The 60,948-nt window shown below is 44.9% G+C and overlaps 1 protein-coding gene across 1 annotated transcript; it reads right to left on the bottom strand.

Moving 5' to 3' along the window:
• Positions 1–1,027: 1,027 nt before the first annotated feature.
• Positions 1,028–47,166, bottom strand: LOC117366648 (C-type lectin domain family 4 member M-like). The gene is made up of 8 exons (XM_033958279.1): positions 47,085–47,166; positions 40,758–40,859; positions 32,437–32,538; positions 23,998–24,609; positions 17,555–17,590; positions 13,109–13,263; positions 8,182–8,270; positions 1,028–1,446 (listed from the first exon to the last, which is right to left on the bottom strand). The coding sequence occupies exons 1-8, from the start codon at positions 47,164–47,166 to the stop codon at positions 1,284–1,286; spliced, it is 1,341 nt and encodes a 446-aa protein (XP_033814170.1). The 3' UTR covers positions 1,028–1,283.
• Positions 47,167–60,948: the final 13,782 nt, after the last annotated feature.

Genomic DNA, 60,948 nt, shown 5'->3' with positions numbered 1-60,948 from the left:
TGGCTGGGAGTGACCAGTATTCAGATTCTTGGTGGGAGTTTTGCCTCCCACGAGGTCCCTCGTTGTGAAGGACGGGTGACCCTCATGCCTCATGCCCTAGCCAACTGGACGCTGAGGGGAAAACTCCCAGTCTGAGCAAGATTTTAATGCTGGTGTGAAATGTCACCTGGAAAGAGAGACATTTTCTTCGTCTCGTGTTGCTGTGCATGTGGAAATAAATATACACCGGCGTGAACTCATTTTAACAATTGTTTATTAATATATCGATATATAAGAACATACCAGTCTAAAATATATGTAGACACATGTTCTGGTCAGATGAAAGGTGTACGCAGCACTGTACATTTTAATATACAGGGAAATTGGCATCTTGAATTAAAAGAGTCAAAAGAATACATAAAAATAGATTCATGACATCATACGTTTGTTTTAGACCTTCCGTGATACTCTCTTTCAACCCCTTGACCATCTGATTGCCCATTATTTACTCTATTGCGGTTATAAACTGATCACTACCCAAGTTACGAATGACTTACAATGTTTTTCCTTCCTGAAGGTCTCGCTGTCAAGTAACAGTAAAGTTAGTTAGAGGCCTACCTTATTCTAGACTCCTAGCCCAAAAACTAGAGATACAAGTATGTTTAAATCATTGCTATTATCATCATCACAGCGCGTCTGAATTCAAAAAAGTCTGGGACAGGCACGTGGGATCTCTTAGACAGAGGAAGAGATAATAGTTACTGCGGATGGGCAGACTGGATGGGCCATTTGGCCTTTGTCATCATGTTTCTAGAACCATAAAGCTCTATGACCTCACAATGCAGGTGTAAAGAGCCTTAGCCTATAGGAAGAGGAGATGCAAATGTTAAGCGCCTTAGCCAATAGGGAGAGGAGGAGATAGTGGATGCTGCAGATGGGCCATTTGGCCTTTATCTGCCATCATGTTTCTATAACCATAAAGCTCTATGACCTCACAATGCAGGTGTAAAGAGCCTTAGCCTATAGGAAGAGGAGATGCAAATGTTAAGAGCCTTAGCCAATAGGGAGAGGAGGAGATAGGGAGTAGTGGATCCTGCGGATGAGCCATTTGGCCTTTATCTGCCATCATGTTTCTATGTATTTAAGAATAAAATAATTGCATAGAAATGTAAACAATTTGATATAGCTATAAGTATATTTCTAAGTTAGAATTTTTTCAGGTCCTCGTGTATAAGTCCTCAGATTCGGCTGTGTGAAACAAAAATGTACATTTATCACAGTTACCCCACAGTTTGGGGGGATCTCTATGAATTCAGCTGTTTTACAACACACTGTAGGAGATCTCCGTCAACCTCGCATTCCGACGACTCTTTTTCACAAATCCATGGGAAAGTCCTACTGCAGGTTTGGAAGTCAAGCTTGGTTCCCATCGTTGTACAAAGCTTAGTGGTACTGTAAGATAAAGATCTAAAAAAAAAAAAAAATGAGGGGAGGGAGGGAGAAGCAATGCATGAAGCCTCAGCACATGTTTATAGAGTCTAGCTTTGATCAGGGCTGAAGGGTAACGTTCTGCAATTTTAGGCCTTCCCAGCTCCCTCTCACCATGTACAGAACAGCTCACCTTCCTTTCTACTAGGTCTCTGTTCCCCCTTTTTTATGTATATGGTTGCATGAATCTCAAATTTTAATTCGTTTTTGAGCTAATGATTTTCTAGTATCTTTTAAACATCATTCATGACATATGACTGGAACATTAATCTATATATATAAAATCAGAGGTATGTATGTGTGTGTGTGTGTATGTGCCGCGATCATGCAAAAACGGCTTGACCGATTTGAACGAAACTTGGTATGCAGATCCCTCACTACCTGGGGTGATATGTTCTGGGGGTCTCGCGGCCCACCTGCACACATGGGCGGAGCTACAAACAGAAAATCAGATTTCACCCATTCATGTCAATGGAAAAAATGTAAAAAGCTGCCATTCTCACAGTAATTCAAAAACGGCTTGACCGATTTCAACGAAACTTGGTATGCAGATCCCTCACTACCTGGGCTGATATGTTCTGGGGGTCTCGCGGCCCACCTGCACACATGGGCGGAGCTACAAACAGAAAATCAGATTTCACCCATTCATGTCAATGGAAAAAATGTAAAAAGCTACCATTCTCACAGTAATTCAAAAACGGCTTGACCGATTTCAACGAAACTTGGTATGCAGAGCCCTCACTACCTGGGCTGATATGTTCTGGGGGTCTCGCGGCCCACCTGCACACATGGGCGGAGCTACAAACAGAAAATCAGATTTCACCCATTCATGTCAATGGAAAAAATGTAAAAAGCTGCCATTCTCACAGTAATTCAAAAACGGCTTGACCGATTTCAACGAAACTTGGTATGCAGATCCCTCACTACCTGGGGTGATATGTTCTGGGGGTCTCGCGGCCCACCTGCACACGTGGGCGGAGCTACAAACAGAAAATCAGATTTCACCCATTCATGTCAATGGAAAAAATGTAAAAAGCTGCCATTCTCACAGTAATTCAAAAACGGCTTGACCGATTTCAACGAAACTTGGTATGCAGATCCCTCACTACCTTGGGGTGATATGTTCTGGGGGTCTCTTGGCCCACAACTCTATGTTGCTTGCTCAAGGGTGGGTTCACCCAACAATTTATATGTTCTTGCTCCTGGAGGTGAAACTAAAAATGTTGTTTATAATCACGTTTTGCGTTAGTTGTATTGTATTCATTTTGTCAAATATTTCACATTATTATTTGAATATTGTACTTTTTATTAAGCTGTAAAACAATAATTTCATTCACCACTATAAAGTATCTTTATTTGAATCCATTTACAGTGTTATTTCTATAATTAAATACCCGTGCAACGCCGGGTCATCAGCTAGTATACTATATTTGACATATTTCAGTAAAGACTCGAAGCAGGAAAGAAAAATGTTCCAGAGAAAAGGGTCGTGATCTAAAGCTGGAGAAAGGAAGGTTCAGACAAGGAAACATGCTTACCATGGAATGCTGCTACTCTTTGGGGTTCCAGAATCTTCTGTTACTCTTTGGGGTTCTAGAATCTTGCTGTTCTTTAGGATTCTGAATGAACTCTTTGGGGTTCCGGAATCTTCTGTTACTCTTTGGGGTTCTAGAATCTTGCTGTTCTTTAGGATTCTGAATGGAATGTTGCTACTCTTTGGGGTTCCGGAATCTTCTGTTACTCTTTGGGGTTCTAGAATCTTGCTGTTCTTTAGGATTCTGAATGGAATGTTGCTACTCTTTGGGGTTCCGGAATCTTCTGTTACTCTTTGGGGTTCTAGAATCTTGCTGTTCTTTAGGATTCTGAATGGAATGTTGCTACTCTTTGGGGTTCCGGAATCTTCTGTTACTCTTTGGGGTTCTAGAATCTTGCTGTTCTTTAGGATTCTGAATGGAATGTTGCTACTCTTTGGTCTTTGGTTTGGGTTTTGGTTGCTACTCTTTGGGTTTTGATCTAGGGACCTGGATTGGCTACTGTAAGGTCCATTGGTCTGACCCAATAAGGCTATTCTTATGTTCTTAATATTTGGACACCCCCTCCCCCGGAACTTTTTAGAGAGAGAAAGAAAGGGCTTATTTTGCTGAAATATACAGTACTTTGGACAGGCAGGAGGACAGAAGTCACAAAATAGGAGTTACAAATCCCTGCCGTAATAATATGATCCCTCAGTGAATAACCAGGCAATGGGCTCAGCTCAGACTAGGAGTTGCAGGGGCCAGTCCATGTAGATTGGTGGCTTTCACTGCTAGCTACATACTGTATTTTACCTATTATGTACACACAAAAATATCAGTCTAAGCTGAAATGGAAGAAGGTACAGTGGAGCGTGTATTACACGAGGAGGAATGCGTTTCATAGGAAAGGCAGACTCCAAATCCTAACCAAAAGAGTCCTGGATTCAGAACGATTGGAAGGGCAGACCATGAGCAGTTGGTTCTTAACCTTTTACAGTTCACGCCCCCTTTCCTAAAGCACGAATCAACGAGCCGTTAATTCCAAATGATTAACCTGTTGGTAAAACCACAAGACATAGATATAGGGCTAGATGGACTAAAGTCAGCGATTTTCACTAAACCTGTTTTCACAGCTTTAGCGACGATTGCTCTTACCGACAAAATAGCCCACCGCGTGCTTTTCACCTCAATCTCCCATTTTCCGATCCAGCCATGCAAATTAGCTAAAACCCCATGCAAAATAGCCAAGCGATTGATGCTTGGCTATTCCAAATGGGGGGTTCTTTTTTTTTTTGAAAAAAAAAGTCCCCCACCACCGATGACAGCCCTCCCCAATTACCCCCAACAAATGCGCCCCCCTCCCAAGCCAGGGACCCCCTGAGCCACTGTTCCCCCTGAGCCAGGCACCCCGAGCCACTGTCCGTCCCCCCCTCCCACGAACCCCCAAAAAAAGGCAGGAGAGATGCCCACTCCCTCCTGTCATCCCAATGACACCCCCACGGCGACCTGTCCCTCCTGCCACATAGAGCCTCCATGCCAATCGTCCCCCCAATCATCCACCACCCCCTACACCCAAAAAGCTGGAAGGATGCCGACTCCCTCTTGCCATCAAGAGCCCCCACACCAATCGCACCCCCACCAATCAACCCCTACCCTCAGCCCCCAAAAAAGGCAGAAGCTCCCCCTGAAGCCCCTCTCCCTGTACCTTTTAAGTTGGGAGCAAAAGAGGTGCTCAATCCCTCCTTCTCCGTGGCCACCAAGTCTACAATGCTGGGCCTTCCCCTCCCCAATGCGTCATGTGATGCAAGGGGAGGTGCCTAAGGCCCTGATTGGCTCAGATGCCTCAGGCCCCTCCCTTTGTGAAGGGTCTAAGGCATCTGAGCCAATTAGGGACTTCTATAGGCTCCTTGCCCTTGCAGCCGGGATACAGAGGAAGGAGCCTAAGGAAGTCCCTGATTGGCTCAGACACCTAACACCCCTCTCAAGGTTGACATTTAAAGGGATCTGAACGATTAAACTGGAACTTAACTTTTGCAGGCTTTAAAGTGACAGCATTGCGACAGGTGTTTATTTTGGCTTTTCCTTTCTTTTAGTGATTTTAAAGTCTTTCTCTCTAGACCACTGGTAAGACTAAACTCCTATTCCTGGGGTTCAGGTTCTGGGGTTGCAGAGTTCCTATCACACTATATCGCTCCATGGTGACCTCACCTCGAGTATTGTATTCAGTTCTGGTCAGCATATCTCAAAAAAGATATAACGGAATTAGGGAAGATTTAAAGAAGAGTGACCAAAATTATAAAGGCTAAAGAGGTTAGAGCTCTTCAATTTGGAAAGAGATGGCTGAGGGGGGAGATGTTTGAGGTGGTGTAGAATGGGTAAAAGTGCATTGATTTTTTACTTTTTCAAAAACTATAAAGCATAGGGGGACACTCAATAAAATTACATGGGAATGTTTTTTAAGAAAAAGGAGGAAATATTTTTTTTCACTCAAAGAATAGCTAAGCTATGGAACTCGTTGCCAGAGAATTTATCAATTTGTAAATCATTCCCTGTTTATTTAATTGCTGTAAACCGAGTCGAGCCTTCTTAAAATGATGACTCAGTATACAAAGTTAAGCTTTAGTTTAGTTTAGTTTAATGTGATAACAGTGGTTAGGTCATCTGGGTTAAAAAAAAAAAAGTTAGGACAAATTCCTGGAGGAAAAGTCCATAGTCTACTATTGAAATAAACATGGGGGGGGGAACTACTGTTTGCCCTGGATCGGTTGCTACTCTTTGGGGTTCCGGAATCTTTTGTTACTCTTTGGGATTCTAGAATGTTGCTGCTCTTTGGGGTTCCGGAATCTTGCTATTCTTTGAGATTCTGAATGGAATGTTGCTGCTCTTTGGGGTTCCGGAATCTTGCTATTCTTTGAGATTCTGAATGGAATGTTGCTGCTCTTTGGGGTTCCGGAATCTTGCTATTCTTTGAGATTCTGAATGGAATGTTGCTGCTCTTTGGGGTTCCGGAATCTTGCTATTCTTTGAGATTCTGAATGGAATGTTGCTGCTCTTTGGGGTTCTGGAATCTTGCTATTCTTTGAGATTCTGAATGGAATGTTGCTGCTCTTTGGGGTTCTGGAATCTTGCTATTCTTTGAGATTCTGAATGGAATGTTGCTGCTATTTGGGTTTGTGGCCTGGATTGGTCACTGTTGGAAACAGGATAGGCCATTACTCTGCCCCAGTACGGCTATTGTTCTGTCCTCACTCGCAGTGTTTTACGTAAAGGTATTCGCTCTTCTTTTTCCTCGTTGATTATTGCCCTTACTTACCGCCAGTTACACCAACTTGCCAAGTGCTTTCTTTTTTGCTGTCCTTTCGCTCTGGAATTCACTGCAATTTCTCTCCTTCTCTAAATTCAAATCAGTCTCTTATCCATATCAATGTCTAGATGAAAAGACCATTTGTCTACTCTAATGGATCCACTATGGCAGTCCAAAGGCATCGAACCACTGTCTAAATACATTGTACTATTTATCTGACCCATCGTTTGCTTTGTCTTTCTCCTTTCTAGTTTTAAAATATTTTTATCACCACAATTCCTCCGACACATGGTCAAAGGGGCTAATAGAGTATTATGAAGAGGAAAGCAGTTTCCTTGAGTCTGTATGGGAAAAAGAGGGCCAGGGGAGTAGACCCACTTCTAGAAGCATTCTTTTACTGAGGCACTTTTCTCGCATGGATTGGGCTAGATTTTTCTGGAATGATGATAATTCAGCATTTGCTGCTCTTGGCATAGCTACATTTTTATCTGAAAGTGCGCTAGCATTTTTAGCGCACGCACCGGATTAGCGTGCTAGCCAAGAAACTACCGCCTGCTCAAGAGGAGGCGGGTAGCGGCTAGCGTGCGCTATTCCGCGAGTTAAGGCCCTAACGCAGCTTCGTAAAAGGAGCCCTAAATTTTAAAAAATTACAGATATTCAAGTTGGAGAAAATAGAATTATGTAAACTGCCCTGTCACATTTACGAGAACTTTGGAGTCTCGGCGTTGGAACCACAACTCCATGAAGGGTAGAGCGGACCACAGAGGTGGAACTCCAGAGCCAGACAGCAGAGGAGCAGAGAGATTAAGCAGCACGCCTTCACCGGGGGGGGGGGGGCAGGAATTTTGGAAAAACGAAAGAGCTGAGCTAATAGGGAAGGATGGGCATGAAACACTTTTATGGGCACACAAAATTTTTATTTCGGATTCAATTCTTTTCAGAATTTTATATGGAAGGTTACTTTTGTTTGCTAAAAGCTACGTGGATCTGGGGTAGGACAGGGCCCGCAACTGCAAACGCTCTTGTCCTGATTCAAGACAGCCTTGCTTTACTGCTTGTAGAAAACTATGAATCCAACACCCTCCTTGGTACACAGTTACCTACTGAGCTAAGCTCTGAACAATCTTGAAACATCACATTAAGAACCTTAAATTTCACGTGACTTGCAACAGGCAACCAATGAAGGTCTCATATGCCTTGAATTTAAGAGGCTGGGAAACAGGCTATGTGGGGGTGGGGGAGTGAGCTTGGACAACCTGTGGGACTAGAAATGACCTGCAAGCAGTACGATCAACATTAGGGTTCCAAGACATCCGGATTTCGGTCTGGACGGCTTTCCAAAACCCAGCACTTTGGGTTTTAAAAAGTTTCCTGTAAAAATTGGGGAGGGAGGGAGCATCCACGCATGCACGGATGCCGTCTGGGGGCAGGCAAAATGAGGCCTGATGCAGTCCAAACGGGGCGGGTATGTTAGCGTGGCTGTGGGTCTGAATTTTCCTTCGGGAAAATCTGGTAACCCTAATCAACATCCTTGATTGGAGTTCTCAACCCAGTGCATGATACACACCTAGCCAGCCTGGTTTTCAGGATGCCCACAATGAATAAGCAAGAGATTCAGTTGCACGCACTACCTCCGTTCTATGTAAATGTCATGTCCATTTGTTATGGGTATCCTGAAGACCCGACTGGCTTTGCGTGTCCTGAGGACTGAGTTGAGAACCTCTGGTCTGGATTAATGGTTGGAGCAGGAGGCTGCGAGTAAGGGGACCCCGGTTTAAATCCCATTTCAACGTATTGAGCAAGTCACCTAATCCGTCACTATATCGATTGTGAGCTCTCTGGGGACAGGAGATTGTCCACTTTGAAAGTTTTCCCAAAATAAATGTGGGCACTTACTCTCGTGTGCCATCGGACCATTTCCAGATGTTTTTCTCTCCTTGAGATAATCCAATCCAATAATTTTTCTGTTTGCGCCGAACATAGCCCTGGAACAAAGAGTTACATGTACAATTTCACATCAGGTGGAATATTCCAGAGACTGACAGAATGAATCCTATTGCCAAGCTGTGACTAATGGGGCCCCTCTACAAACAGCAAGAATACAGGTCACATCACTGTAATGTAGAAACACAGACAACCGTTTATATAAACCGTTTAGATGGTATATAAATTAAAAATAAACTAAACTAACTAAACTAAAGCTTAACTGTGTCTACCGAGTCATCATTCTGAGAAAGCTCGACTCGGTTTACAGCAATTAAATAAACAGGGAAAGATTTACAAATGAGAAATAGAAGATAATAGCAAAATTTCAAAATACAGTGGTACCTCGGTTTATGAGTGTACCGGTTTGCGAGTGTTTTGCAAGACGAGCAAAACATTCGCAAAATCGGCGCCTCGGAAACCGAGCGTGCCTCGATTTACGAGCACACCCCCCTCCCCCCCGGCTGCGATCCGGCATCCCCCAGGCACCCACCCGATCACATTCCTTACCCCTATTTGGCACCGACACCAACGCACAGGACATGCCGGTGCTGGTGCCCGAAGATCTGCCTTCTTCACTGTGCTGGGCCTTGAGCATCTGTGCATGCTCAAGGCCTTCGGGTTCCCATTCTCTCCAAGATTCTTGGATCTCTGAAAATCTTGGAGAGAACGGGAACCCGAAGGCCTTGAGCATGTGCAGATGCTCAAGGCCCAGCACAGTGAAGAAGGCAGATCTTCAGGCACCGGCATGTCCTGTGTGTTGGTGTCGGTGCCAAATGGGGGTAAGGAATGTGATCGGGTGGGTGCCTGGGGGATGCCGAATCATGGCGGGGGGAGTGCAATGCGAGTGGGGGGGTGCTGGATCACAGGGAGGTCGCCACAAGTGGGGGGATGGTAGATCATGCGGGGGGGTGGCGACACGAGCGGGGGGATGGCGGATCACGTGGGGGGGCCTTCATGAGCGGGGGTAGAGTAACACCGCTGGCCTCGGGGGGGGGGGGTGGGAACGAATCAAGCGAGTTTCCCTTAGTTCCTATGGGGAAACTCGCTTTGATATACGAGTATTTTGGTTTACGAGCATGCTTCTGGAACCAATTATGCTCGTAAACCAAAGGTTCCACTGTAATTAATTTTCAAAATGTTTGGCAAATAGAGTTTTTAAAGATTTACGGAAAAATTGAAAAGAACTGGAACTCCTTAAAAAAAAAGGGGAGATCATTCCAGAGTTGAGAGAGTTTAAAGACCAAAGATTGACTGAAGATCTTGACTCCTTTAATCCCTTTTTTACATTACATTACATTTGTGATTTCTATTCCGCCTGTGCCTTGCGGTTCTAAGCGGATTACAGTTAAAAGAGATCAGGACATTACCAAGAGAATTACATTACAACGATTTAAGTAAATTACATGTTGTGGTATAGAAATACAAGTATAAGGTATCTGGATTTATCGATAGAATAACTTGACAGGGTTCAAGTAGTTACAAGGTTCAGTGGGGAAAACAATTAGGCAACTGAAGAAAGATACCTAACTTTGAAGGAATCAGTTGAGTGAATACCTAAGGGAGATGCTTATTTAGGAGAAGGTTAAATGGATACCTAAGGGAGATGCTTATTTAGGAGAAGGTTAAGTGGATACCTATGGGAGATGCTTATTTAGGAGAAGGTTAAGTGGATATCTAAGGGAGATGCTTATTTAGGAGAAGGTTAAGTGGATACCTAAGGGAGATGCTTATTTAGGAGAAGGTTAAGTGGATACCTAAGGGAGATGCTTATTTAGGAGAAGGTTAAATGGATACCTAAGGGAGATGCTTATTTAGGAGAAGGTTAAGTGGATACCTAAGGGAGATGCTTATTTAGGAGAAGGTTAAGTGGATACCTAAGGGAGATGCTTATTTAGGAGAAGGTTAAGTGGATACCTAAGGGAGATGCTTATTTAGGAGAAGGTTAAATGGATACCTATGGGAGATGCTTATTTAGGAGAAGGTTAAGTGGATACCTAAGGGAGATGCTTATTTAGGAGAAGGTTAAGTGGATACCTAAGGGAGATGCTTATTTAGGAGAAGGTTAAATGGATACCTAAGGGAGATGCTTATTTAGGAGTTTGGATATTTTTGGTAAATGAGGTTCAAGGGGATGACTAGTGTGTTATTTGCTGGGGAGAGTGCATGTGCGATTGGGGGGGGAATATTAAGTAAGGACGTGTTTTTTGAAAAGAAATGTTTTGATTTCTTTCCGAAACACTTTGATGTCTGTTGTTTTGATCATCAGTTTGGTGATGGTGGGGTCAATTTTCGCTGCCTGAGTTGCTAGAAGGCTGTCGTAAAGTTTCTTACGTCGGGTACCATTATGAGGGGGGAAGGTGAAAAGATTCTGAGTTCTTCTTGATCTGGGTAGTCGGTAGCGGCAAAGACGGTTGTTCAGGTAATTGGGGGCCATACCATGGGTTACTTTGAAAAGTAAGCAGTAGAGTTTGAATTGAGTTCTTGCTTTTATCGGAAGCCAGTGAGAGTCTACATAGGCGGGTGTGACGTGGTCGAATTTGCTGAGCGAGTAGATGAGTCTGATAGCTGTGTTCTGAACGGTCTGTAGTTGTTTTATCATAGTATTTGGGCAAGGTAGGTAGAGGCTGTTGCAGTAATCTAAGGAGCTGAGTATGAGGGATTGTACAATGATCTTGAAGTGTTCTTTGGAAAATAATTTTCTTATTTTAGAAGGAAGGAAGAGTTTAAATGGTTGGATTCCTCTTGTAAAGGAAAATCGGTGAACATTCCAAAATAAAGGTCTAAGAGGATTAAAGATACCATTTAGGATTTTAAAAGAAATATAAGCGCATTTCAACTGAATTCTGAAATAAACCGGGAGCCAATGACGACTCAGGGGTCACATGGTCAAATTTACGTTTTCCCAAAGATCAGCTTCGCAGCAGTATTCTGAATGAATTTACAAGCGGGGTGTTCCTGAGCTAGAGCTTAAGAAACTGAAACCAGGCACCCCAAAATTATTATGTAACAAAACACACAATTACATGAAACCCTAAAAAGCGATTGCACATCCAAATCTGTGCCTTTATTACTGCTACAGTGCTACCAGTTGCATCAGAGGAAAATCTTCCGCCCACACACACGCGACTGCAGGCAGGCTCGGCCGGCTTGAGCAACTTACTTTACTAACGTGCCGCAAGGTAAGGGGGAGGGAGGGAGATTCATGGGCCGCGCGAGGGGTGCTGAAGGGCAGTGAGGTGGCGAGAGGGAAGGGTGGTGGGCAGTGGTGTACCAAGGGGGGGCGGGGGGACGGTCCGCCCCGGGTGCACAGTCGGCCGGATCCGGAACCTCCCGCACTGCTGCAAACGGCACCTCAGCACGGCTGCCGTACTTAGAGCAGAGTCGGCAGCCGTGCTGAAGTAAGTTTTTTCAATATTGGGGGTGCTCGAGTACCCCCCCCCCCCCCCGAGTTGGCTGCTATGGCAACAAATGACAGAGTGGAGGAAGAGCAACAGAACATTCTGAATGGACGGGGCTAGTGCGCCTGCGCATGAGTGCAGCTGTTGACATAGGAACTCTGCCTTCTGCTTTGCGGGAGACTGTGGCGCTAGACCTGGGAAGAAATTATGTCAAAGCAGAGGGATGAGTTCAGGGGCTCTTCTTCGCCCCCGAACGTGGAGCGTCGCATGCCACATGGCTCCCAGGAGGCACACCCGTGAGCCGGCACAACGCGAGGCACCAGAGCGCAGGGGGCGGGCCCCGCATGCAAATGAAGTCATTTAAAGTGGCATGCAGGCGCAGCAAGGCCAAATCAGCACTTAGTCTGTTACACAACTGTTCTCTCCCCTTATTCTGCCTCCCAGCGCTGGCAGGCGGGCACCTTTCCCTGAAAAGCGCCATCTACCGCCTCTGTTCTGGAAGCGGTATGTGACGTTGGGGAGGGGGTGTCAAAAAATGATGGGCCCCGGGTGTCACATATGCTAGGTACACCACTGGTGGTGGGAAAAACAGAGTGGGAAGAAGATGCTGAAAGGAAAAAATGGGGAAGGCAGAGTGGGGAGAAGATGCTGAATGGAAAAAATGGGGAAGGCAGAGTGGGGAGAAGATGCTGAATGGAAAAAATGGCGAAGGCAGAGTGGGGAGAAGACGCTGAAGGAAAATGGGGAACAGAGAGTGGGGAGAAGATGCTATAAGGGAAGAAGACAGAGATGCCAGACTATGGGGGGAGCGGAGGGAAGAAGATGGGTGCCAGACCAATGGGGGTTGAAGGAAGAGACACAGTAACAGAGCAAATGGAAGATGCAGAGAGAAGGCAGATAGTGGATGGAAGGAATTGAATGAGAAGATGAGGAAAGCAGAAAGCAGACAACAAAGGTAGAAAAAAAAATTCTATTTCTTTTTTCGCTTCAGGTTAAAGTAGTATATTAGTTGTGTTGATAAAAATTTATAAACAAAGCCCTGCCAGCTGAACATCTCTTTCTCCAGTTCAGCAGCCAGAACTTTGATTTATAAGGAAGGAATAAGCTAAATATTGAAGTACTGAGGCTTGTATGGATGTCGCGGGGACGGGGCCAAATTTTTTCCCCGTGTCATTCTCTACATTGTGTTACTTGCATTTCCTTTTTTACATTATTCAGCAGTTCACCAGCTAAATTTGGTGGCCAGATAGAGCCATCTGAAAGGGTAGTCTATCTTTGGCCGTTAAGACTTAGCTGGCTATGTCTCAGCCGGCCAAAAATACACTAGAAATTCAATGCCAGTTGCCAGATACAGATTCTGGTATCACTGCAGACCACTGGAGATCACCAGTTGAATATCAGGGTGGATATGTTTCTAAGATAATGACCATAGGAAATACCTTTAATTCTGTGTTACTGTCTTTTATTGACACAAGCTGTGAATTTTCTGATGTGCAGTACATTTCACTGTGGATTCTTGCTTTCTCCTCTTCAGAAAAGAAATAACATTTCTCATCCAGCAAGATCCACGATGAGGGACAATATTTAAATCTTTCTGTGAACAAAACAAAACCCCCAAATGCACAGAATTAATGACAATATCCTCAGTGGATATGTACTTTATTTTGAGAAACTGGAAAAATCGGATTCATTTAAACGCACAGTTGCGTGTGGCGCTCTGTGTGCACGCTGTACAAATATCAAGACATCATTGTGGAAAAATCAGAGACATTTCTGAAGGCATGGGCACCAGTTTATAAATACATAGATACAGAGCTATAATATGCCTATAAGAATCACCAATGTTAGTATTTTCAATTAAGAGTTGGGATCACTCTGTCCAGCATTATATTCTCTGTATCTGTTAATTGGATGTTTTGTTTAAAATCTAAATAAAGTGCAGACTTTAAAACAATGTTGACACTCTCCTTCTCAGTGAAGAGACTTGATAATTTTCTGCTCAATTCAGACACAGTCTCTGCAGAAACCTCCAAGGCACTGAACTGAACTGAAAAGGCATCTGGCACTTCGGGTCAGGTAAAAAAGACAAAAGAGGCTGATACACCGCAACAATATGAAAAAAAAAAAAGTGTGTACTCAAAGAAAAAATGACCCCCCCCCCCATATAAAGCTCTGTGTTTCTGCATTAAAAATCCTTATTTCATGTATCAGGCATTCCTAAGTCATACATCAAATGACCCGTGCAGTGGCGTAGTATGTATGTATGTGGGGGGGGGGTTTCTCCCCAGGTGCCATCGTGGTAGGGGTGGGGCACCCGTCCTCCCCTCTACCCCCTCACTCCTTGCTGGTATTCTAACCATTTATACATATATCTGGGGTGCAAACATAAGCCCCTGCTTGATAGAATTATCCCCGTAGCAGTGGCGTATCTAGTGAATTTTACACCTGGGGCCGATCATTTTTTTTTTAACAGCCCCTCCTCTACATAAAAAGAATTATTTTTAGTAATAACCTTGAAATGAAACGAATGGTCAGAAAAGAAACAGTATTGTAAAAGTAAACCAGACAGATCAATCCTGCACAGTCAACGCCAAAAGAAAACAGACACAGATACGCCCTCGCCCCGCAGAGAATAAGTGGCCACAAACTAAAATTAGAAACAAAAAACATTTTAAAAAAAACAACCTTTGTGGTTTCTGCTTTCCTCATCTTCTCTTCACTCTCTCCCTTCCATCTAGCATCTGCCCTCTCCTGGTCTTTACCCTATGTGACACCTGCCCTCTTTCCCTTCCATCCAGTGTCTACCCCCTGCCTCCCATCCAGCAAGAAGCTCTTAGCTCTCTCTGCCCCCTCCCCCCACAAGCATCACCTGGCTCTCTGTCTGTTCTCTTACTCACAAGCATCTCATGGGATCTTTCAGCCCCCTTCCCCCCTAAAAAAATGCTCATAAAACAATGCTAATGATCACACAGGACCCACTTTGTACCTACCTGTGGCTGACAGTTCTACTCCGGAATTGGATGTAATATCAAAGGGGCAGGATCAGCAGCAACAGGATGGGGGTAGGCAGAGCAGACCCCCCCCCCTACACCTGGTCATGGTATGAGTTTGATGGGAGGGAGAGGGGGGTATTTTTCTCACTGCCGCTGCCAACTTGGAGGGGCTGAGGAGGAGGAGGAGGAGAAGCAGCAGCAGCAGTGGTGGCAATCTGGCAGGGGTGGAGGCAGAGAAACACAGAACTATGCATGCATCTGTGGTGCACATAGGAAACACCCTTGGGGTCTGCACTCAGGATGTACCAACCCTACCACCTCACCCTTGGTACGCCACTGCAGATAATTTAAAAAACTGATGCTGGAATGGAAGCCAGATTGTGAGCAAGCCCATGCGGTTGATAATTGAGGTCATTGAGCCAGGTTTGACACCTTCAGAGAAAGGTGTAATGGGTATGGACGGTAGGATTTCCAGAAGTCCATGATTTGAGGGGATTGTCCCTGATTTCAGGCTCCTGTCACCGACAGTTCCTTGTTGGCATCCATCTGTCCCCAATGATAACAATGGGGGCAGAGATGCTTCAGTGTGCATTTATCTGCCCGTTCTGCTCTTGCCACCTCCTGCCGCTAACGTCATCCCTTCAAACTTCCCTTTATAGCTGCTTCCCTCCAACAGCAGCACATGTGCAGAGACTCTATTCAACCACGCTGTGCGTCTCAGTCAGGTCCCACACCCCTTCCGATGTGCAAGGGGGGTGGGGTTGAGAAACATGGTTGAGGAGAGCCTCTCCATCGCAGCACTGTTCTTCTGCGCTGTAACTGGAAGAAAGTTGCGGGAGCTATAAAGGGAGGTCTGAGAGGACAGGGGTTGGGGGGAGAGGAAGGGGAGAGAATTAATTTCTGGGTCAGAAAGGGAACGAGAGAGTGGAGATGGTTGGACTGGAAAGGGGGAAGAGAGAGGTGGAGATGGTTGGACTGGAAAGGGGAGAACAGAGAGACGGAGATGGTTGGACTGGAAAGGGGGGAAGAGAGAGATGGTGATGGTTGGACTGGAAAGGGGGGAAGAAAGAGGTGGAGTTGGTTGGACTGGAAAGGGGAGAACAGAGAGGTGGAGATGGTTGGACTGGAAAGGGGGGAAGAGAGAGGTAGAGATGGTTGGACTGGAAAGGGGATAAAAGAGGTGGAGATGGTTGGACTGGAAGGGGGGAGGGAGAAAGCGAGTTGGAAATAGGTAAACTGAAAAAGTTAAGAAAGAGAGAAAGAGGTAAGAATATAATTGGTTTTACTGGTGAAAAAATAGCCATTGGAAAGCTGTGCCCTACCTGACCCCACCATGTCATGTCCCACCAATCTAACCTGGCCCCGGCCAACCCTACCCAGATGTCTCAGATTTGCAAGCCGAAAACCCTTAATGGAGGGAGGCACCAGAGATAACTGGAGACATGAAGATTCTAGCAGCACTTTCTCAGAGATTTCGTCTTTACTATCGTTGAAACCACTACGGCCTCTGCTAACCCTGGACGCTCTGAGCAGCCATTGAAAATTTACACAGGTCTTGCTCTTCCTTTGTTGCATTTTCATCCTCTCTATGGGTAAGCTGCAGGACATAGAATCTAACCGAACTTCCCTCTTATGAGACAAGGGGGCACATTTTCAAGAGACAAAAATGCCTCCCCCAAAAAAAAATCCTAAAGGGACAGATGGATGTTTTATTTACCAAACCCTTCCAATTTGTTATTTTCTAGACAGATTATCTATGCTGTTGATCAGTAGCTCATCTAAATGTCAAGGGAACTGAAATGGAATCACCTTCTCATTTCACAGATTTACCCGGACATGTCCTCTTTTTAGAGGGCATGTCTGGGCATCCGGACAGCTTTTCAAAACCTGGCACTTTGTCTGGGTTTTGAAAAGCAGATTTTGTCAGGAGGGGGCATCCAAGCATGCATGGATGCAACGTGGTGATGTTCCATGCACGTGATATCATTGTGCCTGACCGACCACCGAGAACAGGCTGAGGGCAGCGGGTCTAGGGGTGAAGCCGGGCTTAGCATGTGCGTAACAGGGCATGGAAGGGTGGAACTGGGCGGACCTGGGGGCGGGACTATGGGTTTGGATTTTACGTTGAGTAAAATCTGGTAACCCTATTCACATGGGCACCTGAGCTGGGATTTAAACTGGTGACTTACAACCGAGAGGCTTTGCAATGGTCCGATCATTTCTCTGAGCCATCTACTCCCCAAAATTATAATATAGTCTAATTTGGTCAGAGTCACGAATTGGAAAACTACCCTTGAGAATTCAGGCACAGACTTTCCTGACTCATCGTAAGTTATGTTGGGTAGAGAATGACATGGTGACAAAATTCATCACCGTTCCTGTCCCCGCGGATAACCGCGGGAAATAATCCCATGTCATTTTCTAGTGTCTATTTCAACCTCAGTCCTTCTACACCAGCATTCTTCAAAGCAAAGCTTATGGGTCAGTGGTTGTGGCCATTCATACTCTGATTCTTATGTGAGCCAAGGATAATGAAGCCATTGTGACATCACTGATGTGATTGGCTCTTAGGCACTGGTGGAATGAGGCATTATGACATCACAATATCTGCTCTGGATACCAGAGACTGTCATTCTGTAGTGTCTGTTTCAACCTCGGTCCTTCTACACCAGCATTCTTCAAAGCAAAGCTTGCGGGTCAGTGGTTGTGGCCATTCATACTCTGATTCTTCCCTCTCTCCTTAAAGAATGGCATGAAGATGGTTTCCCGCGGTTATCCACGGGGACGGGAACGGTGATGAATTTTGTCACCGTGTCATGTTGGGCTCCAGTGCAACAAATCTTGATTCATGGCAAGATCTACTAAATCCTAGCAAAGCACTTAAGGATTTACCTGAGACGTCTGAAGATGGAAACGTGCTTTGTGAACCTGTGCAATTGAAAAGAAAAGGACATTTTTAAATGATCATGACATGAAGGATGCATAACCAACTTGCTATTTGCAGGAACCCCCCCCCCACCCAAAAAAAGAAATAAATAAAAAATACTGATGCTGCAATCATAGTAACATAGTAAATGACGGCAGATAAAGACCTGAACGGTCCATCCAGTCTGCCCATAAGTTATACCCACTAAAAAAATACATGATCTGATTAACTTGTCTCTTCTTTGATATTTCTGGGCCGTAGACTGTAAAGTCTGGTATTGTCCTAGGTCAGGGGTGGGCAACTCCGGTCCTCGAGGGCCGGAATCCAGTCGGGTTTTCAGAACTTCCCCATTGAAAGCAGTGCATGCAAATAGATCTCATGCATATTCATTGGGGAAAACCCGACTGGATTCCAGCCCTCGAGGACTGGAGTTGGCCACCCCTGTCCTAGGTTCTAAATGCTGAAGTTGCCATCCAAGCCCACTCCAGCCCATCCAACCATCCCGCTGTCTGCAGGACATTCACCGCAAACATCTTCTTGTTCCGTATCAGTGGAGTTCACATTGATGCCCAAACCAAAAGCAATAACCATTAGAAGTAATGTAATGTAATGTAATGTAATTTATTTCTTATATACCGCTACATCCGTTAGGTTCTAAGCGGTTTACAGAAAATATACATTAAGATTAGAAATAAGAAAGGTACTTGAAAAATTCCCTTACTGTCCCGAAGGCTCACAATCTAACTAAAGTACCTGGAGGGTAATAGAGAAGTGAGAAGTAGAGTTAGAGGAAAAATAAAAATAAAATAAACATTTTAACAAGACAGCATTGATCTAAATACTTTGGAAGGTAGAAGAGAGGAGAGAAAGGAATAGAAGCAGAAGGGGGAGCCGTTGAACAGTAGAATTCTGGAGAAATGGTGAACACACGGTCTACTGCAGGGGTGTCAAAGTCCCTCCTCGAGGGCCGGAATCCAGTCAGGTTTTCAGGATTTCCCCAATGAATATGCATGAGATCTATTGCATCCACTGCTTTCATTGTATGGTGATAGATCTCATGCATATTCATTGGGGAAATCTTGAAAAACCGACTGGATTGTGGCCCTCGAGGATGGACTTTGACACTACTGTAACACAGCAACACAGTGACCCAGTGACCCTCCACCAGCTTCTATATGGTACGGTATTTATTTATTTTAAAAATGTCTTCCCCGCTTCATGCGGAAGCGGGTTTACAATGAAAACATTCAAAACATACTGAGACATGTTATGAGACACCGTCTGAAATTCCAGCGATCAGAGAGGATGTGAGAAATGAAATGTGCTCTGAAGCTGCAGCGAAAGAAGAGACCTGCGAAATGCTGACCGCGTCGGCTTAGTTTTTCAGCGGCATGGACCGTCTCTCGGCCCCAGCTTTAAAATTTAAGAATTTGAGAAAGACACATGGGAGCCTCCGATGGTTTAAACGGAGACCCTGAAGTAGACTGAAGCATTAGACCAATAAGATAAGTTTATTCTGTTGCAATTGTTTGCTGACCCTCGCTGAACGAATCGCTATAATGTAGCTGGGACAGATTCTTCGAACGTTGGAAAACTACAAGAACGAGAGGCCATTCGGAAAAATGAAGAGGGGACAGATTCAGAACCAATGCTAGGAAGGTCTTCTTCACCCAGAGAGTGGTGGACACCTGGAATGCGCTTCCGGAGGGTGTGATAGGACAGAGTACGGTATTGGGGTTCAAGAAGGGATTGGATGATTTCCTGAAGAAAAAGGGGATAGAGGACTACTATACAGGTCCTGAACCTAATGGGCCGCCGCGTGAGTGGACTGCTGGGCATGATGGACCTCTGGTCTGACCCAGCAGAGGCACTGCTTATGTTCTTATGGTACAATGAGTATTGCTGACCCTTGTTTTGAGATTAATAGATCTACATTTTTGGACTAAGTATTTTTGAAGAAAAACTTTTAGAAATAAGATAAGGAGATTAACAGGTATTTCACAAGAAAAAAAAAATAGAAATAAACGAGAGGGGTTTTTTTGCCAATGACTGTCTGTATGAGCCAAAATCGGCTGATTCATCGGACACGGATTAAATGTGCAAAAGGCTCTGTATTCTGAGGCCTTTTTCTCCCATATTAAACTTAAAATTAAACTCAAGAAATTTATAGAAATACTGTTCAATTTACTTTTGAGTTAATAAACAAGAACTGATTCTGCTCACTAGTGGGTTTACAAATTTTGACATAATACGAGGGTCATTTCATAAATCATGCACAGGTTGGCAACATTGGGGAGTGGCTGATGCAATGACAGTAAACCTGGTTTCACTTTCACTTCAGTGCTTGAAGCAGCAGGACGTGTGTTTAGGAGATCTGTAGTGTACATAGTATGGCTGTGACAAGTGTGGGAAATGGAGGCTGCAGGTGTGTCAGGTACTGTGTCTGTTGACGATCAGAGGTCGTACATTAAGACTGAAACTCTACGTGGCAAAAACCCGACAGAAATGCACGATGTGTTACGTGAAGTTTGTGGTGAGTTAACAGTGGACCGTAGTACAGTTTCTCAGTAGGCAACTCGTTTTCGGAGTGGTCGTGTGAGCGTAGATGATGATGCAAGACCAGGACGGCCGAAATCAACAACCGATGAACGATGTGTGAAACTCGTGGCTGATGCTCTTGAACAAGGTCATCATGTGACATGCGAGGAACTTTCTGAAACCACAGAGATTCCACCGACATCAGTATACCGAATTCTGACAAATGATTTAAAAAAGAGAAAAAGTTCTTCACGATGGGTCCCCAACTTCTTGACAGACGCCTGGACAATGTAACTGTGCTGAAACAATGATTCGGCATTGAAGGTCAGGAATGTGGGTCAGAGACTTTGAGCTGGAGCTGAAATCACAGTCCAGAGAGTGGAGAGCTCCATCTTCCCCACGACCCAAAAAATTTTGACGAGCTCAATCAAAAGTCAAACAAATGATGATTTTTGCTTATGATCATGAAGGCATCATCATCACAGACAAAGTTCCATGTGGAAGAAGTGTCACAGCAGTGTATTATTGTGATTTTTTGCAAAAAAATGCAGAAAACTCGACCTCAGTTGCTCTTGGCTGGGCCACTCATTCTTCACGACAACGCTCGCCTGCACATAGGGAATGTCATCATTGAAAAACTACGCGAATACGGCTGGGAGGTGTTACCTCATGCTTCCTACAGTCCAAAGTTGAAACAACCTATGGGTGGACATCGTTTTGCATCTCTGGAAGAGCTTTCTTCCGCCATTATCTGAGCCATTCAGCAACTGAACAAAAACAGTGTCTTGGATGGAATAATGAAGCTTCCCGGACGTTGGGAGGGAAGACTATATTGAAGGATTGTAAAGAAATACTTAAAAAAAAAAAATGAATAAACATGTACTGAAAATTAAAAAAGTGTGCATTATTTATGAAATTACCCTCATATGTCATCATCCTATCTTGTTCTTTCAAAATCTCAAAACACATTCAATAAAAGCTAGCATAATGCTATAAACATGCATTCTTCTTCAAAACTAATAAAAAGCTTTAACCAATAAATAAGTCTTCAACTGCTTTTTAAATTACATTTTCTCTCTGCACAATCTGCACAATCTCCTGCACAATTTCCTGCTGGAAAAGGGGATAGAAGGGTATAAATAGAGGATTACTGCACAGGTCCTGGACCTGTTGGGCCGCCGCGTGAGCGGACTTCTGGGCATGTTGGACCTCAGGTCTGACCCAGGAGAGGCATTGCTTATGTTCTTATGTTCTGGCAATACATTCTATAAATGTGGACCTACAACGGAAATCACTGTCATTTGCATTTTTTTTATAAAAAGTCTCACCTAGCGCTTCAATCGATAACCTCATAGTGGATTGTGACCTGAGATTTCTTACTGTTTCAACATCCGTTTTCGGTACAATGGTGTCTCCCCATAAATTGCCAGGTATACAACTGTCAAGATTTCATACTCAATCCTTACGTGAATTGGTATCCTGTGCAGACTTTTCAGTGTTGGTGTCATATGATCGTTCCAAGCTACACCCGTAATCATTTGCGCTGCAGTGTTCTGTACTACCTGTCTTCCTCTTCCAGAAGAGGTCCATCCTTCCCAGAGGGAATCCAGGAGAGAGGAGATTGGAGCATTGCAAGTAGTAGAGTCGCCTTGCTGGACCCATTTGAACCTTGGCTCCCTGATGTAGGAGCAAAGGGGCAGGAAGAGGAAGCAGAGGGATTGCCAGTCTGGTCCTCAGCTGTCCCCTGAGGCACAGTGGGCCATAGAGAGGAGGAAGGAGGGATCATTGAGGAGATTGGATCCTGTCTTCAAAGAAAACAATGTCCTAACAGTGAAAGGGTCGAAGCTGGACGGCGGTGGATCTGGTGAGATGGGATGTGGTACACGAGTAGATAAAATGGGAAGAAAACAGAAATCTCATAAAACAAGCCCAAAATATCAATAAATAGAAAAATAAAAACCCTCTGATAGAGCTGGCAAAGGATGGTGCAATCCTCTCACAAAAGACATGGCTGTGGTTTTCTACCGTTCATGTGCCTGCAATGTATTTGTAGATCGACCTTTCTTCTTTGTGTACCCCTCATGCTTTAATTTGAAAGCGATTATGAAACATATGATAATGAAGAAAGTACCAGTTAGTAAAAGGGTTACGCACTGCGCAGGAGTTGATTTACTATGCCAGAGGCTGCAAGTGCTGGGTGGTGCAAAGAATGTTTATGTGAAGACGTGAGAGATCAAGTTCTGACCTGGATTTCGCTCATTAGCAAGATTATCAAGTTCAGGTTTATTAATTTTAATATACCGACCCTCGACGGACACCTGGCCGGTTTACAATGCCAAAAATAAAAGGTTAAAATTAAATGATTATAAGGGGAGGGGAAGTGTGAACATTAAATAGACAAATTACAAGTATGAACGTGAGCTTGAGGGTAAAAGGGGAAGGAAGAGTTAATAATTACATCAATAAAATAAATTAAAAGGAGAGGAAGTGAGGGGGAGGATTTAACATCAGGAAAGGGGGTCGCTTCGTTATATTAGTAATTAGTATTAATTGTACGTGCTAACAGAGAAATTCCATAACCAGCGCCTAAACTTAGGCATCGGTAGGGACCCTGCCAATGCCTAAGTTAATTGAAAAGCGCCATCATCAAAAACGGCAAAAACCAGCAGCGCCTACCGATGCCTAAATAAAAGGCAGATGGCATCTCAGCTAGGTAGTCGCTTTAGGCCGCAGAATGCCAAAGTAGGCATGGCCAACCCCAGAAGTGGCAGGCTAAAACATTTACCTAGCTGCGATTTATGGCAAGATAGGCGGCTGAAATTTAGGTGCAGAAAACCCTGGCCTATATTTCAGCTGCCTATCTATGCCACCGCAGGATCCTAAAGTCAGGCCGCAGCAGCCATAAGCTGATCGCGGCAGAGGAAGTTATCCCCAATCAGCTGAGCCAGCAATGCTCCCTGAAGTCGTGACTATGGGGAGTCCTGCCAGCATAGCTGATGGGGGGTGGGGGAGGAGAATACCCCTGCCATAATCAGCTGAGCGGCTATAGCAGGGGACCCCCCCAACCATGATAGGCAGGAGGGATGCCCACTCCATCCTGCCGTAACCCCTGAAGTACACACACACCCCAACAGCGATAGGCAGGAGGGACCATAACCTGCTCCAACCCCCACCAAACCCCGTACTCCAACACTCTCAAACCCCCACCAAACCCATGACCCCCCAACCACTGATACTCCCGAACCCCCCCCACTCTGACATCCCACCAAACTCCAAACCCCCCACCGAACCCATGACCTCCCAACCACCGATACTCCCGAACCCCCCACCCCGTACCTTTTGTCATATGGCCGGCCGGAGGGATGCCTATGCCCGCCCGCCGGTAGGCTCGCCTTTTCACAATGGCAGGCCTTCCCCTTCCCAGTTGGCACCTAAGAACTTGCACTTTGTAGGCACCACTCAGCGCAGTTGTCAATCAACCGCTAAGTGCTGTTTATTGAATCCTGCCTAGCAGCGTCAAGGCATGCATAGGTGTTGCTAGTCAATCATGCCTCTTCTCTTTCCCTAACCATTGTTAGGCATTGGAGGCCATCTCAACTTAGTCATCGCCAGGCATCCTAAGAGTTCAGCGTCAAACTCCTAATTGTCAATTTACTTTTTTTTTTTTGGATTGGCTGAAAACTCGCATTATCAATTACCTGCCAATTTTTTTTTTAATGTTACACGTGGATTCCAACGTTAGGCATCACTAGGCATCCTTGAGTAAAGTGCCTAGCCGCGCCTAATGTAGGCATCCCATACAGAATCTGGCCCACAGTGTATATCAGATAAGCATTACATAAATTCGAAAGGCAATAATACTACTACTCACACATATCGAATAAGCATTTCTGCGCATTACTCCACTTTTCCTTCAAGTCGCGCAGGGACGTGTCCATTTGCATACATCTTTGCTGTTCTGTTCTTAAACTCCCTCTGATTCTGCTTAAAGAATTTTCACGCAGATTCAGTTCCTTTTTGGCGCTGCTTAGATGACTTTCAGTTGTTCTCAATCTATTTTTGGTATCAAGCAAAGTATTTTCACTCACTCTCAGCTTCTCCTCAGTTCTAGTTAAAGCACTTTCGGTATTTCGTAGTCTCTCCTGGGTTTCTTGCAAAGTATTTCCCCTTTCACTTAAGGTTTTCATGGTTTCACTCAGGTTCTCCTGTGTCTTTCTTAAGGTTTCCTCCGTTACATGGAACTTTTTTGTGGTTTCTACAAGTTGTTGTTGGATATGGTCCAGGTCTTTGAAGGTGGCTTGAAGATTATTTTTGGTGCGATCCAGCTCCTGCTCAGTTTCCCTCAGTTTCTGCTCAGTGTCACTCAACGTTGCCTCTTTCGTGCTGATTCTCAGAGCCAGGCTGCTGCTCAGATTTTCATGGTCATGGGAGATCTGTTGAATGTACTCCGTGGACTCTTTCAGACTCTGAGAAACCTGAAATACTGCCAGAAGAGAGAGAACGGGTGTTGAGATTCATTCAACGTGGATTCAACAATAAAATTGTTGTACAATGTGAGAAACCACTGATAACGTTCAGAGGAGCCAACTTTGCAGAATGATTGAGGGTACATAGCATCCAAGCTATGCCTATACACCCCTAACCGCCCCCTCCACTCCAAAGCAGAACAAAAACTCAGCATTCCCGCAGGGAGATCCCTCCGAATGAGTACAGCGTACAAAAGATCCTACAGCCATTTCCTACCTCTGCTATGGAACCGACTACCCACACTGATCAGGTCACTAGATTCACTAATGACCTTCCATAGAGCAGTAAAGACCTTCCTCTTCCACCAATCGGGCCATTAAAAACTGCCTCCTCAATATACTTCTCCAGTCTGGTCTCTAGAATAAGCTCTATTATTGTTTACTGTAACCTATTTGTTGTCATGACTAATCTGTTTTCAAAAGATTGTGAATGTCTACTTGTAACCCGTTCTGAGCTTCTGGGAGAAAGGGATAGAAACCGAAATAAATAAATTCAGCCCTCTCTGGACACAGTACGGGGGGAGAGGCACCGAAAAGTTCTCAGCCCAACCAAGAAGACAATGATGTGGAGCCATGGAATTTACAAGTTAGTCCCCTCACCTGCATCACCTCCCTTCGTCTGCTTTCTTCCCAAAGCAGAAACCCTATGCCCCTTCCCCATCAAGGATGGAAATCTCAGCATCCTCACCCTGGCATTTCTCATAGCAACGCCTCCATCATATTTCACACAACCCATTCATTAACACTTTCTAGCCCTAATTACCCCTTCTAATATCCATGCCACATTCCTTCCCTCTCACCCCCTTCTGATTCTTTCGAGCGTTGCTCCACCTTCTCCACACCTCCCAAACTGCCTCCTCCTTCAACTTGTTCATCCCTTCTACTACAATCAGTAGCGTACTAAGGGGGGGCGGGGGGGAGGTCCACCCCGGGTACAAGCCCTGAGGGGGTGCTCCCGGCCTTGGCGTTCAGTCCCCCCACCCCCGAAGGACCACTCTCCCCCCTGGCCTCCCCGCACCACCTATGAAGCAGCCCACAGCGGGATCGCGATGTCAGCGATCCCTGAGCTGCTTCGGTGCTGCTTCCTGCGCCATGGTCCCGCCCCTCCTCTGACGTCAGAGGAGGGGTGGGACCGCGGCGCAGGAAGCAGCTCTAAAGCAGCACAGGGATCGCTGACATCGCGATTTCGCTGTGGGCTGCTTCGTAGGTGGTGCGGGGAGGCCAGGGGGGCGAGCGGTCCTTCAGGTGGGTCGGGGCATCAAATCTTCAGGGTGGGGCGGGCAGCCAGGCAGGCTTTCAAGGGGGAGGGGGGGCGACAGGCAGGCCTTGAAGGGGGAACATGCAGGCAGGCTTTCAAGGGAGGAACAGGCCTTCAAGGGGGGGGACAGGCCTTCGGGGAGTGCAGGCCTTCAAGGGGGGGGACAGGCCTTCAAGGGGGGGATAGGCCTTCAAGGGGATCAGGCAGGCAGGCCTTCAAGGGGGGGACAGGCCTTCGAAGGGGACAGGCCTTCGGGGGGGGGTACTGGCCTTCAGGGGTGGGGACAGGCCTTCAGGGAGGGGGGTCCTGGTGTTGAAATACACGGAGGAAATGGGGGGATCAAAGAGACGCGCATATGCCGGACTTTGGGTGGGAAGAAATAATGGGTCTGAAAATATAGAAGAGGGAGAGAGATGATGGACCATGGCTTTTAGAGAAGGAAGGAACAGAAAGGGAGAGAAGTTGGACACAAGGGATGGTGTGGATAGAGATACTGGATAGGAGGGTAGTTGGGAAAAGAAAGGGAGAGATGGTGGACCCTGGGGTGGTGGGGAAGGAGAGAGAGATGCTGGATGAAAGGGTGGTTAAGAAAAGATGAATCTGAGGAGGGAGATGAAAAAAGGAAAGATGCCAGACCTCCTGGGGAGGAAAGGGAAACGGGGGGGACAGAGATGGCAGATGGATGGTTAGCATGCAGAAAGAAGGAAGAAGGAGACCCTGGCAAGCAAGTTATCAGAAGACATCCAGAGCCTTGAACCAACAAGATTTGAAAAATAACCAGACAACAAAAGGTAGAAAAACTAATTTTATTTTCTGTTTTGTGATTATAATATGTCAGATTTGAAATGTGTATCCTGCCAGAGCTGGTGTTAGACCGCAAACGTGAGCTAGGATTTAACAGAGAGAGGAAAAGTCCTTTTTGTTTCTTTATTTTATTTACACCACAGCGCCAGTGTGGTTAGGAGAAGCCAAAGGGGGGTGAAAAAGCTATAAAATAAACCCACCAGGATGTTTGAAAAAAAAAACAAAAAAAAAAACATCCAATTGGGCAGGAAAGTTGAATCGAAAAAACCAATTCAATAGGCTGAATCGAATCTAAATTTTTTTTTTAATCTGGCAGCACTAGTTTGCGCTACTGTCTTAGTTAGGACCTGGGATTGGGGAGAGATGGCATCCTCAGTACTTTATAATGCAAGTGAAACGAGGATTTGTTCAGACTTTTGAAGGGTCTGCAGAAGAAAAATATTGTATAGGTCGGGGACATGAGACAGCAGGAAACGGGAACTTTTCTTCCTTCTATTTTTGTAAATGGCAAAGCTGAGGATGTCAGAGAGTTCAGTTAAAATATGTGCTTTATAAGAAAATATAATAATGTGTTTTATAAAGTTTATAAGCATTGCTGGCCTACCCGTTGAGGTGTTCCTAATGGTGGTGGTGGTGGTGGTGGCGGCAGCGTGTCAATGTGTTGAGAGGAAGAGGTGGTCTGGGAAATTCTGCTGAGCAAACTCTGGGCCCATTTCCACCCCCTAGTTAGTCCACTCCACTCAACTGGTTCACACACTGAGTGGGTCTTTGGGTGTTGTGCCTGGGTAGTTGTTTTGGGATCTCTTCTAGTGGTTTGTCAGTATCTCCTTGTGGTCCAAGGAAGGAAACTTTGTTAACCTTAGCATTGACCTTCAGAATATGTTTGTAACAGCGCTGTTTGTGTGGCACTAGGCTATGTAGTGATCGAAAGAAAAAAAAACCAGACCTTTGCACATTTTTGCACTATATGGTGGGTGTATGAAGAGATTCACATTTCCTGCACAACTAAGTCCTTGTGAAGTTACATTGTTCTTTCTGTATTTGACATCTAGCAAGGTCTCTGTTTGGAAGGAAAGATCTAAGCTTAAAAATGAAGTGGCCAGAAATTATGGTAAAAGCAGATAGCATTGCTGATTTTAAGAAAGGTTTGGACAAATTCCTGGAGGAAAAGTCCATAGTCTGTTATTAAGACATGGGGAAGTTTCTGCTTGGAATGTTGCTACTCTTTGGGTTTTGACCAGATACTAGTGACCTGGATTGGTTACCATGAGAATGGGCTACTGGGCATGATGGACCATTGGTCTGACCCAGTTAGGCTATTCTTATGTTATGTTCTCATCTGTAGGGGTCTTTGTTTTCACTTCTTATTTTAATGTATTTTTTTTCTGGGAATTTATCAGGGTTTTTTAGAATGGGAACAAAAATGGAAGAGAATTAATGTGTGTGGAATGGGGGGGGGGGGATAGGGTTACTATTTTCTTCAGCTAAATAATTAAATCCACTTCAACCAGACATAGGAGAACTCACGCACCATTCACACACCCTCCAACCAAAATCGTCAAAAGAAATAAAACTGTTCGACAACCTCCTAACACTCGACCCCCAACTCTACAACCTATTGACCTCGACCACAAACTACAAAACCTTAAAAAAAGAAATAAAAACCCTTCTATTCAAAAAAACACATAAAACCGAACTAACACAATCAGAACTGTCCCAAGCATCACCTGCAACTACTCCATATGTACTTCTGATGTCATGACAATTCAGACATAATTTATGTTATGTTTGTAATAATTATTACATATATGAGGTTCAATAAAAGAAAATTTTCGCTGCCTGTTTCTATTCTGACCATTTATTCCGTTTCATGGTCATTACAAAAAATATTTTTTTACATTGGGGGGGTGTCAACAAATGATGGGCCCCGGGTGCCACATACCCTAGGTACGCCACTGACTACAATCCAAATATTTGGAACTCGCACCCTGCATTCATACAACTCATAACTCTACAACTTAAATAAATAAAACACTTACAATATAAACTTTGGCAGAAATTTGGCCGCAGCTTTATTAATTAGCATACTCCAGTAACAATGCAACTGAAATTCATATCTCTCATCCCAGGTGGCCTTCCTGTTTCCCATCCCAACAGCTAGTCGGTCCCGACCTAGCTGCTTATCCCAACATCCCAATACATTATATTCATTCCAAATATCACATTTGCAAGACCTGCGGTGTCGCCCGGCCTCACCTCAGTCTGTGGCGGTGCCGCACACAGCATTCAACATTATATTTCATAGGTATTTTCCCATAATCCCTGGCCACCTGTAGGAATCCCTTCTCATTTACCGCCCAAGCTGCAACCGCCAACCCTCCGTTGTACCCCATGCCCACCCACCCAAGCACACATCTCAGAACACAACAAACAAACACCCCACCAACTAGAAACAAACCCAAACAAAACTGGCCCCCCCCTCTAAAAACCACACTCACCCACCAAAACAGAGACAGTGACAACAGAACATAAGGGAGGGAAAGGGCGGGAATTAAAACCTCAAACTACCCTCACAAATCCCCAATTTTCTATCTCCTCTTTACCGCCTACCCCCCTCAGACCCCAACCTCCCACAAAACAAACTTCTCACAATTCTCCCGCCCAAATAAACCAATCACCTCTTTCCCTTTCTCACCAATCATTATCTTTCACTCCTTGTTTCCACTCACCAATAATTCTTCCTCTTCCAATTACTTCCACTCCTTATAACAGTCCCATTCAATCCCTTAATTATTCAAACTTCCTAACCTCCCCCCACCCCCCGAACTTCCCCTTTTCTCTTGCAGGGCTCGGCCCATATTAAGAGCCCTTTGATTATTTTCAAAGGGCTTACCTTATCCTTCATTACAGTTCTGAGCACACACCCCCCTCCCAGCTTCCTATCGCCATTTCGGTCTTCTAATCATTTCATGGCATCTCCCAATCCTGTTCCTTCCTCCTCTTCATGATACAGTGGTGCCTCACACAACGAACTTAATTGGTTCCAGGAGCAAGTTTGTTATGCGAAAAGTTCGTTATGTGAAACGCGTTTTCCCATAACAATACATGTTAAAAAAAATAATTCGTTCTGCAGCATAAAATATGCTAAGATGACATAAAAAAAGATAAATTTTTTGTTATTATGTTTATTTAGATACATCTAAAAACATAATTGTTTTTTAAAACAACACACATTTTTTAAATTTAAAGACAGACTAAGTAGAGTCTAATTTTACAGTGAGAGAGGGCAGAGTCTCAGCGGCAAAAACTGGGACTTAACTGTTTATTTTTTAAATGCCTGCATGGTTGAAAATGTTGTCCATTTCCTTGGGCAGATCATTCTGTCTATAATACTAGTTTATACTTACAGTATTACAAAATGGTCTAAATGGATAAGCTTTTGTTTTCCTGTTTCTTTCAATATGTAAACAGATTGCCAATGGTGAGAGAGAACAAAGCTGTTATTTTTCTAGCATCGGGGAAGCGGCGAGAGTAGCTCCGCCCCCCCCCCAACGCATCAGCAGTAGGCGCCGGGCCCCTGCGAGCCGACGGTCCGCCACTGCACAGGGAGCCAGGCGGAGAGAGGGCAGTTAAGCGCAGTGCCTGCGCGGAAGGATGCAGCTCGGGCGACTTCGTTGTGTGAAACGAAGTTCGTTGTAGGAAGCAAGACCTGAAGTTCGTTGTGCGCAGCGTTCGCTGTGCGAGGCGTTCGTTATGCGAGGCACCACTGTATATCCATCTCCAAGTCTCATTACACCCTGTGTCATCATCTCCTAAAACCTTTCCTCAAATGGGCCTTCAACTCCATATCCTTCTTTTCTTTCTTCAGTGACACTTCAACTCACTCAATCATTTCTAAGGGATAATGTTCTATGGACAGAGGAGTAAAAAAAGGAACTCTTTGGATAACATACAACGTTCCACAGTAAGAACATCCTACTGACAGCCAAATAGTTTGGTGGTAGTGTGAAGAAAACATACATTAATGAAGTAGCCATGAATTCTGCATTGTACTAGCAAATTCATATAGGGCCGGATTCTGTAAATGGCACCGTTAACTGCCGCTGATTGCGTGTCAATCATGACTTTAACTCAAATGTATGCCAGGGTTTTAAAGTCCTACATTTACGGCACCTATCTTTGATGAGAATTGCATTTACAGAGGCAACTTAGAAGACCTAAGGTTGTTTCTAGCATTAACCATGCCTACTTTGACCTTAGGCATTATAAGGTGCCTCCGTAGATGTGATCAAGGCGCTGTTTTTCTAGGCGCCGGTAGACACCTCCATTTTTTTTTTGTAAAAGATTTTAAAACCTTTTTAAATGGCTTTTACCGATTACATTAGGAGCTGGTAGGGTGATGTTTATAGACCATAATGTCCATGAGCTTAAGCTGAAGCATAATTGAGATATGCATCAAGACAATGAATGATCCAAAGCAGAATAACACGTCTACATCTGAATGCATTAACCTAGTCAAAGTCCTTGGTTGAACCCAATAGAGATGCTATGGTAGGACCTAAAACAAGCAGTTCATGTACAGAACCCAACAAATAAGTTGAATTAAAGAAGATCAGGCTAAGATTCTTCAAAGCACTGTGAAAGACCGATATCAAATTACAGGATGCGTGTACTTGTAATTATTGCTGCTAAGAGTGGTACAACCATAGGTTTAGGAAGTTTTTCACATGGTTGATATGGGTGTTAGATTACTTTGTTCTTTAAATAAATGAAGTAATGAGCTTCGCAGAGTAGTGGAGTGACGTGGTCATATTTCTTTGCCTTATGTATGAGTTTGATGGCTCAGGTTGAACGATAGTTGGTGCTTTCCACATCTGTCATTAGAACTTTTCAGAAATCCCTCCCTACGGATCACCAAGTTTCTTCAGCGCACACTGAGGAAACCATTGTCTTTTCCTTATAAATTCTTTTCATGCCACCCGTTTGCATGATGATACGGTTGTCTTTGGACTGAAAAAATCCAACCACATCACCCCATACTTCAAAAAAATTAATTGGCTCACGATCGAGGCCAGGATTATCTTCAAATTCGGCTGCCTATGTTACAAGACACTATTCGGCACCTCACCCACCTACCCCCTGAGACACTTCATCCTACAGGACAAGCCCTGCTTATCTCGCAGACCATTACTCTTTCCGTTCCCGAATCCCAAAGGATGCCAACACAAAAGATACCTTGATAGGACACTATCCTTCCAGGCTGGAATCTGGAACAACACCCTCAGTGATCTCCTCCTGAACTCTCCGACATACCATTCTTTCAGAAAATCACTGAAACCCCACTTATTCGACAAATGTGTCTGAACTTCCTGACTAATGCCACCCCTACACGCTCCCTCTTTAAACCAATGTTACCATCTCTCTATGCTTCTGTATTCACTATCTACCTGTATTTGAATCTGTACCTTCATCCTGTAATCACACTATTATTCTACATCGTCTTGAACTGAAAAGGTAAGATGGGATATAAATAAAGCTGTTATTATTATTATCTCTGTCTCTGAGTGAGCTAATAGTCCTGTAACAAGAGGCCCGAGGGTAAGGACTAAAGTGAATCTTTTCACAGTGATGAACTGGGGTATTGCGTCATTAAGCTGCTGAGAACCTTTGGCTCATCTGGAGTTTGTATTATCACAGGACAAAAATGTGGGTTTCTACTTACATTTCCCCACCAGTCCCATGGTCGTGGCCAGCAGAAAGAGACAGGACAGCGCCAGAATTAGTCTGGTATTCTGGGTCCAGCAAGTCTGGCAAACAGCACACACTAGAAATAAGAAATTATATAGTAATATTAGTCATTGTCCCAGCACCACCTTCCAGAATATTCTGTTTGATAACATCCATGAATCATCAAGATATTTCTCTTGTTTACTCAAGACGTTACAAAACTACCTTCATCCCTTAATTCAGTCAGCCAGTCTGTCCTTGTCAGCCTCCTTCTGATTCACACAAATCTCAAGTACATCCTGTCTACAAAGGCTTTTCCTAGTACAATTTTCACAATTGTCTTGTCAATAACCCTGTACCTGAAAGGCTGAGAAAGGATCGGTTTGTAAAATGGAATTTCCATCTCATGGTCAAACAAATAAAAGGCAAGGGAGGTGTTTTTTCAACCAAAGATCAATCTTTAGTACAAACAATGGTCCCGATAAGGATCCCCAGTTTCGGGATATAGATGACGCCTTCTTCAGAGGACACTTTGCTGAGACGGCGCTGTGATTAATGACCGTAAGCCTGAAGTCATTATACCATTGTATAGATCCATGGTGAGGCCCCACCTGGAATACTGTGTGCAATTCTGGAGGCCGCATTACCGCAAGGATGTGCTGAGACTGGAGTCGGTCCAGAGAATGGCCACCCGGATGGTCTCGGGACTCAAGGATCTCCCGTACGAGGAACGGCTGGATAAATTAAAGATATACTCACTCGAGGAACGCAGAGAGAGGGGTGACATGATCGAGACGTTCAAGTATCTCACGGGCCGCATCAAGGTGGAAGAAGATATCTTCTTTTTCAAGGGTCCCGCGGCAACAAGGGGGCATCCGTGGAAAATTAGGGGCGGAAAACTGCACGGGGACACCAGGAAATTCTTTTTCACTGAAAGGGTGGTTGATCGCTGGAACAGTCTTCCACTTCAGGTTATTGAGGGCAGCAGCGTGCCTGATTTTAAGGCCAAATGGGAGAGACACGTGGGATCTATTCACAGAGAAAGATAGGGTAGGGTCATTGGGGTGGGCAGACTGGATGGGCCGTGGCCCTTATCTGCTGTCTATTTCTATGTTTCTAATGCAGACAAAACCATGCCACTGTTGGTTTTGCAATTTTAGAATTTCAGTTATAATGTGCCACAAAAAATATTTGCTCCATTTAGGGCTCCTTTTACAAAGGTGCGCCAGTGGTTTCAGCGCGCGCTTAGCTTACGCTAAAATGCCACGCGCCCTAGCCGCTACCGCCTCCTTTTAAGCAGGCGGTAATTTTTCAGCTAGTGCACGCTAATCTTGTGTGTGCGCTAAAAACGCTAGCGCACCTAAGTAAAAGGAGCTAAAGAAGTTTGAGACACTGATTTCGATTATTCTTCCCAATGTGGATAAATGCTATGTGATGCGCATGAAATTTGGTCTGTCATTTGGAGGCCCAGTCTTCCATTTTCCAACAGCTTTAAGTGGCACGATAATTGATCGTGCCCTTAAAAGCTGATATTAAAAAAACCCCGAGGTGCTGCTAGGGGCCTCCCAGGACCAGCGGCTAACCCCTAGGCAGTTAGCAGAGCACCTGACATCTTTCTTGCCAGTATACAAGACTAGGAGATAGATGGGGTTGATATTCAGGGGACATCTTGCCGACCACTGGCGCTTCCAGAGGGCGTAATAGGGCAGAGTACGGTACTGGGGTTCAAGAAAGGATTGGACAATTTCCTGCTGGAAAAGGGGATAGAGGGGTATAGATAGAGGATTACTGCACAGGTCCCGGACCTGTTGGGCCACCGTGTGAACGGACTGCTGAGCATGATGGACCTCAGGTCTGACCCAGCGGAGGCATTGCTTATGTTCATATGGGAGAGGAGGAGATAGTGGATGCTCTGGATGGGCCATTTGGCCTTTATCTGCCATCGAGTTTCTATGTTACTAAAGTTCTGTGACATCACAATGCAGGTGCAAAGAGCCTTAGCCTATAGGAAGAGGAGATGCAAATGTTAAGAGCCTCAGCCAATAGGGAGAAGAGGAGATAGTGGATGGGCCATTTGGCCTTTATCTGCCATCAGGTTTCTATAACCACAAAGCTCTATGACATCACAATGCAGGTGCAAAGAGCCTTAGCCTATAGGAAGAGGAGATGCAAATGTTAAGAGCCTTAGCCAATAGGGAGAAGAGGAGATAGTGGATGGGCCACTTGGCCTTTATCTGCCATCAGGTTTCTAGGTTTCTATAACCACAAAGCTCTATGACATCACAATGCAGGTGCAAAGAGCCTTAGCCTATAGGAAGAGGAGATGCAAATGTTAAGAGCCTTAGCCAATAGGGAGAAGAGGAGATAGTGGATGGGCCATTTGGCCTTTATCTGCCATCAGGTTTCTAGGTTTCTATAACCACAAAGCTCTATGACATCACAATGCAGGTGCAAAGAGCCTTAGCCTATAGGAAGAGGAGATGCAAATGTTAAGAGCCTTAGCCAATGCGCTTCCAGAGAGCATAATAGGGCAGAGTACGGTACTGGGGTTCAAGAAAGGATTGGACAATTTCCTGCTGGAAAAGGGGATAGAGGGGTATAGATAGAGGATTACTGCACAGGTCCTGGACCTTTTGGGCCACCGCGTAGGCGGACTGCTGGGCACGATGGACCTCAGGTCTGACCCAGCGGAGGCATTGCTTATGTTCTTATGTTCACTGCTGCTAATTCAAGACCAAGCCATGTACAGGTTTCAGCATTGAATTTCCTGGTGGCTACAGCAACTACCCGGTTAAACGCCTCTGAACAAGCAACTAACGATGAGCCATTTCAAGCCGCTGAAATTGCTTTGAATACTGACCCAAGACGTATGTAGCTCCCAAAAAAGAGGAACTTCAGAGGCAGGAGGAGGAACTAACAGTTGGTTTTATTCGTAATGTGGGATATACCAGATGCCCAGCTACGGCCTAACTCTTGCTAAACCTATCAGAGAGTGAGGTGAAAGCAGAGAAACTATGACAGCAAAAAGCAGCTCATTTTCCACTCCTCTTGCAAAACATGAGTCCCGCTTCAGCTCTAGTTTACCCTCCATACGTCTCCAAAAGCGGGATTCCTCTAGCTCAGTGTCTCACAAACTTTCCGGCCAGCAGCACACTAAATCCAGTGCCCCAGCCGGAAGGCACCCAGAAGTGCGCATGACATCATCGTGTCAACCTCCGCGCATGCACGGGAGGCCTATCTGGCCGTGACCTGCTTCAGTGGAGGGATCCGGGAGGTGCGGGGAGAGGAGGAGAGACACTGGTGAGGAGGAGAGTCATCTGTGCCGGCTGACTTCCTACAGGACATGCCTCTCACTGCTCACTTGAAATCTCAGGAGCCACACAGTTTGCAATACACTACTCTAGCTTATCCTGTGCTGCGGCTTCCTTTAACTGTCCTGGGAACCCCACAGCCGGTCAGCTTCTCAGGTTTTCCACAACAAATTTGGAACACAGATATCTGCCAGCACTGGAGGTCCAGCATATGCACTGTGGATTTTCCGAAGACTCTACTGGCAGTGGGATCCTCAGTACAGATTTGGGAAATCTTGTTCTGACTTAAGTTCTGTTATTAATTTTCCTCCACAACCACAATTGTAAAAGCCCATTTTTTTAACTGTCTAATGTAATTCCAAGGACAAAACGAAGAGCTAACGATGATCTACTCCTACTTGTAACTCTATATTTTTAACTACAACCTAATTGTATTAATAATTGTCCTGATCTACCTGTACTAGCAATCCTATTGAACGTCCAGGTCAAACTGTCCATTGTAACTTCCTGGGTAACTGACCCAATCTTTTGTAATGTGATCCGACCTTGAACTGAATAGGTAAAGATGGCCTAAACCAGGGGTATCAAAATCCCTCCTCGAGGGCCGCAATCCAGTCGGGTTTTCAGAATTTCCCCAATGAATATGCATGAGATCTATTAGCATCCAATGAAAGCAGTGCATGCAAATACTTCACCATTCCCTCCATCAACCTCATACGTCAATTACTTGGCTCTAGAGGTTCCTGCCAATTGAAAGCAGCATGCTAGGTTGATAAATTATGATTTACCTCATACTCAGAGAAATTACCATTCCTGGAGCTCAGTGGATCTGTAATTAGGCTGAAGATGAGTTTTATGGTCCATCTCTAGCAGAGAGAAGCAGCAAGAGTTTGGTTATACAACCTACTTAGCCAGTGAGAGGACTTAGCTTTATATACCGGGTCATCAACCAAAGGAAGCTCGACTCGGTTAACAATCATTTAAAAAATACTAAAAAGATAAACAATCAAGAATTTCAATGGGGCTAATTTACAAAGTGTTTAGCAAATAAGAAAGTTTTTAAAGATTTGCAAAAAAATTGAAAAGGACTAGGATCCCTCAAAATTAGAGGAAGTTCGTTCCATAATTGAGAAGATTTGAAAACAAAAGATTGGCTAAAGTTCTTAACTCCTTTAATTCCTTTTCTCGAAGGAAGCGAAAGTTTGCATTATTGGATGCCTCTTGCATAGGAGAATCTATAAACATTCCATAACTGAGGAACAAGAGGAATGAAAATACCATATAGGATTTTAAACATAATGTATGCGCATTTAAAGTGAATCCTGAGATAAACCTGAAGCCAGTGAAGGCTTTAAAGCAAAGGAGTCACATGGTCAAATTTACTTTTTCCAAAAATCTACTTTGCAGCAGTATTCTTAACCAATTGTAATCTTTGGAGGCAGATCTATGTAATGCCGAAATAGATAGCATTACAAAAATCTAACCGGGATAATGATAGATTGAACCAAAACAGAAAAATGTCATTGATGGAAAAGTGTTCTAACCTTCCTTAGCATTCGTAGACTGAAAAAGCACTTCTTAAAAAGATAATTTATTTGATCCTTGAAAGTAAGAGAGGAATCTATGAGGACTCCCAGTATCTTATAGGAAAACTCGATCTGTAAGGAAACCCCAGATTCCAGAAATACAATGGAAGGAAGAGAGTCCAATTTTGGGCCTAGTCACAGGAGTTTAGTTTTAGCTGCATTTAGCTTCATCTGGACAAACATAGCCCAAGCTTGAAGTTTAGAGATACAATGATTTATTTTGAAGGCTAAGTTGGTAATATCTAAATCAATCTCGACCAATGTAAAGATATCATCCGCATAGGTGAAAAGAGTTTCCCAAGCTGGCAACTTATAAGTGTTCAGTGTAGTCATATAGAGATCAAACAAGATTGGAGAAAGTGGAGATCCCTGGGGGACCCCACAAGGAGACTGACAGGAATTGGAGACATCACCTTCAATATTAACTGAATAGGAACAAGACGATAGGAATTTAGAAAACCAATCAAGTACAACCTGATTGAGACCAGTGTCTGAAAGTAAATGAAGCAAAATGTCGTGATGCATTACATCAAATGCCACAGATAATTCGAACTGAAGCAAAATAACATTTATTTTGTAATAGTAATTGTTGAATTTTTGAAAGAAGAGAAATCAATAAAGTTTCAGTGCTGAAATTAGAACGAAATCCATATTAAAATGGTTGAAGTAATGAAAATTTCTCCAAGTAATTAGTAAGTTGACTAGCGACAATTGATCCTAACATTTTTGTCAACAAAGGTATGTTGGCAATTGGTCGGTAATGAGAGGGGATGGTAGGATCTAGATCTACTTTTTAGGAGAGGAATGAGTGTTATTTGCCCCATAGATTGCGAGAAGTATCCATTTTCCAATGAGTAATTCAATAAAGAAGTCAGCCAAATTATTGCTTGTGAAGGAATATTAACAAATAGATATGATGGAAATGAGTCCAAAGAGCATTTACGCTTTTTCATCTTTTCAATCAGTTCGGAGACTTGAAGTTCAGATACTGGATTAAAAGGGCACCAGTAACGATCAAGTGGTATCTCCATTGTAGGATCTTTAGAATACAGTACTCCCACGATATTCTCGGGGGTTTCGTTCCAGGAACCCCCGCGAATGTTGAAAAACCGTGAATACAGTTTTTAGCAGGGGAGACAGGAGAGAGCAGCCGGAGAGGCAGGAGAGGACAGCCGGAGCGCCAGCAAGTGAAGGAAATTACTCGCTGTATGCTCCAACCGCCTCTTCTTGTACTAAAGTCGAGCCTCACCAATCAGGAGCTGCTTTGACACACAGCTCCTGATTGGTGAGGCCCAACTTTAGTACAGGAAGAGGCGGTCAGAGCATACCATGAGTGATTTCCTTCACTTACCGGCGCTCCGGCTGCCCTCTCCTGCCTGATCATTCACGGTTGGAAAATACTGTGAAATACCAGGACCGTGAATCGTGGACCGTGAATTCGCGGGGGGGGGAGCACTGTATATAGGAGAATATTCAATATCTCCCACAGGGAAAGATTGCCTGATGAGAGAAATTTTATCTTGAAAAAAACAAGTTAAAACATCAGTTCAGGGAGATATAGATTGATCGGATTTGGAATTTGAATTAGTCAGAGAGCGCCAGAGTTTAAAAAGAATGCTGCTCTGGTTATCAAACATAGCTATTTTATATCCATAATAATTTTTTTTCGCTTTCCTAAGTTCAAAATTATATTTTCTAATTGAACACCTCCTGTTTAGTTTGTCTGTGTCTGAATGAGATTTTTTCCATTTCTTTTCTAATTTCCTATAATTTTGTTTTAGGGCTCTATGAATGGGTAGAACCATGGTGCATTCCAAGCATAGAAAATTGTTTTGGTGATTACTGGTGCCAAAGATTGATAAGCACATTCTGTGGAAGATTTCCAATTATACCAACTATCATCAATAGAGTATTCCTTAGGTGAACAATGGAGAGAAACTAGAACTTGAGACCAGAAAAGTTCTGGGCGTATTTTCTTTCTGAAGATAACAGTTTTTTTCTGCAGAAATTTCTCCGGGATATGGGACATAAAAATAGGTAGGGAAAATTCACCAAGATAATGGTCATTCCAAGGGACTTCTGCCAGTGAATGGCATCGATAGATGTCTGTTAGATGGTGTGGTCTAAGAAGCTAACAATATCCAGCGAGTGACCTTTTTCATGAGTAGGGGTAATGGAAGGTAATGAAAAGCCCAATGACTGGAGAAAAAAATAAAATACATAGAAACATAGAAATAGACGGCAGATAAGGGCCACGGCCCATCAAGTCTGCCCACTCCAATGACCCTCCCTATCTATCTTTGCGGATAGATCCCACATGTCTGTCCCATCTGGCCTTAAAATCTGGCACGCTGCTGGCCTCAATAACCTGAAGTGGAAGACAATTCCAGCGATCAACCACCCTTTCGGTGAAGAAGAACTTCCTAGTGTCACCGTGCAGTTTCCCGCCCCTGATTTTCCACTGATGCCCCCTTGTTGCCGCGGGACCCTTGAAAAAGAAGATATCCTCTTCCACCTCGATGCGACCTGTGAGGTACTTGAATGTCTCGATCATATCTCCCCTCTCTCTACGTTCCTCGAGTGAGTAGAGCTGCAACTTCCCTAACCGCTCCTCGTATGGGAGCTCCTTGAGTCCCGAGACCATCCTGGTGGCCATTCTCTGGACCGATTCCAGTCTCAGCACATCCTTGTGGTAATGTGGCCTCCAAAATTGCACACAGTACTCCAGGTGCGGTCTCACCATGGATCTATACAGTGGCATAATGACTTCAGGTTTACGGCTGACAAAACTCCTGCTTATGCAACCTATGATTTGCCTTGCTTTGGATGAAGCTTGCTCTACTTGATTTGCAGACTTCATGTCTTCCCTGACAATCACCCCTAAGTCTCTTTCTGCTTCAGTTTTTGTCAAGATCTCGCCATTTAGGGTGTAAATCCTGCATGGATTTCGGCTTCCCAGGTGCATGACTTTGCATTTTTTGGCATTGAAACTGAGTTGCCAGGACCTAGACCAGTGCTCCAGTAGAAGTAGGTCATGCATCATATTGTCTGCCTTTGAATTTTTGTCTGAGACATCCCTATTATTAGTATCTTCAAGATGCAAATTTATGTCACATAACACTAGTAATCTATGGAATTTAATTAAAGCATTGGCAATCATAGCAGAAATGATAGTGGATGATCTATTCCAAGAAACTGGGGATTGATATAGAAGGAGGATTCCCAAAGGATGTAAAGAAAACTCGTCTTTGACAGATGCAAGCAGAAACTCTAATTCTGGGCTACTAACCTTTTCAAGTAGTTGAACATTAAAAAATGATTTAAAAATTAGAGCTAGTCCACACACACTCGGTACATCTGAGATGCTAAGCAGTAGAATTAATTGGCTCATTAATCAGAGACAATTGTGTTTAATATACCTTCTTGCTTTCTGTGTATTTCTGGTGAAGTTTGTGAGATGTTTATGTTGGCGTAGGTGATCTCTCCATCATGGTCCATCTCTGAGAAGGATGCAGAGGGAGCTATGAGGGAAGGAGAAAGGTTAACTGGTGGTTTTCATAAATGAATGGTCACATGAGATGGTGGGAGGGGGAAGGGTAGGACATTTTATGCAGTAGCATGTGGTAACGTTTGCAACAGGGGATTGGCAACCCCTACATAATACTTCTCATTATAACAAAAACAGGAAGGACTTGGAAGCCCTAAATCAGGGGTGGAGAATGAAGGCTGCAATCCAGTCATGTTTTCAGGATTTCCCCAATGAATATGCATAAAATTTATTTGCATACAACGGAGGCAGTACAGGAGAGCAAAATACACTAATAGAGATTGGTTATTGTTACATGACAGCGAAAGATAGGATGCTAGATTGCATAGGGAGAGGTATGGCAAGTAGGAAAAAGAAGGTATTGATGCCCCTGTATAAGACTCTGATGAGACCTCATTTAGAATATTGCGTATAATTCTGGAGGCCGCACCTTCAAAAAGATATAAAAAGGATGGAGTTGGTCCAGAGGAAGGCTACTTCTGTGTATGTTATTATGCTGGCTGCTTTATCAATAAAAATTATTTTTTAAAAAAAATGGTATGTGGTCTTCATCATAAGGTGTTTGGGGACAAACTTAAAGATCTCAATGTGTATACTTTGGAGGAAAGGCGGGAGAGGGGAGATATGGTAGAGATGTTTAAATATCTATGTAATGTAAATGCACATGAATCAAGTCTCTTTCATGTGAAAGGAAATTCTGCAATGAGAGGGCATAGGATGAAGTTAAGAGGTGATAGGCTCAGGAGTAATCTAAGGAAATACTTTTTTACAGAAAGAGTGGTAGATGCATGGAACAGTCTTCCATAAGAGGTGGTGGAGACAGAGACTGTATCTGAATTCAAAAGGGCCTGGGATAGGCAAGTGGGACCTCTTGGAGAGAGAAAGAGAAAGAGATGATTACTGCGGATGGACAGATTAGATGGGCCATTTGGCCTTTATCTGCTATCATGTTTCTATGTTTCTAATAAAGATCAGGGTATTAAAAAAATGACATGTTGCGAGAGTTCAAAAAAACATATTTTTAAGAAGAATAATATATAACACATTTACAAGGGTGGCATAAATAAAACGTCGCACCCATAGCTAAGACTCCAGGTTTTAAGAGTAAGAATTCTCTCCGACGTCTCTGGCTAAATCTGGGTACATTTAAGAGGATATTTTGATTGTGAAACTAGTCAAGTGGTATATAGGGTCATATGTCCTTGTGGGAAATGGTACATTGGACAAACCAAGAAGAAGATCAAACAATAGATAGCTCAGCATTTGAGTAATTTGCTGGTATCGCTCTGGTTACAGTATAATCATGATATTGAGGAATTTAGATTTTGATATTAATTAGGGTGAAATTAACAAGGGGGATTTTATTGAGAAAGAAACAACGTTTGATCCATCAATGGGCTACGAAAGAACCTGGGGGGCCTTAATAAGGAGGTGGAGTGGCATTTGTTGTAATTAGGAAGTGGGTTTAAATGGGGTATCTCAGTCAATAGGGATTATGTTAGTTGAATTCTGAACCTTGAAGGTGGAAGATGGGAAAATCTGGTTTTGGTGTTCTCCCTTGAAGTTGCAATGTGATATGGCAAGGTTGATAATAAGGTAAAAAGAGGAGGAATTATGATATTGATTGTGTATGGATATATATATATATTTTTTTTATTCAATATGTTTAGCCGGATAGGGGAGCCCAGGCTTGTCACAGCTCCTGAATACGCTTGATAGCGAAACATAGTTCTGTGTTGGGCTGGACTGCTACTGTGCATGAGATACGGTTATGAACTGGCAAGCATGGAAATATATGTTTGAAATTGGAAGATCATTTTCACTCCTTTTCGTTCAGCCAGCTTGGACATTGGTAGTAAAGAAGACACTTTGTTCTCCGGATGATAGCAAGCAATTTGTTGGACAACGTATGAGGATTGGGTGATTGTGTAATGAGTTAAATGAGTTCTTCATGTCAGTCTTCACGATGGAGAATATAACCAATATTCCGGAACCCGAGGAGATCGTAATAGGAGACCAAGACGATAAGCTGGTCAATTTAGAGGTAAGCCAAGAGGATGTACTCAAGCAGATTGACAGACTAAAGAGCGACAAATCGCCAGGTCCGGATGGCATTCACCCAAGGGTACTCAAGGAACTAAAAGAAGAAATAGCGGAGCCACTTCGACAGATATGCAACCTATCCTTAAAAACCGGAGAAATCACAGAGGATTGGAAAATAGCAAATGTCACGCCCATCTTCAAGAAGGGCGCAAGGGGAGACCCGGGAAACTACAGGCCGGTGAGCCTGACCTCAGTCCCGGGAAAGATGATGGAGGCACTGATTAAAGACAGCATCTGTGAGCACATCGGAAAAAATGGGCAGCTAAAACCGAGTCAACATGGCTTCTGCAAGGGTAGGTCATGCCTCACAAACTTATTGTACTTCTTTGAGGGGGTGAACAGCCAGGTGGATAAAGGGGAATCTATAGACAACATTTACCTTGACTTCCAAAAAGCCTTCGACAAGGTGCCACACGAGAGACTGCTTAAAAAGATATGGAACCACGGGGTACAAGGCGAGGTCCACCGATGGATCAAAAACTGGCTGGCAAACAGGAAGCAGAGGGTTGGCGTAAAGGGCCACTACTCAGACTGGAAAGGGGTCACGAGCGGAGTTCCGCAGGGGTCGGTGCTGGGACCGCTCCTGTTCAATATCTACATAAACGACCTAGAGGCGGGAACCAAGTGTGAAGTCATTAAATTTGCAGATGACACCAAACTATACAGCAGGGCTCAAACCAGGGAAGACTGCGAAGATCTCCAAAAGGATCTAACGCAGCTGGAAAAGTGGGCCGAAAAATGGCAGATGAGCTTCAACGTGGGGAAATGCAAGGTCATGCACGTGGGGAAAAAGAACCCGATGTTCACATACAAAATGGGGGGAACACCACTAGGGGTCAGTAACCTGGAGAGAGACCTGGGAGTGATGGTAGATGCAACACTGAAGGCATCGGCGCAATGCGCCACGGCCTCAAGGAAAGCAAACAGAATGTTGGGTATCATTAAGAAGGGTATCACGACCAGGACGAGGGAAGTCATCATGCCGCTGTATCGTGCAATGGTATGGCCGCATCTGGAGTACTGTGTCCAGTACTGGTCACCGTACCTCAAGAAAGACATGGCGGTACTTGAGGAAGTACAAAGAAGAGCAACTAAACTGATAAAGGGAATGGAAAATCTCCCATATACCGACAGATTGAAGCAGTTGGGACTTTTCTCCCTGGAGAAGCGAAGACTTAGAGGAGACATGATAGAAACCTTCAAGATCCTGAAGGGCATAGAAAAAGTAGACAGGGGCAGATTTTTCAAATTAAGGGGCACCACAAGTACAAGGGGGCACTTGGAGAAATTGAAAGGGGACAGGTTTAGAACAAACGCTAGGAAGTCCTTTTTCACTCAGAGGGTGGTGGATACATGGAACGCGCTTCCAGAGGCTGTTGTAGACAAGAAAACATTAAATGGTTTCAAAGAAGGTTTGGATAGATTCCTAGAAGAAAAAGGGATTGAAGGGTATAGATAGGTATAGACCACTACTCAGGCGATGGGCCTGATGGGCCACCGCGGGAGCGGACCGCTGGGCAGGATGGACCTATGGTCTGCCTCAGCGGAGGCAACTTCTTATGTTCTTATGTGTATGGATTGGGGGTCTCTTATCTGAAGTATGTGTGAAAAATAGCGATTTTATAGGAATGCATATTTATATAAATACGTTTTGTGATAATGAATAAAAAAAAATTATGGTAAAGATATTAATTGGGTTTTCCAATATATAATGCATATTCATTAGGGAAATCTTGAAAACCCAACTGGATTTTGGCCTTCGTTCCCCACCCCTGCCTTAATAATACCTCCCACCACCATCCCTCCCACTCCAGCACGAACACAAAGAAGGACTTGGTGGCCCCAACCTAACAGCTTCTGGCCCCCTCAGAGATAGTGGGAACTCAGTAACCCCAACAAAACACCCCTGTATCACTTCTTGATCCTTTTTTCCAATGGAACTGTACTCAACAGCTGCTTCCTCTCCCTCTCTTTTATCCCTTGTGGTTCCCATCACTCGTCTCCCATTCCTTTACTCACACTCCCCCGCAAATTATCCTGCTGTCCACTTACCTCCTTTCTTCCCTCATCATTTCACTCTCTCTTCCATCCTGCTCCCACCCTAGACTCTCCTCACTGTCTTTACTCCTCCCTCCTTGTAAATGCTTGAAGTACCTGTATGTAAGCGGTTTTACAAAGTTTTATTTTTTCTTAAAAGAAAGGGAACAGTAAAACTACAACAATAACGACAGACAAAGGACTAACAAGAGACATTGCCATACTGAAATGTGAGGAGAAGGGGAGGAACTACAATATTCGAATAGTAAAGAACAAAAAAGACAAAAATGAAAGGAGAGGCGAATCACTTTGAGCATGGTTGTATAACTACAAAAAGGTGGTCTACAAGTCCCAAGCCCTCCCCTTCCTTGGGCCTTGAACTTTCCTCTCATCCCACCACCCGTCATCCCCCCTCATTTCCCCCATCTCCCTTCTTTTTTACCCCCGCTTGCCACTCTAAACTCCTCCATCTGAACCCACAAACCCCTCCAGTCTGTTTCCTCTTTGGTCCGCATTTCTTCTCTCTAGATATTCCAAGATCCAACCCAACCCTATTCCCTCTAAGATGAGAACATGAGCAAATCGCTCATAAATTCTAGGAGCGTCAATCACAGATTTGACACGGTCGCTCACAAAAATACTTGCAAATCTGGAAAACTGTTGGTTTTTAGAACTTGTCATTCATATGAGAAAAATTTGCACGCACTTGGCCAATCCTTAGAGGGAGCACTGCCCCACACTTACCTCATTATGCCTCCCTTCTCTCTTACTCCCTAAACTCCCCACTCTCCCTCACATCTAACCAGGCCAAAAAAAGGAATTGAACCTAGAAGGTCCATTCTCCTCCTACCACCATGGTAATGATTCAGCCTCTCTTTTTCTTCCTTTAGTGACCTGTGGAGATATTGTAGCTGTGTGTGGGGTGGGGTGGGGTGGGTCACTTCTTCCGGAGCAAGTAAGTGACGTCGGAGGGGGATGGACCGGCAGAAGCAGTCATCGTGGGACCTTCCAGTAACAGATCCGGCTGCACTGGGGTTGATGCCGGGAGGGGGGGCCCGTTGCTGTTGATACCGGGAGGGGGGCCCGTTGTTGTTCATGCCGGGAGGGGGGCCCGTTGCCGTTGATGGCAAGGTGAGTCGTCCTCCTTCAGCAGGCCCCCCTCACAGTTTCGGGCCCTAGGCACGTGCCTAGTATGCCTATTGATTAATCCGGCCCTGGTCTTTCCTCATATGAGAGGAGCTCCATCCCCTTTACCGTCTTTGAACCTTTTCTAGCGCTACTATATCTATCTTGAGATAAGGAGACCAGAATTGAATGCAATACTCCAGATGATGTCACACCATGGAGCGATACAGGGGTATTATATTCTTAGTCTTGTTAACCATCCCTTTTTTAATAATTCCTAGGATCCTGTTTGCTTTTTTTGGCCGCCGCTGCACATTGGGCGGAAGGTTTCATCGTATTGTCTACAAAGATACCCAAAGTATTTCAGCTATCGATGCCCAAAATGGCTAATCGCGGTCTTTTCCATCGTTTGTAGCAGCCTCCAGTAATCTATGTAAATCAATATTAAAATGAATACTTTGATTAATGCCCAGATGATACACAAAACGATGTGCCGGTTTATGACGTTCTGAAATCTCTGACAGCTCTGGAGGTGCCAGTAGTGTTAAAAACAGTGCTGAAGAAAAGCTTTTTTTAATGGGCACATATGTGGTGTGTGTGTGTATTAAACAGGCACAATATCTGTCCCCATGAAAGTTTAAAAAGTCATGTTGGACCCCCCCCTCCTCCCTGACGATGGCCCACATCCCCGAACATGTGAGCTGGACACGGCAGGAGGAGGTACCTGGCATCAGCCCTGGCTGCTTTTAAGTGCTGTTGTGAGGAAGGACAAGAGAGAGGGACTGGAACTTCCGGGGGGGGGGGGGGGGGCGCTGCAAGAGAAACGAGGAGAGACACCACATCCACAGTGGGAGAAGGGAAGACAGGAAAATGCTGCACACTTTACAGAAACTAAACAAAAAGTGAGGGCTGGGGATTCCTGACCACACTGTACCTGCATCGGAGGTTAAGGGCTTCGGATTCCAAGGAGGGGGCTTAGTGAACCTCAGCTCAGCATAAGTCACTGCTTCTGCCATGTTCGCCACCCTACAGTCAGTGAGGGCAGTTCCACATCTCTCGTGTAACAAATCTGACGTTCTGGGTGAATAAGGGGAAGTTCCATTTTGGGATGGTAGAATGCAAATGTTACAAGGAAAACCACCACAGCAGATGGATCTTGTCATGCAGAAATGTGATAACATATAGCTACGCACAACAAATGTGTGTGATATGGACCACTAGGTATTTGAAAAGCATGGTTTCTAGTCTTGGCCAGATTGCTTTTCCACACTATTACTGATCTATGAATACTTAAATTGTGAGTAATGTGCCTGAGCACCCCCAATATTTTTAGGACCCCAAGTGATCAGGGCTGGTGTGCGGTCCGGGTATCTTTTCCCCTTCTATGCCTCTCTCCCTTCCCCTTCCCACATTGGTATACCACTGGGACAGTGAGTGATAGCTGCAGGCTTATGAGACTTCTAGGACAATGACATGATAGAATTTAGTACCATCTCTATCCCCACAGATAACCACGGGGAACTATTCCATGTCATTCTTTAGTGTCCATCTCAAACTCTGTCCTTCTATACCAACATTCTTCAATGCAAGGTTTGAGGGTCAGTGGCTGGAAACCATCCCGTGCCATTCTTTAGTGTCTCTCTCAACCTCAGTCCTTCTACACTAGCATTCTTCAATGCAAGGCTTGAGGGTCAGTGGCTGGACCCATTCATACTCTGATTCTTCCCTCTCTCCTTAAAGAATGACATGGGATGGTTTCCCACAGGGACAGGGACAAAGACAAATTCTGTTACCATATCATTCTCTACGCAAGGCTTAGTAAAAAAGGGGGGGGAAAGAATGGTTATTCCAGAAATATCTTTAAGGTGGATAATATCACTGGCCAACACTCATTTTGGTGCCTCAAATGATAGACCTGTTTCTGGGTATATTTGACCTGCTCATTCCAAAAATGGCACCAGCTTTCTTCTATCAGTTCTAATATTTGATACAGAACATGTGCCCTATACCACTCTTCACTCTGCTCGCTCATTTAAAAATCAGGATATTTTAATGTTGTGTTTATTTTTTTTTGAAAATATGTTTATTGAAGGATCAATGCATACGAGAAAATACAAATTATGACCATACGAGAAGGACATCATGTACAATAATCAAAGGTGCAGGCAAAGAATAAACAAACAGAGATAAATCCACAACATATCATCCCCCATGCAGATCCAATTTTAGAAGGAAACCCTCCCCTCCAACCCCTCCCCCCCCACCCTGTGCACCCACAATCTCTAACCAGTCTTAAAAGGAACTCCAATAATCCATGTAGGTCCTAGATTTCCAGCTCGCAGCTCCCCGGCGATGCTGCCGCTCCCACCCAGCCATCAGAGACATATTAGCCCGCCTCTGTTGCACTGTTGGCCGCGTGGTACCAATCCAGTGGCGAAGGATTAGTTTCTTTGTGATTCCTAAGGCCACTAAAAGGAAGCGCCTTCCAGGATCGCTAACACCCGCTTCCACCAAGGGACCTGTGACACCCAACAGCAACGTCTTATAGGACCAGTCTATAGATAATCCTATAATGTTCTCCAGCTCCCGAAGCACAGAAATCCACAAGGGCCCTACATGTGAACACTCCAAAAAGTGATGTACCAAGGTGTCCCGACGAGCCGGACAACGGGGGCAGCAGTCATCAGGCCATAACCCCATCGTTCGTCCCTTGCTTCTCGTTAAATATGATTGGTGCAGAATCTGCAGGTGTACTTCCCGCAAACTCACATTAGGGGAGGCTGAGGCGCATTCCTGAAAACACAAAACTAATTCATCAGCAGTGACCTGCTCTCCCAAAGCCGAAGTCAAATCCATTGCCATAGCATCAAGAAACCTGTCAGACCGTCTTTCCCTCCCCACTTTATACCACTCCGAAAGCGTGTTAAATTCCGATGGGGCGGACAAAAACTGTTGATCCAAGGAAGTGAAAGTGGGCAAACTGCCCTCTGACGAACGGAGCTCCAAACAATAGCTACTCATCTGCAGGTATGCAAACATAGACACTGCGGTCCACCCCCAGCGATCCTGACATGCCATAAAAGAGGGGACTGATCCCGACCCCACTTCAACAACCTGCCCCACAAAGCGGCACCCAGACGTCCGAACTGAGGCAAAAAATGCATGTAACGAACCAGCAGGAAACTTAGGGTTACCCACCAATTCCGTAAAAGGCGAAGGGCCCACCGCGCCCCCCAAGGAAGACCGCCACCAGCACCAGGCCATACGCAGGGGCGAAGCATAGAAGGGCAGGGTTCCGCCCCATGCCACAGGAGGTTAAAAACTGACACCGGAGCTGACAAAAGGTACCAGAATCCAACCGGGGCGAACCTGGCAGCTCCCGTAAATAATTCATGCACCCACCTCAACAAAGCAGCAACATTATAAAGACGCAAATCGGGCAAGTTCACACCTCCGTGCTCGCGTCCCCTAATCAGTTTGTTATATCCAATTTTCACCCGGCGAGAGCGCCATATAAAGGATGACACGACCCCCCTATAAGCCTGCACATCTTTCTGCTTGATCCAAATGGGCACCATTTGTAGCGGATATAGGAGCTTCGGCAAGAGGACCATTTTAATAAGGGCAACGCGTCCCAGGAGCGAAAGAGGAAACTCCATCCATTTCTTACACAGAGCTCGGACTGCATCTAATTTATCGAGTATGTTCTTCCGATAGACCACCCCCAGATCTGCATGCAGATATATTCCCAGATATTTTAGCGTACCCTTAGACCAGTGCAGCGGAAAGGAAGGATCATGCCTCCACTCAGACAGAACCAATTGATCAACCAGATGAAAGCCTTATGATAGAGCTGAGGAGTCTGAGAGAAAAGATCCAACGCTTAAGGAGCATCCGTGATGACGAGACCTTCATCGACGGAATAATCCAGGAACTGTCTCAGATCGCCGAACCAGAGCCTGACAAGACCATCCTTGAGTCACCCAGAGCTTCCAGAACTTCAGACTTGAATCCTACCGTCGGAATTCAGGAAGTCACTGGAGACGCCGATACCTGGCAGCTGGTGACTTCATCCACAGGTAAACGCAGAAAACCTAATTTTGTTTCTCTCTCTCACATACAGGGCAGCTCTACATCGACACCACATATCCCCCTTAAGAACAGATACCAGCTGCTACAGGAAGGTCTTGACAACGAGGTACAAGAAGTGGTTGAACAGACGGTTCCGATTCCAGAGTCCACAGGTCGGCCCACCCCTAGGAAGCGCAGAGTTGTGGTCATCGGGGATTCACTGCTAAGGGGCACCGAGGGACCGATTTGTAGACCAGATCTGCAATCAAGAGAGGTCTGCTGCTTGCCGGGGGCCAAGATCCGGGATGTAACTGCTAGCCTTGGCAGACTCATCAAGCCCCAAGATCACTTCCCTATGATTCTCATCCATGTCGGAACCAACGACACTGCCAGGGGCACCCTAGAAAGCATACCCGAAGACTTCAGAGCCCTAGGAGAGAAGCTGAGGAGGATGGATGCGCAGGTGGTCTTCTCCTCGATCCTCCCAGTGAGGGGCAAGGGCAGTGCCAGGGAGGATCGTGTCCGGAGGGTGAACGACTGGCTGCAGGAATGGTGCAAGGAGATGAACTTTGGGTTCCTGCACCACGGAGAGGCACTGCAAGGACTGCTTGGACCAGACGGGTTACACCTGACCAAGAGGGGGAAGAACGTCCTTGGACACCGTCTAGCCCGCCTACTACACAGGGCTTTAAACTAGGTAAGTTGGGGGAGGGTACGGGCTTTAAACTAGGTGAGTTGGGGGAGGGTACGGGCTACCAATACTATTTTGGAACTGAACTAAGTAAACACTGCATTGGGTCACATTACAATTCTGGGTCTAAGGGGAGTACACATAGCAATTCTAGGTCTAGAGGGAGTACACACTGTAATTCTGGGACCAGCGAGAGTGCACACGCTGCAAATTGCACTAAAGGAGCTCAAGTAGCCCAAACGGGAATACCCCCACAGGGTACACACATTACCAAGTCTCTGATAGGAGCGCACTGCAGTTATGGGGAGTCCGGGATAGGTACACGCTGTAGCTCTGGGTCTAGGGAGTGTAAGAGACAAGCGAAAAATACTAATGGTGGTCTAGTTGATATAGAGGGATTGTCCCCACTGAGATACAACAAGCACACAACATGGAGGGCTATGTACGTCAACGCCCACAGTCTGGGAAACAAGATCCTAGATTTGGAGACAGAAATGAGGAATGCCGACCTGGATGTGGTGGCGATATCTGAGACCTGGCTCACAGACTCCCACGGGTGGGACATGGTCATACCAGGTTACAACTTGCTTCGTCGGGACAGGGAGGGCAAAATGGGAGGTGGGGTAGCATTATATACTAAAGATGACATTAAGGTCACCAGAATCACAGATGTACAGTACACTGGGGAATCCCTTTGGGTAAATTTGGCCAGAGGGAAGGACAAATGCCTATATCTTGGCGTGGTATACAGACCCCCAAAACATCAAGAAGACCTAGATTTGGAATTAATCGGAGATATAGAGAATATCACCTTGCGGGGGGACACAGTATTGGTAGGTGACTTCAACATGCCCGATGTGGATTGGGTCACGCTTTCCTCTGCTTCCGGCAGCAGCAGGAAGCTATTAAACTCTTTGAATGGAGCAGGACTCAGGCAACTGGTATTTGAGCCAACAAGGGATCAGGCAATTTTGGACCTGGTACTTACCAACGGAGAAAGTATCACAGAGGTCTCGGTGGGTGAAACTTTGGCCTCCAGTGACCACAATATGATTTGGTTCAATCTCAGGAAAGGTTTCACGAAATCTACCACATTGAACAAGGTTCTCAAGTTCAAGGACACAAATTTCCAGGACATGGGAGACTTCGTTCACCAGGCGCTACAAACCCAAGCAGATACCGACAGCGTGGAAGAAATGTGGTCAACTTTGAAAACCACCATACAGGAAGCAACAAACCGCTATGTTAAATCAGTAAGCAAACGGAGTAGGAACAACAAGCCACAGTGGTTCTCTATGGAGATCTCAGACCTCATCAAAGAGAAGAAAAAAGCATTCATCTCTTACAAACAATCAGGGACACAGGACTCCAGAGTAGATTATCTGACCAAATCAAGAGCCGTCAAAGCGGCAGTTAGAGAGGCCAAATTCCGCATGGAGGAGTCTCTAGCAAAGAATATCCAGAAGGGAGATAAATCCTTCTTCAGGTATATTAGTGACAGGAAAAAGAACTCAGGTGGGATAGTACGACTCAGAAAACCAGACGGAGACCATGTGGAGACGGACTCGGAAAAGGCCCAACTGTTAAATGAATACTTCTGTTCAGTCTTCACCCGCGAGGTGCCGGGAATCGGCCCTCAACCACATACAAGGATTAAATCAGTAGACCCGTTTAGTAATTTCAAATTTACACCCAGCAGCGTCTACTGCGAGCTGTCAAAAATCAAGGTCAACAAGGCAATGGGGCCTGACAACCTACACCCTAGGGTACTCAGGGAGTTGGGAGATGTCTTGGCGGAACCACTATCCGTGCTCTTTAATCTCTCCCTTAGTACAGGTAACGTCCCGATGGACTGGAAGACGGCTAACGTCATTCCACTACACAAGAAAGGCTCCAGGGTGGATATGGCAAACTTTAGACCAGTGAGTCTCACTTCAATAGTGAGCAAACTAATGGAAACCCTAATCAAACACCAAATGGATAGGATCATGGACGAGGAGAATCTGCGGGATCCCCGCCAACATGGATTTACTAAGGGGAGATCGTGCCAATCCAACCTGATCGGCTTCTTTGACTGGGTGACGAGGAAGCTGGATGTTGGTGAGTCCCTGGACATCGTCTATCTGGATTTCAGCAAAGCATTTGATAGCGTGCCACACCGCAGGTTGCTGAACAAGATGAGTTCTTTAGGTTTGGGCGACACTTTAACCAAATGGGTTGGGAACTGGCTTGGAGGTAGGCTTCAGAGGGTGATGGTGAATGGCACTCCCTCCGAGATGTCGGAGGTGATAAGTGGAGTGCCACAGGGCTCCGTCCTGGGCCCGATCTTGTTCAACATCTATATAAGAGACCTGACAGAAGGGCTTCGAGGTAAAATAACATTGTTTGCCGATGATGCCAAACTGTGCAATGTAGTGAGCAAAAGCACAACAGACAAAAAAGCAATGACAGACGATATGGTGCATGACTTACTTCTGCTGGAGCACTGGTCTAGGTCCTGGCAACTCAGTTTCAATGCCAAAAAATGCAAAGTCATGCACCTGGGAAGCCAGAATCCATGCAAGATCTACACCCTAAATGGCGAGATCCTGACAAGAACTGTAGCAGAAAGAGACTTGGGAGTGATTGTCAGGGAAGACATGAAGTCGGCAAACCAAGTGGAGCAAGCTTCATCCAAAGCAAGGCAAATCATAGGTTGCATACGCAGGAGTTTCATCAGCCGTAAACCTGAAGTCATTATGCCACTATATAGATCCATGGTGAGACCGCACCTGGAGTACTGTGTGCAATTCTGGAGGCCGCATTACCGCAAGGATGTGCTGAGACTGGAGTCGGTCCAGAGAATGGCCACCAGGATGGTCTCGGGACTCAGGGAGCTCCCGTACGAGGAGCGGTTGGGGAATTTGCAGCTCTACTCACTCGAGGAGCGTCGAGAGAGGGGAGATATGATCGAGACATTCAAATATCTCACGGGCCGCATCAAGGTGGAAGAAGACATCTTCTTCTTCAAGGGTCCCGCGGCAACAAGGGGGCATTCGTGGAAAATCAGGGGCGGGAAACTGCACAGTGACACTAGGAAGTTCTTCTTCACTGAAAGGGTGGTTGATCGCTGGAATAGTCTTCCACTTCGGGTTATTGAGGCCACCAGTGTGGCGGATTTTAAGGCCAGATGGGATAGACATGTGGGATCTATCCGCAAAGATAGATAGCGAGGATCACTGGAGTGGGCAGACTTGATGGGCCGTGGCCCTTATCTGCCGTCTATTTCTATGTTTCTATAGAGCACACGGGGGGCGGACCGCCAGAGCCTCCGACTTATCAAAATTAATACGCAACCCAGAAAAGGCTCCAAATCTCTGTATAAGATCTATTAATCGAGGAACCCCCTCTTCAGCATCTCCCAGAAAGATAAGCATGTCATCCGCAAACAAATTAATTTTAAATTCCTGGGAACCCAACCAAATACCACGCAAGTCGATACTCTGACGGAGCTTAGCCGCAAGAGGCTCCAGAGCCAAGACAAAAAGCATCGGGGAGAGGGAACAGCCCTGGCGCGTCCCCCTCTCGAGTTCAAAAGAAGAGGTAAGCTCTCCGTTAATCAGGATCTGGGCCGTAGGATGAGCGTATAATGATCGAATCCCAGTCAGAAAGCTCCCCATAATGCCGAACTGAGGAAGAACCCAAAACAGATAATCCCATAACACTTTATCGAACGCTTTTTCCGCGTCTAGACTAACTATAAGAGCGTTCTGCTGTCCCGGGTGTTGCCCAACTAGTCCAGGATTCTGAAGCACCGAAAGCGCCCTCAGCACGTTAGCAGATGAATAACGGCCCGGCACAAAACCTGCCTGGTCCGAATGAATTAAATTGGGCAAAACCCGACCCAGGCGAGCCGCCATAATAGCAGCAAACAACTTGATATCTTGATTGAGCAGAGAAATAGGTCTATAGGATCCCAGCTGATCTTCCGCTCGACCCGGTTTCGGTAGAACCACAATATTGGCGTGAGTTAGTCTATGCGGAGGCAGCTCACCTCCACTAAGAGCCCCACAAAGGGCTTGAAATGGGCCCACCACTCGTACCCCCAACAACTTATAATATTCAGAACCCAGTCCGTCAGGCCCAGGGGCTTTAGCCAGTTTCAAGGCCCGAATAGCTTGTTGGATTTCCAACCCTCGCACCGGGGCATTTAACGCCTCCCGCTGCTCATGTCCCAGGGACGGAAGCTGTAGGTCTTGAAAGAAAGTCGTCCTCTGTCCTGTATCACAGGTCCCCTTATCATATAGCGCCCTATAGTAGTTAACAAAACTCTGCTGTATCCCAGCTTGGGCAGTTACCTCTCTACCATCAGGCATCCGGATCCTTGAAATAATACACTTCGGAGCCCTTGAGGTAACCAAAGATGCAAGCAGTTTCTCCACTTTGTTACCCCATCGATGGAGGCGATATTTATACAATCTAATATCTCTAAGGGCTCTGTCTGCCAATAAGTCATTAATTTGCCTTCGTAGATCAAAATATTGAGATTGAGCTGTCGTGACACCCGGAGCATGTAAACTCCCACGCAGCGCAGCCAGACGCTGTGACAAGTCCAACAGTGTCTTATCTGGGGCTCTGCGCTTGCGGGTAGTATACTCAATAATTTTACCACGCAAGACCGCCTTGCTCGCCTCCCAAAACACCACCTCTGATACATCAGAAGCAGGGTTTTCGTTCACAAAGAAATCCCATTGTTGTTCCAGGAAGTCCTTGAACTCATCATCTTCGTACAACGTGGGATTCATACGCCAGCTAGTAGTCGACCCCTGGGACCCCGGCCTATCAATGAGCTCCAGCCAAACCAAGTGGTGATCTGACAAAACACCATCTTCAATCACCACTCGTGGAATACCCGCCAGCAGAGAAGGAGCCACCAGCAGGTAGTCCAAGCGACTATGAACATCATGCACGTGAGAGTGAAAAGTGAAGTCAGATTCAGTAGGATGCAGTGTGCGCCAGACATCAGACCCAGTTGGTGTAGCACAAAGTTCACCCCCTTGTGATCGCCTCCTTTCAATCGAGGCTTAGGCGGCTTGCAATCAACAAGTGGGTCTGCAGTAATGTTAAAGTCCCCACCTAGTATCAATTGGTATTCAGAAAAAGGCGTCAAAGCCGCTACTAATACAGAAAAAAATCTATGAGAGTATACATTAGGTGCATAAAGAGAGCAAAACACATACCGTGTTTCCCCCATTATAGGACCTCCTCCTTTAGTAAGACACCCCCCTTTTTTTCCCCACCTGGGAAATATAAGGCCCCCCCCCCCCCGAAAATAAGGCACTATTTGGCAAGCATGTCTTGGCGATCCAGAGTACTGGTACAGTACCGTATGCGTGGTCACACAACTTCCCGCTTCCGCTGTCCAGGAAAACATGCCCAGGAACAGCCTCTGTACACCGAGGCCCTGATTCTCCAAAAGTGCGTCCCGATTTTAGGCAGCTGTAGACGTCCTACAGCTGTCTAATCAGCCAATCGGGATGCACGTTTTTTTTAAAAAAATGCTCCCCAGGCAGGCCACCCGGAAGAGGCGTCCTATACTAAACGCCGATTCTGTAACCGGCGTCTTTAGAGAATCGGGTTAAATTAGACGCGGCCGCTATACTTATGGCAGCAAGGGATCTCCCTGCTGCAATATGTATAGCGGCCGCGGTTGTTGCGGCCGCCTGTCCCATCACCGACAGGAGAATGCCTAACTCCTCCTGTCGGAACCCCGAGCCCCCTCCCCCCCAAACTCGTAATCGCCGACAGGAGGAAAAGTTGCTCATGCTGGTGAAGATCTACAGAGGTATGAGGTAGGGGAGGGGAGGGATGGCACGAGTGTGGTGTGGTGGGGCAGAGAGGTGCTGGTTCCCCATCGAGAGGGTGGAAGAGGAGCCTGTAGTCCTCATCTCCCTGTACTTCTATGTGCAGGACACTAATCTCAGGAGAAGGGCTGACAGCAGAAAGATTACTACAGAATCATCTGTGCTTCCAAGAAAAAGGAACCTCACAAGGGAGGGGCAGCGATCTGGATTTCCTCCCAGATCCAAGCAGAAGGGCTAGAGATAAAAAGGAAAATATGGGGAGGGGGGATTTGATGTACTAATATTTCTGGCATGAATATTCCTCTGCTGACTTAACTAGGCCTCATAGGTGATTTCTAGCATTGTAAGGTATGTGTTTGGTTATCTGTGATTGAATTTGATTTATTCATGTGTTTTTAATTTTGTTTTCTTTATATTTGTCCATATATTAGTAAAATAAGACTTTAGGACTCTTGAAGACTTTAGGACTCCGTGCCAAGTCTTGATGGTTTTAACCTATTTAGAAATCAATCAAATTCCCTTGGACTGCTCTGCTCTCTTTTGGGCCCTCATTTCCTGCCATAGTGTGTGAGCAAAGCATTATGGGAAATGTAGTCTAATCCATACTGCAGCCACTCCTGCTTTGTTTCTAGTGGTCTTTCTCCTAAGACCGCCTCCATTTTCCTCTCACCTAAGCTTGAGTCCTTGGTCTCACTGCTGTACTTCCTGGTCACCTCTACCACCTTTGCTCTGATAGGTCTCTCTGTTACTGGTTGCCTATTGGTTCCCTCTTCTTCCCCTAGGCTTATGGGGGTTTTCACTGAGGACATACCTTGGCTGTCTTATAAAAATCTATAAAGAGACAAAAAGGAAAAAAATAATAATAATGTTATACTGAAAATAAGAAAGAGAACAGCAGATGTCAAAATCTGAGAGGAATACTTAAAAAGAGAACTATTTAAAACATATATTTTAAAAATCCAGTGCTGCAACTTTGGACTATGTCAGGAGGGCACCACACATGCGGAGATGCCCTCCCTCCCAAGAACAGTTTGAGGGGGTGGGGCCAGGGCTGGGGTCTTGCTCCCCCTACCCTTCTCTCTCTATGTCCCCTCACTTGCCTACCCTTCTCTCTCTATGTCCCCTCACTTGCCTCTTCTTCGAATGCCTATAATTTTTTTGTCCTGTAACTTTACTGTGAATGTCAATTCTTACCTGTTCTGAGCTCCCGGGAGAACAGGATAGAAATCTAAATAAATAAATAATGGGGGTGGGCCTGGGGGCGGGGCTGTGGGTCTGGATTTTAGTCTACTAAAATCTGGTAGCCCTATTCATGGCTCATGTCATGGCTGAGGCCCGGGGGAGTTGGGGGGGAGTCAATTTTGACCTGCAGCTCGTACCAATAATCATTGCATTGGAGCAAGAGATCTTTGGCTTGCAATTGCAATAATTAAAGAACTGAAGAGATAATCAGTTTTATTAGTCATGGGGTGGGGGGGGGGGGGAGTTAACTATGCAGGGTCTATTGAACTTATGAGACATTACGGTCTCCCAGAATCAGCTTCTTCCGGGGTCTAGTGGTTCATTCTTAAATGACCTTATAGTGAGGGTGAGCTAGGAATTTTGATGTTAGCTGGTATGATTGTTATTTTATATTACTCAATTTGTAAGCCACTGTGAATACGTAAAGGCTAGCTTGGCAGCATGAACATTTTAATAGAAGACCCCTTATACCGAGAGCCGTGGAAATGCACCAAAGCTCATTCAGTTCTTATGGGCTTCGTGCGGCATCACTACTGCGGTTTTATAAAAGGGGTCCAGAAGTAGGATGGAAGGAGATGCATGTGAACATTGCTTTTAATTATAAACGGCACTGGTTTGGTGTCTATTTCTTGATATTTAAATTTAATTGGAGCTTATATTTGGGTATTTACATTTTTATTGTTTGCATTTTAGCTGTAGTATAGCTGGAGATTTGCTAAATTTTGTAGCCCTCCAGCTTGCTGTGGAGAGAGGCTTGTGGTTACGTGTGGATGTTTGAGGATGGCTAGCTAAAACCTTGAGCAATGATGTCAGTCAGAGAGTATTGTGACATGGGACCCGTGATGTCATAGCTGAATGTCAGAAAGAGTAAGCACTGACCAGCAGCTCATATCAGTGATCAGAGTGTTGGGAGTTGGGTGTGTTTTTGCTCTGATCACCGCGATTTTCAGAAAGTTGTTTGTTTACTGCCTTTTGTCTTTTTCCTTACCCACCCTTTCATTTATTTTTATATTGTATTTAATCCATTTTTTTTCCTTCCCTCATTTCCTTTAGTGTTTTTATATCATAATTGTCTTTTATCCCCTGTTTGTTGAAAAAATTTTATTTTTTAATTTTATATTTTACCTTCTTTTAATTTTGTATAAATTTAGTAAATTTAGTTTTGTAAAAAATTTAATTTTTTTATTTTTTATTTTACCTACTTTTATTTTTGTAAAAATTTTGTAAATTTAGTTTTGTAAAAAATTTAATTTTTTAATTTTTAATTTTACCTAGTTTTATTTTTGTAAAAATTTTTATTTTTTAATTTTTTATTTTTGTAACATCTTTCTGAGAGGAGAGGAAGAGAGTCTATACCGCTGGGTAAGTATACATTATTTTGATCTGAGCTTTGATAAGTTTGGGGTGAAAAGTTAATTTGTTGGTTCCATTATATTGGCAGTTTAGATCTTAAGAGCAAACTTTAATCTAGCTAGTCTCCATAGAAACCTGATGGCAGATAAAGGCCAAATGGCCCATCCAGTCTGCCCATGCAGAGTAACCATTGTGCCAGAAAACGTATGAAGGAAGACTGGAAGCCATGACTATGTAGACCCTAGAGGAAAGGAGGAACAGGGGAGGGTTAATTGCTTATTTTATTTAATTTCTCATTTATCTTTTCATCCACAGAATGGCGAAGAGGACAGAGAAGCGGAACTTCGTGGACCCCATGTTACTGGTAGGTGTCACACATGCTCTAAAGCCTCCCTCATTGTCAATTAATTGGTTAGTGATATTTATTTATTGAATTAATTTGTTTCCTCTCCTGAAAGAGCTCAGAACAGGTTACAGCTTGACATACATAATACACAGTCAACCGATTGCAATTTGCCATAGTTACAGGATAGATTCAGATTCTACAAAAGCCGCAGAAGGTTTAGGCGGTGTTAGCCACCCTACCTCCACCTAACTTAATTGTTGTAATTGGGCTTCAGTGGTGGAATAATTAGTGGCACCATTTAAAACCAATTAAACCCTTGTTAAAAAAAATAAATAGCCGTCGCAATGTGGCCTCCAGGACCAGCACCTGGGTCACTGGTGGCTACTGGTACCTAATGACGCCGAAGCCCAGAAGTAGGCATGGTTAGAGGCGGTGCCGGACTTCAGCCCTGACCGCGATTCAGGAAGGACCCTGGGCCGGTGCCAGACTTCAGCCACTGGCCGCGTTTCAGGAAGGACCCTGGGCCGGTGCCGGACTAAAGCCACTGGCCGCGATTCAGGAAGAACCCTGGGCAGCGGAAATGTCGACCTGTAAAATTCTGGCCTACATTTCTGGCACCTGTCACCATCCCCTTTTTCCTCTCAAATATCTGCCTCCCTAACCCAGGGATCCATGATCTTTTTCCCTCTCCTTCCTATGTTCCTGAATCTTCCCCCTGCAGTCCGGTCTCTCTCCTCCTCCTGTATATCTGTCAACCACTTTGAGTGTGGTCGTAGAACAAGTCCCGATCCCTTGCCCTAAACTACAATAGCTTTCTACGAAATAAACATGGTGCAGTTTACTTGCTGATATCAGGCATCATTTCTAATACATTCTTTTTCATTTTTCAGAGGTCTGAAGTCATGGGGACCACAGGAAAGTAAGTAGATTTTCATTATAAATATAAAATTAAAGATTTGTACATTGAATGGAATGCAAATTTAATAAATGTAATGATTACTGTATGTGATTGATTTGAACTTTATTAGTCTATGAAATTTTTAACGTTATTTATTTCTATACTTTTAGTGACTGGTGGCCAATCAGACTCGATCTGTCCAAGACATATTTAACAATATATTTAGTAAGTAATATGCCAGTATTTATGTCGGGCTTAGTAAAGGCGGGGTGGGGGTGGGGATAAATGTTTTTGGCCTGTTAATCCCAAGTTATGGTAATATGGACCTTGGTTCTGGAATAGAATAGACTGAAT

The sequence above is a fragment of the Geotrypetes seraphini genome, chromosome 1 (genome assembly GCF_902459505.1).
Source record: "Geotrypetes seraphini chromosome 1, aGeoSer1.1, whole genome shotgun sequence".
NCBI classification, from domain to species: Eukaryota; Metazoa; Chordata; class Amphibia; order Gymnophiona; family Dermophiidae; genus Geotrypetes; species Geotrypetes seraphini.
This window is presented reverse-complemented; position numbering and strand designations above follow the sequence as displayed.

Bases quoted from the DNA above. Each gene is read 5' to 3' on its own strand.
- LOC117366648 (XM_033958279.1), bottom strand. From the start codon at position 47,166: ATGGCAGAAGCAGTGACTTATGCTGAGCTGAGGTTCACTAAGCCCCCT. The intron at 32,539-40,757 runs GTATATTAAACA...TCTTATTTCTAG, and splicing joins AATACACAGAAAGCAAGAAG to TGTGTGCTGTTTGCCAGACT. The intron at 8,271-13,108 runs GTATTTCCTATG...TCTTTGTTCCAG, and splicing joins ACAGTAACACAGAATTAAAG to GGCTATGTTCGGCGCAAACA.